General features: G+C 41.0%; 3 protein-coding genes and 1 long non-coding RNA gene across 6 annotated transcripts; 2 read left to right on the top strand and 2 right to left on the bottom strand.

Moving 5' to 3' along the window:
* Nucleotides 1-5,121: 5,121 nt before the first annotated feature.
* Nucleotides 5,122-28,443, bottom strand: mfsd8l2 (major facilitator superfamily domain containing 8-like 2). Its single transcript, XM_090181885.1, has 11 exons — nucleotides 28,311-28,443; nucleotides 27,883-28,068; nucleotides 27,281-27,343; nucleotides 26,927-27,046; nucleotides 13,652-13,731; nucleotides 12,804-13,119; nucleotides 9,011-9,084; nucleotides 8,495-8,708; nucleotides 7,061-7,183; nucleotides 6,440-6,570; nucleotides 5,122-6,240 (listed from the first exon to the last, which is right to left on the bottom strand). Exons 1-11 carry the CDS (start codon nucleotides 28,384-28,386, stop codon nucleotides 6,160-6,162), a joined length of 1,464 nt encoding a protein of 487 aa, XP_090038011.1. The 5' UTR covers nucleotides 28,387-28,443; the 3' UTR covers nucleotides 5,122-6,159.
* Nucleotides 16,804-19,926, top strand: LOC149981687 (uncharacterized). The gene is made up of 2 exons (XR_016482431.1): nucleotides 16,804-17,064; nucleotides 17,794-19,926. It is a non-coding gene; the product is annotated as an uncharacterized LOC149981687 (long non-coding RNA).
* Nucleotides 21,538-26,732, top strand: LOC110530050 (apoptosis-associated speck-like protein containing a CARD). Of its 2 annotated transcripts, none has more exons than XM_021612830.2 (3): nucleotides 21,538-21,948; nucleotides 22,229-22,297; nucleotides 22,712-26,732. In XM_021612830.2, exons 1-3 carry the CDS (start codon nucleotides 21,684-21,686, stop codon nucleotides 22,972-22,974), a joined length of 597 nt encoding a protein of 198 aa, XP_021468505.2. In that variant the 5' UTR covers nucleotides 21,538-21,683; the 3' UTR covers nucleotides 22,975-26,732. The 2 variants fall into 2 exon arrangements, with proteins under 2 accessions (XP_021468505.2, XP_021468504.2); XM_021612829.2 differs by having other exon boundaries at nucleotides 21,549-21,948; nucleotides 22,217-22,297.
* A 9,042-nt stretch (nucleotides 28,444-37,485) lies between the features above and the next one.
* On the bottom strand, nucleotides 37,486-59,152 carry LOC110530051 (NLR family CARD domain-containing protein 3). Of its 2 annotated transcripts, none has more exons than XM_021612831.3 (9): nucleotides 58,353-59,152; nucleotides 53,974-54,257; nucleotides 53,505-53,693; nucleotides 46,671-48,537; nucleotides 44,441-44,611; nucleotides 43,968-44,141; nucleotides 42,054-42,218; nucleotides 41,813-41,856; nucleotides 37,486-39,277 (listed from the first exon to the last, which is right to left on the bottom strand). In XM_021612831.3, exons 2-9 carry the CDS (start codon nucleotides 54,239-54,241, stop codon nucleotides 38,745-38,747), a joined length of 3,411 nt encoding a protein of 1,136 aa, XP_021468506.2. In that variant the 5' UTR covers nucleotides 54,242-54,257; nucleotides 58,353-59,152; the 3' UTR covers nucleotides 37,486-38,744. The 2 variants fall into 2 exon arrangements, with proteins under 2 accessions (XP_021468506.2, XP_090038012.1); XM_090181886.1 differs by having other exon boundaries at nucleotides 53,974-55,814; nucleotides 58,353-58,657.
* Between the last annotated feature and the right edge of the window lie 1,141 nt (nucleotides 59,153-60,293).

Genomic DNA, 60,293 nt, shown 5'->3' on the forward strand with positions numbered 1-60,293 from the left:
GAGGTGCTAACATTTTCCTATTTCCTATAGTTGTTCCCTATTTCATACGGCCCACGAGTTGTTCCAGAACATATGACCTGGGCTGGGAATATGTTATGGAGAGAATCTCTAACTAGCGCCCAGAATATTTCCTGGTCAAGACACACGATCAGAAAAATAGGGTTTGATTCCTCTTCTGACATGTTGCGTTACTAGATACAGTACATGCATTAGGCAGAGAGACATGAGTAAAGTTAATATTTACTGGGTAGAACTTGAACACGACTAAAGGTTTAACCCTTCATAGGACATTGTCATAACAGATGCCTTATTCTACATAATATTCTGCATCAAAATACTAGACTACATTTACTTCAGAAAATGACATCCAATCACTGTATTTCACCTCAAAAAGCAACACGACACAGATGTCCAATTCAATCCAATTCTCAATAGGTATACCTACTAATTGGCTGAGCAAAAGGCCTGAATGGATTTCAATTGGCAATGTACTACAAGTAGCAGTATCAATGAACCAGGCGTCCAACCAAACACAGGCTATCCCCCTGGGGTATTAATTTTCACAAAGGCACAGATATGAGTGTATGTGTGTGGAGAGCTGAGCCGGGGAGTGGGTGGAGGCGATTGATTCAATATCTGAGGTTGTGCCGCAGAATACAGATTCAGATTCAGATTCACGCACGCACACACACACACACACACTCAAGCGGCTTATGAGTTAAGGCAAATATACATTTGGTTTGTATTCGTTGATAGTGAGCCATGAACCCTCGCTGCCTCTCTTATTTTCACATTGTAATATAATCATCAGTAGCCTATACTGCAGGGCACTGGTCAATAGAAAATAGATTCATGTGTACAGGATTCCTTCCTAAGCTAAGCCCTTTAAAAGGCACTTTTGTTGCGCTGAATATAGGCTTGTGTGTATATCAAGGCGTATACACTGACTGTACAAATCATTGCTCTTTCCGTGACAGACTGACCAGGTGAATCCAAGTGGAAGCTATGATCACTTATTGGATGTCACTTGTTAAATCCACTTCAATAAGTGTAAATTAATGGGAGGCGACAGGTTAAAGAAGGACTTCTAAGCCTTGAGATAATTAAAACATGGATTGTGTATGTGTTTCATTCAGAGGGTGAATGGGCAAGACAAAATATTTAAATGCCTTTGAATGGGGTATGGTAGTAGGTGCCAGGCGCACTGGTTTGTGTAAAAAACTGCAACGCCACTGGGTTTTCCACGTTCAACAGTTTCCCGTGTGTCAACCAAAGGACATCCAGCCAACTTGACACAACTGTGGGAAGCATTGGAGTCAACATGGGCCAGCATCCCTGTGGAACGTCTTCAACACTTTGTAGAGTCCATGCCCCGACGAATTTAGGCTTTTTATGTGGGCAATATTAGGAAGGTGTTCTTAATGTTTTGTACACTCAATGTAGACATCAATGAATGAAGTAACCATCCAGGCAGACATTTCAAAGATGTCAAATGGATAATCCTGGCTGATCATAATCTCATGTTGTGACCCAACAGTTGATACAGTCACAATATGGCGACTGGCTGACCTGATCATTACATGCTACAAGGATCCTTCTAAGATCTTTGTAAGAACCTAATAAGCTATTGTGATCTTCAATCCTAGACTTCCAACCCGGGGATCCACAGGGTGTGTATGCATTCGTTCCAGCCTTTTACTGACACAGATGAATCAACTAATGGACAGCTTGATGATTAGCTGATTTGGTTGAATCGAGTGTGTTAGTGCTGGGCTGGAACAAAAGCCTGCAAACCATATAAAAAAAATAGGACCAGGGTTCAAGAACACTGGTTTAAGCCAACAACACCACACCATGTATTCGACCAAGAGTGACGGTATGTGACTGCGAGTACTGATGTCTATTTCAAAGCATTTAATAGACAAACCGAATCCAACCAAATCGCATGAATTCACGACAATGTATTCCTAAAGACGCAATCTATCCATCAGTGTATCTTTAAAACACACAGTTCTGTTTCTCTATAGCCAAGACTAAAATGTGAGATGGAATGAATGAAATAGCCCTGGTCTGTTTTTGTCTCTTTCATATTTCTCTTCTGACTCGTTCAATCAATCATCCACGGCCCATTAACAATCATTCTCCAAGACAAATAATATAATCAGGGAAAGGGTCCTATATAGCCTACCACTGTATTTCCAAAGAGATAATTGTAATACATCAGCTGATGTCAAATTATATGCTGTTATTCTTGCAGCTCACTTACCTTTATCTTTGTCAGGTGACTAAAAGCTCATTTACCCTCAGAGCGGATTCGCTCAAGGTAGAATATTCCCGACATGCTCGTTCTAGACACGCCAACATGACTGTAAATCAGTGCTTAGAGACTGGGATAACACTATGTATTAGAAGAGATGTATTCCTAAATGTCTATGAGGAATCAATTGTGTAATTATGGTGTACTAGGTAGTAAACTAGGTAGTAAACTGCATTTGCATTTTGGTCATTTAGCAGAAGCTTTATCCGAAAGGACAACCACGTTCAACCATCATTGCTAAAAATGGCTCCATAAATGTACTTAGGCCTACTCCTTTGTTTACACAGTAGTCACATGGTAGTTACTGGGTCATTCTAATTACGCTGATATTAGAGTAGGCGATGTCCTGACACCTGTATGACTGCAATATATGCAGCGATTATGTCATACTGTTCTGTCTTCCCTTTGTCTAGTGTCTCAAATTTTCACTTCAGCTTGTAGCAGCTTCATCTGCTGTAAAAACAAATCACTTTCGGTCTGAGCCTCAAATGGCTCTTCCGTGTAGGCCCTTTAATAATTCATAACTCAAGTAAATTTGAGTCCATCAGGGTATATGTAAGATACAGGCACAAGGGCATGGACTTTCCCTTTTTAGTCGTTGTGATTTTCGTCACCTGTAGACTGGAAACAACAACAAATATTTCACCAATCAGATCACAGGATTATAGCCTACACCTATGCATCACTAATTCTTCCAGGTATTATTCAAACTTGAGCAGATTTCCCTCACATTTTTGGGAGAGGAAAGTACAATCTATCTTTAAACTTTTAATGCAGTGGGCTAAATCAGGGTCACACAGAGTGTTTCTTGGTAGTCTTAAACAAATCTACTTTTGTTTCAAAGTATACACATCACACACATGGTTATGGGCTTAGAAAATAAGAAGACGCCTCTACCGTGTCAGGTATAGAGTTGAAGTGTACTACATTTTGAGTTTACGTCCCAATATTAGACTTTTATGTACATCACAGAAGACTGAAATATGAGAAAAGCGTTTGATATAGAAACACTGGGCGTTCAGCTGTTTTGTTTAATAAGGTTTATTAACTATGAAATTATGAAAAATATGAATAACATTCCACCCATCAGGCCACTAGAGGGTGATTTGGTCATTTGACCGCAGGAAAGGGCTACAAAAGTTAAATATGGTACCATATCATCTGGGTTCCTGAATTATTTCTGGATTAACTGGATCTATCTGTGTGGATGTATCTGTTTAAAACTAAGGCCCCAAATCTATAAAAAAAGAAACTACGCTGCAGGTTCACTCGTAATGTTTATAATACATTTTAAAGGGATAGTTCATGTTTTGGTTTTAGCTTCGAAACAGTGAACTATCCCTTTAAGGACAGGTATGGTTTTGCATCCATGTTCAATGATAATGTCTGAGAGTGGAACAGCTTGTTGGGTGTGTTTTGTTTTTAATGCGGGTAATTACACCTCCAATCGATGATTACAGTGATTACATCCTGATGGAACCTGCAGTTTTCCCTCTACGTGCAATTGATCGAATACAGGCCTAAGTTCCATGGTAAATGCATTGATGTGACAATTACAAAACATGATGTTGTTAACAAGGCTAGCTTTTTCTAAAACCAAGAGTTTATCTTTATTCAAAGGTCAAAAACATTGCATGTCCTGAGCAGGGCATAGAAGTACTAGGCCTACAGTAAACACATGGTTGTATAATGCTTGCCTATGTTTCCCCATTTCATGAATACCTCTCCTGACATATGCTAAACACGCCATGCTAGCAGTATTAGAACATTGTAAAGGTTACCGAGCCTTATCTGATTGCATGGTCTAACACAGTGGAAATGGGAGAACATGGGCATTTGTGTACAGCAGGATCTACAGATCCTTGATGGTGCTCCAAGCGTTCTGCAGAACACACAGTGCTCCCTAGTGGCACATTTTGAACAGCTTATGATTAAAGGGATATTTCGGGATAATACTCTATTTCTCCAGAGTCAGATGAACTCATGGATACCATTTTTATGTACCGTATCTGCATCCAGTATGAAGGAAGTTAGAAGTAGTTCAGTGAGCCAATGCTAACTAGCATTAGCGCAACGACTGGAAGTCTATAGTACCTACTAGCTTGCTAGCAGTTACCATAGATGTCAAGTCATTGCGCTAACGCTAGTTAGCGATTGCGCTAACGCTAGTGAGCAACTTCCTTCACACTGCACTCGGAGACATAAAAATGGTATCCACAAGTTCATCTGACTCTGGGGAAGTAGATAAAGGGCTTCCTTGCCAAAATCCTGACGTATCCCTTTAAACAAACTAGGTATTAGACAGTATTTCACTGCAATAGCACCCCTAATTGATGATGCTTGTTTTTGTATTTTTTTATTACTAAACATTTTAGAGTAAATACCAATGTATATGTAAAATTATTTCGTTTGTTGACCATTGTAAAGGTTTACAAATGTACATTACGAAGCACATGTTAAAGTATCCAAAATGCAGATAGAAATATGCACTTCCTCTCTACATAGGCAACACAAATGAGTGTCTTCTGTTATGTATTCTGATCTACGGTACCTCTGGGTTGCCTTATTACTAATGCTACTTGCTATTCCATTCTCTTCCTTCCTCCCTATACCCTTGGCTATCTTGAATAGCTATCTACATAAGCACTGATATGAGAGAGGTAAAAATGAGAGGTGAAAGGCACTCCTCCTGGCACAACGGGATCTATTATAAGAAAGGAAAGGAAAGATTAAAGGAAGCTAGCATGGGTACATAGTTCAGATATGGAAACACAAATGTTCTCCACCAACAAGTGCACTATAAATAGCGGTTTTGAAAACTTGATTTATTCAACATCAATTACATCATTCCAAAATATTCAAACAGAGAGCAACGGTGCCCCCTTGTGTACATCCGTAATACCATGTTATATATTTATGTATACGTCTTTTGGTAGATATGAAATATTCTATCTACTACAGAAACACTACAAGCAACAATATTTCAAAGAAGTTTGCTAAAATGTGCAAAGATTCATGTTGGGATAGGAAAATGGGCAACACTTTATTTGAATAGTCCATCTGTAGATGCTCTACAGACTCAGTAACGTTTCAACTAACTATGTACTAACCCTGAACCTATTTCTAACCCTAATCTTAACCCTAGCCCTAACCCTAACCTTAGCCCTTATTCTAAACCTAACCCTAACAACAACCTTAGCAAGCAGTATTTATTGCCTTACCTCCCTTAATCCTACCTCATATGCACATGCTGTATACAGTTTTTTCTACTCTATTATTGATTGTATGTTTGCTTATCCCATGTGTGACTCTGTGTTGTTGTATGTGTCGAACTGCTTTGCTTAATCTTGGCCAGGTCACAGTTGCAAATGAGAACTTGTTCTCAACTAGCCTACCTGGTTAAATAAAGGTGAAATAAAAACATTTAGAAAGTTGCTTATCAACAGATACTTTGTTGATAGTATGACTGGACTATCCAAATAAAGTGTGAACGTAAAATAGACTCCACAGAGCTTTAAAGTGGGTTGGATTAGCCTCTAGGTCATTGGTTGGATCTCTGCTGCATTGCAGAGTTTAGACACACGCCACCTTTATTGTAATGTGCATTCATTGACCTTCTCATAGTAGTTGGGAGACACACTGTATGTGTCACATCACCTCACCTTTGACCTTTATTAGGGCTTCAGTTGTCATTCAAGTTGACAGCAGGGACGTGTTCAGTAGTGCATACCCGTAGCAATATGCGTTGCAACGGAAACCCAGAAGCTGTGCTCTTATTGGACAAGTTCAGGTCATGCCTCCCCATTTCAAAACATTTTCTCCCTACTGAACATGACTCTTGTCTATTCTCCATTGTCTGAGCTCTGGGCGTGCTGCACTACTTTGGGTTCGACTAGGCGATCATAGGATAGTATCAGCATCACCTGGAAATAACAATCCAACGTTAAATTGTAAAAGTGTACATGCTAGCCACAAAAAGCCTCATCAAATGTGGCTAACATGCGCCACTTGAAAAAGTAGTGAGGTGCTAAATCCTCGTGAATGAAGTTCATAGATTGATAGATCGTAACTTCTTTAACTCTATCATGGGATTGAATAGGCACAGACACTGTGACTACTCACTGTGATCATGAGGAGAAGAGCCAGCATCACTCCAAGCATCAGGTACAAGTTACCGGTCAGTCCTCCAGCCCAGAGAGGCCCCAGGATAGTAGCCAGCCCCCCAACAGAGCGCCTCACGCCTTGACTGAACCCTAGACACCACCAGGAACACACACACAAACACAAAGACAATCCCATTCATTTGAGTGATTAATGACCTCCCCTTCCTGTAAAACAAATGGCCATTTAGTGATAGTTAATGATCATTCCCCTCATCATTCTCAGCATTGCCATGAGTCAAAGCCTCATTGCCTAGGGGGGTGAGTCAAAGAGCCTGATTGACTAAGATTAACTCAACCTTCACACAAGTGCATTGTTGGAACATTTCATTTTCAGAAGATAATAAAACAAAACCAAAGCAACAATATTTCCTTATTTTATTTCAAATCAGTCTTTAATATTAATATTTGTATTCCTTCTCAAAATAACGTTTCTAAACATCATCATAAATCAGCACTATGGTGAGTCCAGCTCAATGAACCAATACATGCAATTATCACATTCGCTGACCCAACTGGAATAATACGCTATCAAACTGCTATGTCATGAGTCAAATGGCGGTGATGTAAGTCAGACACCCACCTTGCGTTTTCTCTGCAGTGACTTTGGAGAAGAGAGACACCTGGGACACGGCCACGAAGGGAAGCCCGAGCAGCTGCAGGAACACTCCGATGATGAACGTTGCCAACTCCCAGGAGTACCCGCCTGGACACAGGAAGAGACACAACCACAGTCAGATGGATGATTGTTGGTGAAATGGTTGAAATTCCCTCTAGGAAAAGAGGTGTACAGTGCCTTGCGAAAGTGTTCGGCCCCCTTGAACTTTGCAACCATTTGCCACATTTCAGGCTTCAAACATAAATATATAAAACTGTATTTTTTTGTGAAGAATCAACAACAAGTGGGACACAATCATGAAGTGGAACGACATTTATTGGATATTTCAAACTTTTTTAACAAATCAAAAACTGAAAAATTGGGCGTGCAAAATTATTCAGCCCCTTTACTTTCAGTGCAGCAAACTCTCTCCAGAAGTTCAGTGAGGATCTCTGAATGATCCAATGTTGACCTAAATGACTAATGATAATAAATACAATCCACCTGTGTGTAATCAAGTCTCCGTATAAATGCACCTGCACTGTGATAGTCTCAGAGGTCCGTTAAAAGCGCAGAGAGCATCATGAAGAACAAGGAACACACCAGGCAGGTCCGAGATACTGTTGTGAAGAGGTTGAAAGCCAGATTTGGATACAAAAAGATTTCCCAAGCTTTAAACATCCAAAGGAGCACTGTGCAAGCGATAATATTGAAATGGAAGGAGTATCAGACCACTGCAAATCTACCAAGACCTGGCCGTCCCTCTAAACTTTCAGCTCATACAAGGAGAAGACTGATCAGAGATGCAGCCAAGAGGCCCATGATCACTCTGGATGAACTGCAGAGATCTACAGCTGAGGTGGGAGACTCTGTCCATAGGACAACAATCAGTCGTATATTGCACAAATCTGGCCTTTATGGAAGAGTGGCAAGAAGAAAGCCATTTCTTAAAGATATCCATAAAAAGTGCCGTTTAAAGTTTGCCACAAGCCACCTGGGAGACACAACAAACATGTGGAAGAAGGTGCTGATTCTTGTTGTTGATTCTTCACAAAAAAATACAGTTTTATATCTTTATGTTTGAAGCCTGAAATGTGGCAAACGGTCGCAAAGTTCAAGGGGGCCGAATACTTTCGCAAGGCACTGTATGTGTGTGTGCGTGTTTGTGTGTGTCTGCTTACTTATATGTGTGGTCTTCATGTACCTCCGAGTGGTGGGTTTTATATCACTTACAGATCTATCAATAACACCTTCATAGTCACCTCACCACCCTATCCACCCCAGGAGTCTCACACCAAGCCCAGGTACAGATCTAGGATCAGCATCCCTTCCCCCAATCCTAACCTTAACTTTTAGTGGGGGAAATGTTAAACCAACCCAGGATCAGCCATTAGGTTCACCCTACTCCCACCCACTCACCCTGGGGGTTGGCCAGGAAGATGAGGCACCAGACGCAGGCAACACTGCAGATGACCAGCCCCACGGCCAGCACCACACGGTCTTCCACCTGGCGACTCAGCCCACGCACCAAGAAGAAGCCCAGGATCACCTCAACGCCACACAGGCTGTACATCAGGCTGTTGGCAAGCTCTCCGAAGCCAAAGGAGCGCTGGGTCAGAGGTGTCACCATGGTCTAGAGAGGAAGGGGAAGGGGGACATAAGAAATTACATCACTATGTCAGGGTATTCGCCATAGGGAGAGAGAAGAAAACAGGATATTACATCAGTATTTGTTTACCTCTTTATGGGAAAGAGTTCTCAGTTCCCACTCAATGAACAAGGTGTAACGTCAAAATTATATTGTGAAAAGGTATGAACATGAAAAAGAGCTTTCAGGTCTTGAAATACGGTTAGGGTTAGGCATATGATGTGGTTACGATGCAACAACAAAAAAGATGGCGTCCTTGTTTAGGCTGTTGCCGCAGAAGCTCTTACCTCCAGTGCTGTCTGGTTGAAGAGGGTGATGAACTGTGCAGTGAGGAGCACCACCACCTCCTCCCTCAGAAACTCTACAGAAACAGAGAAAGAGAGAGGTAAGAGAATCCATAAAAAATGTTCACCACATATGCAGGCATACTTCAAACTTCCTTGAAAACTTGACGAAGCTGGAAAACCCCTGAATTTTTGTACATTTTTTTCACCTTTATTTAACCAGGTAGGCCAGTTGAGAACAAGTTCTCATTTACAACTGCAACCTGGCCAAGATAAAGCAAAGCAGTACGACAAAAACAGCAATACAGAGTTACACATGAGATAAACAAACATAGTCAATGACACAATAGAAAAATCTATGTAAAGTGTGTGCAAATGTAGTAAGATTAGGGAGGTAAGGCAATAAATAGGCCATAGTGGCAAAATGATTACAATTTAGCATTAACACTGGAGTGATAGATGTGCAGATGATGATGTGCAAGTAGAGATGCTGGGTTGCAAAAGAGCAAAATATTTATAAATAACAATATGGGGATGAGGTATGTTGGGTGTGCTATTTACAGATGGGTTGTGTACAGGTACAGTGATCGGTAAGCTGCTCTGACAGCTGATGCTGTTAAAGTTAGAGAGGGAGATAATAGTCTCCAGCTTTAGTGATTTTGCAATTTGTTCCAGTCATTAGCAGCAGAGAACTGGAAGGAAAGGCGGCCAAAGGAGGTGTTGGCTTTGGGGATGACCAGTGAAATATACCTGCTGGAGTGTGTGCTACGGGTGGGTGTTGCTATGGTGACCAGTGAGTTGAGATAAGGCGGGGCTTTACCTAGCAAAGACTTATAGATGACCTGGAGCCAGTGGGTTTGGCGACGAATATGTAGAGTGCCAGCCAACGAGAACATACAAGTCGCAGTGGGGAGTAGTATATGGATGGGGCTTTGGTGACAAAACGGATGGCACTGTGATAGACTACATCCAATTTGCTGAGTAGAGTGTTGGAGGCTATTTTGTAAATGACATCTCCGAAGTCAAGGACCGGTAGGATAGTCAGTTTTACGAGGGTATGTTTGGTAGCATGAGTGAAGGAGGCTTTGTTGCGAAATAGGAAGCCAATTCTAGATTTAATTTTGGATTGGAGATGCTTAATGTGAGTCTGGAAGGAGAGTTTACAGTCTAACCAGACAGCTAGGTATTTGTAGTTGTCCACATATTCTAAGTCAGAACCATCCAGAGCAGTGATGCTAGTCGGGCGGGCAGGTGCGGGAAGCAATCGATTGAAGTGCATGCATTTAGTTTTACTAGTATTTAAAAGCAGTTGGAGGCCATGGAAGGAGTGTTGTACGGCATTGAAGCTTGTTTGGAGGCTTGTTAACACAGTGTCCAAAGAAGGGCCAGATGTATACAGAATGGTGTCAGAGATGGATCAGAGAATCACCAGCACCAAGAGCGATATCATTGAAATATATAGAGAGGAGAGTCAGCCCGAGAATTGAACCTTGTGGCACCCCCATAGAGCCTGCCAGAGGTCTGGACAACAGGCCCTCCGATTTGACACACTGAACTCTATCAGAGAAGTAGCTGGTGAACCAGGCGAGGCAGTCATTTGAGAAGCCAAGGCTATTGAGTCTGCCGATAAGAATGCGGTTATTGACAGAGTCAAAAGCCTTGGCCAGGTTGATGAAGACAGCTGCACAGTACTGTCTTTTATCGATGGTGGTTATGAAATAATTTAGGACCTTGAGCGTGGCTGAGGTGTACCCACGACCAGCTCGGAAACCAGATTGCATAGCGGGATTTGAAATTGCGTGGGATTTGAAATGGTCAACAATCTTTTTGAGGTAGGATAAGAGAGGTAAGGCAATAAGTTTGTTAACTTGGCTTTCGAAGACTTTAGAAAGGCAGGGCAGTGAATAAAACAGACTTAGGGAGGAGGCTTCTGATGCTAACATGCATGAAACCAAGACTTTTACGGTTACAGAAGTCAACAAATGAAAGCGCCTGGGGGCTACAGGGCCTGGGTTAACCCCTACATCACCAGAGGAACAGAGGAGGAGTAGGATAAGGCTACGGCTAAATGCTATAAGATCTGGTCGTCTAGTGCGTTGGGAACAGAGAATAAAAAAGCTGATTTCTGGATGTGGTAGAATAGATTCAGGGCATAATGTGCATGCAAGGGTATGGTAGGATGTGAGTACAGTGGAGGTAAACCTAGGCATCGAGTGACGATGAGAGAGGTTGTGTCTCTGGAGGCACCAGTTAAGCCAGGTGAGTTCTCCACATGTGTGGGGGGTGAGACAAAAGAGCTGTCTAAGGCATGTTGAGCGGGACTGGGGTCTCGCTCAACATAAAACAATAATAACTAACCCGAAACAGCAGTAGACAAAACATATTGACATTAGGGAGAGGCATGTGTAGCCGAGTGATCATAGGGTCCAATGAGCAGCAATAGGTGAGTCAGGGAGCTGTTCGGTAGTCGCTGCTACGCTAAGCGAGCAGGAGACATGGCGTTCAGAAAGCTAGCGGGCCGGGGCAAGCAGATGGGTCTTCAGTGACATTGCAACAGAAAATCCTGTTGAAATCACATTGGACAATTACGTCGACAGACCAGTCGTGATGGATCGGCGGGGCTCCGTGTCGGCAATAAAGGGTCCAGGCCAATTGGCAAAGAGGTATTGTAGCCCAAGAATTAGCTGGTATACCTCTTTGGCTAGCCGGGAGATGGGCCTAGCTCGAGGCTAGCTGGTGCTTGCTTCGGGACAGAGGCGTTAGCCAGCAATAGCCACTCGGTTGCAGCTAGCTAGCTGCGATGATCCGGTGTAATGGTCCAGAGCTTGCGGCAGGAATCCAGTGATGTGGTAGAGAAAAGCTGTCCGATATGCTCTGGGTTGATATCGCGCTGTGCAGACTGGCAGGTATTGACTGAGCTAAAGCTGGCTGGTGTCCAAGCTAACGGTGAAGTCCACTAGCAGTGGCTAACTGCCTACTAGCTAGTAGCTAGTTAGCTGGCTAGCTTCTGATGGGGGTTCCAGTTATAAAGTGTAAAAATAGCAGATTCGTACCACATTGGGTTAGGCGGGTTGCAGGAAAGTATATTCAGTTCGTAGACGGAAAGTGAGATTAAAATATATACGAAAAATGAAGAAACCGACTATTTACGCGGGACAAGACAAACACACGTCCGACTGCTACGCCATCTTGGAAACTAACAACTAATGAATGAGAATATTTACCAAGTACAAAGTCGATACGCTTTACATTCACAACTCTTCTTCCATCTCCCTCAAACCCACTACAGAATGGGCTAAAGACAGGCAAGCATCAATGATAAAGAATGTTTGCAGCTTTTAGAATTTAGTCTCCCTTTCGCCCACAAAACTCAACACAGGCATAGAGTCAATTAAAGAGGAAGTCCAACACGCATACCACCTTCTCCTTTCAACAATCTACACACACAGAGAGCGACTCAATACGAGTGATCTGACACATACACACACACACACACACACACAAACACAAGCTGGCACATGAAAGATACTTGAGAGACTGAATCAATACAACTCAACAGACAAGATGGTGAGAAACTACCAATATACACATCTAAAGAGTAGAGAGAGAGTAGAGTATTACTTTATTAATCCCAACTTGGGAAATTGTTTCATCACAGCATGTTTAATCAATTACTTACAATAACACCCCACACAACATTGACCAACACATGATGAAAACTTTTTCAACACATTAGGACATAGTATCCCTGAAATAAGTCTGATTCTGTAGAGCTGTTTTCTATCTCTCCACTCACCTTGACTAGCACTGAAAATTGTGAGGGGGTTTGAGATAGTCGAAGGAGGGGACGAGGAAGAGGTAGAGTAAGGCGGCGAGGGAGGGCACTGTGAAGGGTCCTGGAAATGGTGTATCTCTGAGGAAAGGGTTGTCTCTATCTGGTCGTCCCAGACAGTGCCGTAGGTCTCCAGTGTCTCCTCTGCCCTTACCAGCGGCTCCTCCTCTTCGATCTCTCCCACAGCGATACCCCCCTCTTCGGAGCTGATAGGTGGTATGTCCCAGTACAGGGCCAGCACCACAAACTGGAGCAGGATCCACATCAGACACATGAAGATCTGGAAGAGGGGGAGGAGGGGAGGAGAGGGTGTAGGGGTGCAAGATGGTTGAGATGGTAGAGTAAAATATTTTTATGCCAGCATTTTAATGTGTGTGTGTTGAGGGTGCAGTGTTTAAATGTTTTACAATGTTTTCAAATGTCTCTATTGGTTTGATGAAGTATTTATAAACACAGTGCATTCGGAAAGTATTCAGACCCTTTGACTTTTTCCACATTTTGTTACGTTACAGCCGTATTCTAAAATTGATTAAATTAATCTTGTTCTCATCAATCTACACCCAATACCTAATAACGACAACGTCAAAAGAGGTTTTTAAATAATAACACCTTATTTATTTATACTTTCCGAATGCCCTATAAGTATGCAAGGTCAATAAAATCCTAGTGTACATGTACCCGCTAACTCTGAACAGGAGATTGAAGGTACATGCATGGGAGCTAAACGGATGTTTGTGGTTTAATATTCATGAAGCATAGAGCTGTAGTGGGAGAACCGGAGAGGATAGATTGTCTGGATGCTGGGTGTTTACCCCGGGAGAGGTGTAGTTGTTCACCACAAATGGCCCCAGCTGGAAGTCGCACAGCCTCAGGAACAAATTGAATGCTGGCCCTGCAAAATGGAGGGTCGTATTCATTAGGCATCAAACGGACGAAAACAGACAAAAACAAACAGGGAGGCACTACCTAAACTTAAGATAAGATACACATGTTTTTTGTTGTCGGAGCAGTTTGGGGGTGGGGGTGCTATACATTTGTATCGACAACGGGAGAGGGGGGGCGTTCTGGACCATAGCCGTGGGAAGTAGGGGTGCTGAAACCCCCCCCTGAAAAATCGGAATATATTTTTGAAATAATAATAATAAAATATATTTTTTCACAACAGTAGTGCACTGGGCCTAGTATTAGCAGTATTTTCAGCATCTCGCAGGATTCAATAGTTGGAACTGTCCTCTCTCTTTCTCTTCATTGTCATTCTAATGGAATGCAGAAAGAACAAAACCCTGTCCTCAAGTTATGGGCAAGACAGAAAACACCCACATCAAATGAAATATTTTTCTTGATCAAATAACATGGAAAACAACCACATTTTGTGCGGTATTACAAACCACTTCATGTAAATGTACATGACTGTACTGTACATAGGCTGGTCATTTAGGTTTTTACCTAGACGTTCACAATGCAGTAATTGAGTACATTGAGAAATCAAGTGGTTTGTGATGATGCAGCTCAGTTAGTAGCGCATGGTGCTTGCAATGCTAGAGTTGTGGGTTCGATTCCCAAGGGGGACCAGTATGAAAATGTATGCACTCACAACCGTAAGTTGCTCTGGATAAGAGTGTCTACTAAAATGGAAAAGGAATGAATAGACCATTAAAGTTTTCAACATAGAAATACATTGCATTTGCAACGTATTTCAAAAAACTGGAAAGCATATATATATAAGTGTTTTTATTTTCCACAAGTATTATCAGATGAACTGTTTTGTACAGATAATTAACAGACTCAAATTACAAATGCTGGTAAACACTCAAATACATTTAATTATTTTTTTTCCCCACAAAACTTGTGCACTGGGCCTTTACTAGTCCTGTATTAGCAGACCAATATAGACATCTTCAGTGTTGGCAAAAAAAAAAAACTGCATTCACCCAAATCGCAGCACCCCCACCCCTAAACTACTTCTTGCAGCTATGTGTTTGGAACAATGATAACAACACTAAATAAATTATAATTATTGTAACGCTTTAAAAAAAAGCCTTTATTACAGCAAAGACTAAAACCAGTTGCATTCATTCGTGAATGCAATTTCCGAAATGGAACGATTTAGGTCTATTTATAGTTTACGGGAGTTATACAATGGTAGCTTTGATATTTTATTTTAAAACTAAAATGCTATGCTGTGTGATGACATCAACAACAAAATGATTGATTGATACAGTAACCAATATAAGTATTGAAATATAGGCCTAAGTAATGTTCCCTCATTTTTTTGGTGCACTGAGCAAATTTCAGATCTGCTGAGTTCAAAGTTGAAGTTGTGAAAATTCTGTGAAACTTCCAGCGTGCTTTTACTGTGAAAACTGAGGCTGTACCCGCTTGAAGTTACAGTTTTAACAGTGGCCAAGTAGGCTACTGTGGCTATTTGATTCTAATGTAGACCTACCAGAGTGACCTACCCTAAAAAAAAAAAATCCCATAACATTTTAACATGGAAATAGCTGTTCTTTCATTCAGCCTACAGCAGCAGCCAATGTGTGGTGTTCGATTTAGGCCTAAATTCCATGAGACTTTTGAAAAAACATGCAGGCTTGACATTAACCTGTTTATCCACTTGCCCTTCAGACAAGGAGGTGACTGAAATTGTTGTATTGTTTCATGCAAGAAACAACTTAACAAAATAAAATTCATTATTATTCCCATACCATTATTACAGAGAATCAGACAAATTAAGTTACCCTCTGCTTATTGGCTACTTAGTTTATTAAGGCATGTCTCAAAATACAACACTGCCCCTTTAAGACAAAAAAGCTCTTTACCTTTTCAAAGATGACTAGAGATCTACTCACCTATTGCTGACAACAAATTATCTATAACTGGGCTAATAACTCAATTACTAGCAAAGGATATGAACAAAATGTGCACAGGCGGCAACATGCAGCTCTTGCTTTGATCTCCAAATAAGTTCATCTACTCAATACCACAGCTATAAACACAGTCCAGTTCAAAGTAAATGTTAGAAATCCATATATGGCAATGGTCTGTGTAGTGTATGGGCTGAGTCGTGCACAATAGAATCAATGGTGTAAAGTACTACATTCCTGAAGAAAAGAATGCACTTTTTACTCCATACATTTTCTCTGACACCCAAAAGTACTCGTTACATTTTGAATGCTTAGCAGGACAGGAAAATTGTCTACTTCACGCACTTCAAGAGAAAATCCCTGGTCAACCCTACTGCATCTGATCTGGCGGACTCATTAAACACAAATGCTTTCTTTGTCAATTATGTCTGAGTGTTGTAGAGTGCCCCTGGCTATTCGTAAATTCAAAAAACAAGAAAATTGTGCTGTCTGGTTTGCTTAATATAAGGAATTTGAAGTGATTTATATTTATTTGTACTTTTACTTTTGATACTTAAGTATATTTTAGCAATTACATTTCCTTTTGATACTTAAGTATATTTAAAACTAAATACTTCTTTTTACTTTTACTCAAGTAAGATTTTACTAGGTGATTTTCACTTTTTCTTGAGTCATTTTCTATTAAGGTATCTTTACTTTTACTCAAGCATGACAATTGGGTACTTTTTCCACCACTGAATAGAATCCTACTCCGATGCGTTCTGACTACAAAAAACATCTCTTGCATAGTTATTTTTGTTTCGGTATGTAGCATTGAAAGTGGGTAATATTGCGTTGATTTGATCACGATTGCCACAGTAGAGGCAAACTTTGATAGTGTTAACTAACAGGGAAAACTAGAAAGTTGACTGAAGCTCAATCTCGTGCTTCTCTCTGTTGGTTGATAATTCTTCTGGGCTCTGCGCGGCAATCCAGTGGGAACCGTGCGGCAGTCTCTGGGCTCAGGGGCGGAGCCAGAGGGGTGTACGAGGTGGCACTGGACACCCCTGACATCTGATTGGCCACCCCAAAATTGAATTCGCTACTGGCAGTTTGATGCTGATTGATATCTCATTTCACCTCTTGTTGAAAGAAGAATTTATTTTGACATTCGGAGGCGCATTTTTCAAATCGAGGACAAAGAAGAGAGAATGTTAACGTTGGTTGCGAGATACAGAAGAATAAGAATAAGAAGAACATACAGAAGAAGAAGAGAGCATATTTCCACAGCTCCACGAGCTCCTTTCGCGATTGGCGAAAGCATCATATTTGAAATCAGGTTTAGGTTTCCTGAACAACTTTTACGAAAGTTGAGTCGCTGTGTAAGTTAACGGTAGACCTTTGGCTCCATTAACAGACAGTTAATCAGATAAGAGAGATCGGTCCCAATTTAGCCTAACATTATGTTTACATCTGTGCTAGTAATACACGCATATACAGTGCAGTGTCGTAAGTTACAGTATATGAATGTTTAGCTAATGTGGGGTAACTAGTAGGCTACAGCTGTCAAAGGTTCGGCAAGTTAAAATTCAGCGATTTGAAAACCATTAACTCAGTTAGATTTTCGTACTTGAACTCAAAACGAACAATTGTTATTATCAACCTGTTAACGTTCCTCAAAAGATTACCACACTTTGCATATAGCCGGTTTGCTATCGTAAAGGTTTGAGAAATTATAGCTAGCTAAGTTACTTACTGCACAGTAGGGCTAGACATGATCTAACTAGTAACTTAGGCTGGTAGTTGATTTTAAGGTACAGTTATGATAATGGGGATTTGTAATTAAGTTATTAGGATTGAGATTGGACTAAAACATGGGTAATTTGGATGCTTAGATGTAACCATGGACTGTCTTATTTTTGCATAGGGTCAATTACACATGAAAAGAAAGGGAGCAATATTATCTTCTGTTCCAACAGGACCCAATGGTAGGCCAGGCCTATACTTTAAACTACACATTTTTAGTTGTCAGCTGTTAGTATCTAATCTTGTGAATCCCTTAATTATGCATTTACACAGAGATATGACACATTATTTAACGTGTATTTCAGACATTACAAGATCCAGAGAAGAGGGTCCTGTACCAGCCGTGTTTGAAAACATTTCCCAGAACTCAACATGGTACTACTAGGAAAAGGGCTTTCAACATCTCCTGGTATAAGGACAATTCATAGTTTGAATATTCTGTAAGTCTAGATTCAAACTTACTGTTTCACCAGTAGGCTTTATTCTCTGCCCAATACACCTGAAACTGCCTTCACACACAGTCAGGGTTTTGTAACTGGGGAAAAGGCACTGTTTAAAGATTCTGGGTTTAAGCTCTATTCGAAGGCAGAGCATCATATCAATGCTATGTATGCTTGGAATCAGCAGAAAAGGGCTATTGACAGCAACTCATCAATGTTAGATGTCATAAATGAGGACCGGAAAAAGAAAGTGGAGGAAAACTGCACTTACATTAAAACAATTGCAGGTGTGCTCTTATTAACTGCCACTCAAAATATAGCGCAGAGAGGTCATCGAGAGTCTGGTCACTCTCACGACAAGGGTCATTTTTTGACAATCTTAGAAGAAATAGCAAAGCATGACCCTCTCATAGAGAAAAGGATGAATGCATGTGGCAATGCTAAGTACACAAGCCACCAAATCCAGAAGGAAGTTGTTGAGGGCTTGGTACAAAGTGAAATAATAAGATAAGTAAAAGAAAGTTATGTTTTTAGTGTAATTGCAGATGAAACCAACTATTTGAAAGTAAAAAAACAAACGTCTTTAGTTGTGAGGTACTATTACAACGGGGCCATCCACAAAAGATTTTTACACTTTCAGTCAGCTGAAAGCTTAGATGCAGCAGGTCTCACAAATATAATAATTGATTGCCTTGAAAAACATGTTCTGGACTCTTAGGGACAGGCTTCCATCAGTTGTTAGAGTGCTACAGGATATCATACTTGAAAATAGTGGTGATAGATCAGTGGAGGCAAGGGGCCTTCTTTCTCAGATAGATTTACATTTCATAGGGCTTTTGGTTACCTTTTAAAAAGTGCTTGGTAATGCCGAATGTCTTTCTGATATGCTCCAATCAAGCTCTCTTGACCTAGCAAGGGCTGTGGCTCTAGTAGGTGCCCTTGGACACATTACAGGACTACAGAAGTGAGGGTTATTTTGGAGAACTATGGAAAGAGGTTGAAGAGATTGCAGAGCATGCAAATTAAGTGTACAAACAGTGTGTAAAAGACAGTCTAAAACAAGCTTAAGATTTAACGACTCATTGATGATGAGCACTGTAGGACAGAAAAATAGTGACCAAAGTGATGGTGAAAGTTATCTTTTAGCAGGTGCTTGACAGTCTGAGCTGCAGAGACGTTTTCAAAGAAGAATTGCAAGATAATGCAAGGGGTCCAGTCTCTCAACCCAAAGAGTACAACATTCTTGAATGATGAGCCTCTGTTTGTCTTTGCTCAGACCTTTGAGTCAGATTTAGAGGACCTCAAACATGAGGTTCATCAAACCAAGCGGCTTCTTGATAGGAGAGAGAAAAGTGGAAGGGACAGACCGTCTACTCTCCTTGACTTTGTTGTGTTTCTAAAAATTATAAAGAGGTCTTCCATGATCTATTTCGACTATGTAAGATTTCTGTTACACCAGTCAGCAGTGCTTCTTGCGAGAGAAGCTTCTCAGCTTTAAAACTGATTGAAACCCACCTTAGGACAACAATGGTTAATGATAGGTTAAGTCACCTCGGAATTCTCAGTGTTGAGTCAAGGAGGGCACGCTCCCTCAACATGGATGAGTTTGTGAAACATTTTGCCAGTTCCCACCAGAACCGCAGAATTATCCTGTTTTAAATCTACCTAGGATAATTTGGCACTTAGATGGTCCCTCTGGTCATGATTAAAACCTGCACTCTGTACTAACTAGAACACTGAGATTCTAAAATGATAAATCCAAAGGGTCACACAGATTTAATTTGGACTTGATTTGGCCAATTCCAAAGCTTTTCTTTGCAATTCGTTAAAATAATATATATGAGCATAAATATGATACTGTAAGTTTGTGATATTGATGGGCACCAAAATAATTATTTTTCAAGTCCATTTTTGCTTGATACCTGTTATGTCAAATTGCAGTGTGTTTTTTTGTAAATTTACTTTTTTTGTAAATAAACTATGCAATTTATGTAACACACAAATGCTATCTTATCTCTTTAGTGCTTGAGCTTTATATTCTGAAAATATTTTGGGTCTTCAACACTTATAGACCCAGATTATATATTCATGAAAACAGAGTAACCCAAGTCTCTCCTGTGTGTGAGAGAGAGAGGCACTGACTATTCATAGTATGTTAAATAATTCTAGTGAACAGACCCTTCTGGACCACAATGAAGAACTCCGGGTTAAGTGAATTATCACTTCTACCTCTAATCAGCAATTATCAGATTCATTCATCCTCCTTAGATGCCAGGTTAGGGTTACATACTAATTTTCTGTCATGGTCTATGGACCCCCTGAAGTAGCCTTGGCCAACCCATGTATACAACTCTAGTTCCGCCACTGTCTGGGCTACTGCATGGCACTCTCCAGGCTACTTACTACGCGCCCGCGCGCAGTTTAGAGGGAATGTTGGGCCTAAGTAAATTACGGTATTAAGACTAAACAGGATGCGTTCTTAAGGCCTACAGTATAACAGGTGGTTGGTTATACTGGGTTGAATTCAGTTGAAGTGAAACGTTCAGATATGGAATGCTGAAAATAGAAATGTAGCATAGAGTTGAACAGATTCCATATTCTACATGATAGACAATAATATATTCCCATCTGAGCGGTCTGTAATGTTTCACACTCCTGAACAGCCCGCTGATTCGTTGCTGGGAATTATATTGCGGCCGTACAGTAGGACGCAACGTTTTGGAACGTTCAGATATAAATAAGCTATGTAGAACACGAATCACGTCGGATGTATTCATGGCATTTCTATCTTCAACGTTTGACAACATTTGGCTAATTTACATGGCGCTGGTGTTACACTTTTATTACCAAGTGATACAGTAGCCTAGTATCGTTCCATTTGGTTTTAGTGTATGATTTACCACCCATGCTGTTGAACAACGTTTGGATCTGTCCATTTTTATACAAATACTTATCTACCTATTTTATTGCTGACAAAATAAAGCAAAGAGTGACAATGCTTGTTCTGTTCAATATAATGTGTGTGATTCACAGGATTGCAGGGGACAATGTGTCACGCCCTGACCTTAGTTAACTCTGTTTTCGTTATTATTTTGGTTAGGTCAGGGTGTGACGAGGGAGGGTGGGAATGTTAGTCTTGTCTAGGGTTTTTGTATATCCAGGGGGTTTGTAAGTCTAGGTATATGTATATCTATGGTGGCCTGAATTGGTTCCCAATCAGAGGCAGCTGTTTATCGTTGTCTCTCTTGGGTATCCTATTTAGGTTGCCATTTTCCCTTTTGGTTTCCAGGGTTCTTGTCTATGTGTAGTTGCCTGTCAGCACTCGTTTTTGTATAGCGTCACGTTCGTGGTGTTATTTTGTTCAGTGTTCTTTCTTCATTAAAATAAGAATGTATGCATATCACGCTGCGCCTTGGTCTCCTCATTACAACGAACGTGACACAATGTTGTCTGTCAAATGACGTTTGTAAATAAAAACAGTACATTTAAAAATATATATTTTAAAAGGTATAATTGCCTATATACAAAAATAACAGTAAAATATATACTAATAATTAATTGTTTAAATAAATTCAAAATTATATTAAAGGGGTGTGTTGATGGACCTCCCCTTGGCCTATGACGTGATACGGTGCGATGAAGTGGCATATCTTGAAGAGAAGACAGTCAGAGAAGAGAAGATAGGCAACATATAATAGAATACACGTATCTTAATCTCACTAAAACAAGTGTAAATTGCCGTTTGGCATAAAAAAATGCCGAAAACCGTTGGCGATACATTAATTGGTGTCCTTAATGATTTGGGAATGACTAAACTGAAGTGGTTCAGACATAAACTCTGTGAACGCAAGCAGGAGCCAAAAATTCGCAAGGGCAATGTTGAAAATTTGGACCCAATAGACTTGGCAGACCTTCTGACCCGTACTTTCACTGAAGACGGGGCTTTGGATGTGGCTATAGAGGTATTGAGGGCAATTGACTGCCATGACGGCGCAAAGGAACTGACGGATTTCAAGAAAGGTAAATCGAACATAGTAGGAGGCACGTCCATTGGACATTGTAATATATATTTTAAAAATGTCATTTCGTATCTTTGAAGGGTTTAAAAAACACTTCAGTTAACCCAAAAGTATTCTAGAAGAAAACTTTATTAAATAAATAATACACGTGTTTTTAAATTGCATTAAAATGTCTGTATGTAAAACTAAGGAACTTGGCCGTACTACTTTAACTTATGAGCACATTCTATTTGTTCATATTTGTATTCAATTGGTGGTGTCTCATGGAGATTATTTTACAGCTCAAGAATCTTCGGTAATGTCGGGTGCTGCTAAGGGAAGTGCGCTTGGACCAAATGACATTATCAAAGGTAACACTAAAGCGGGTGTTATATAGCCTAATGTTTCAAATACGTTATCAAAATGTATGTTTTACTGTAATTGGTAATGGTGTATGTAGGGACAAATTCAACATGTAAAGTTTTCTACCTTGATGAACAATCACAAAAGTCCTTCCTTTTCATTTCCTCATTAAATTGGTCAGTGAAACTGCTGCCCTCTTCTAAATCTTTAACAGCATTTTCACTCCTCATATTTAATGCTGTCTGAATTACAAAAAGTGCATCATCACGCCTATCCTCCAAATTGCGCACCCTACACGCACACACAAACACGCACTATTAAAGGAGAAGTGTGGAGATATAGGCCCCTATCAAATACATTATGTATGCTTTGCAAGTTCATCACCTTTAATATTCCTAAACCATGTCCTATCTCTACCTTAGACAAACACTTTGTGGATCATCACCGGACGGCCCTGATCGACAGAGTGAGCCAGGTGGCACCCATTTTGGATAGGCTCCTGCAGAGGGGAGTCATCACCTCAAATGCCTACAGTGACGTGAGGGCTGAAAAAACCAAACAGAACAGGATGAGGGAGCTCATAGATGTCCCTCTGAAAGCATCTGGGTCCAAAGGCAAAGATGTGTTCTTAGATATCCTTATGGAACAGGAACCATACCTAATCAGTGAACTGAAGGGGGAATAATGGGGATAGGGGCCACTTGATTTTTTTTTTTAGTGCAAGGGACAAACATTTGATGATAATAATGCACTCTGTTTTACAGTATATTCTTAAACTGGGAAAATGAATTCTCTCCAAAGTCTGCAAAAAAATTAAAACAAATTATATTGACCGCTGTTTTTAAAATTTTCATGAGCAAATACTGTGTCGTGAATTCTAATCATTTAGCTGTTTGGAACTCAACAATAGAAAACATGCATGTAGTAACATTGTGTTATGTAGCCTATACAAAGGAGTGCATCTGTGCTTTGGCTACGTAGTTTCTTAAACATAAACAAGCATACGGCCATTTGAATGTAAATGTCTGCTTAACATAAGAGATCCATTGATAGCCTGGTCTCAGATCTGTTTGTCTTGTCAATTAATTGTCATTGTCGGCATGACAAGGAGCGGCAAGGACTGGCATGATGGCACAAACAGACTGATAACCAAGAGTGTATTTTTTAGTTGCATTCGAGTTTCCATTACATTCAGGTATGTCCCTCCGTTTTGTTCCGTCTGCTTTTGTTTGCAACAGTTTCTTCTGTTTGGTTTGGTTTGGTTCCTAGTTAGTGAATACATGCTACCATCCATATATGGCTGTCTATAGAAGTAGGTGGGACAATCATCTATCTTGCAAATGCCGCGTTCACGTGCTGATCGGAACTAGGAAACTGACATTTCCGACTAGCTAACTAACTGGTTGTAGTTATTCACATTCCGCATTCAACCAGTTCGCAAGTTGGAAATGTCAGTTTCCTAGTTTTGACTAGCATGTGAACGTGGCATTAGCCTGTTTTTAAATGTTCCAAAGCTTTCTTCCTTTCACATCATGTTATTTTAGTTTGCGTGTGTGCCAATGCTTTGTTTGAACAAAACAAATTAACATAGAGTACCACAGTATGAGTCATAATACCCATAAAACTAATGGTCAAACAGGGAAATGGTTCCAATCGTTTTTCCACTATTCACTTTTCCCATAGGGGATTTTAGAAGCACTTAAAATAAGGGTTGTATTTCATGGAGGCTTACTCTGGCGTGACGTTTTGATAACCGTGTAAATCTCTCTAGGACAAGATGACTTTAATCAATATATTCGCCTGTATTTACCCGCACAAAATGAAATGCTAATTAGCTGCTAATTTGGCTATGATAAAGAACTGCAAATGCCATGACGATCTGAACAAGACTTCTGAATCGAGGCAATGGGAAGAATGTTAGCTGAATGTAGTAATGAATAAATTGGCAAAAATTCTTTAAATGAACAATTCTGTGAACTGTCTTGTGCAAGTTTTAAATGGACACAGTACCTGTTAGCAATGGTGTCAGCTAGATATGACGTGCAGGAGCTGGCAGGGATTTGTAGTCTTGCATGATGTCTACTTTGATGCGAATTAGCATTTCCAAAACTGAGAGTATATAGAGCCAAACATAGCCGAGGGCAGTAGTGGTCCTGAGGGTGCTCAAGCACCCCCTAGAAAATAAATAATGATAATAATAAGAAATATATACAGTACCAGTCAAAAGTTTGGACACACCTTCTCATTCAAGGGTTTTTCTATATTTTTACTTTATTTCTACATTGTAGAATAATAGGAAAGACATCAAAACTATGAAATAACACATATGGAATCATGTACAGCTTTGCACAATTTTGGTAGTCACCTGGAATGCATTTCAATTAAAAGGTGTGCCTTGTTAAAAGTTCATTTGTGGAATTTCTTTCCTTAATGCGTTTGAGCCAATCAGTTGTAGTGTGACAAGGGAGGAGTGGTATACAGAAGATATCCCTATTTAGTAAAAGACCAAGCCCATATTATGGAAAGAACAGCTCAAATAAGCAAAGAGAAACGACAGTCTATCATTACTTTTAAGACATCAAGTGCTGTCGCAAAAACCATCAAGCGCTATGATGAAACTGGCTCTCATGAGGACCTCCACAGGAAAGAAGTTACCTCTGCTGCAGAGGATAAGTTCATTAGTTACCAGCCTCTAGAAATTGCAGCCCAAATAAATGCTTCACAGAATTCAAGTAACAGACACATCTCAACATCAACTGTTCAGAGGAGACTGTGTGAATCAGGCCTTCATGGTAGAATTTCTGCAAAGAAACCACTACTAAAGGACATCAATAAGAAGAAGAGACTTGCTTGGGCCAAGAAACACGAGCGATGGACATTAGACCGGTGGAAATTTGTCCTTTGGTTTGATGAGTTCAAATTTGAGATTTTTGGTTACAACCACTGTGTCTTTGTGAGACGCAGAGTAGGTAGACGGATGATCTCTGCTTGTGTGGTTCCCACCATGAAGCATAGAGGAGGAGGTGTTATGGTGTGGGGGTGCTTTTCTGGTGACACTGTCGTGATTTATTTAGAATTCAAGCCACACTTAACCAGTATGGCTTCCACAGGATTCTGCAGCGATACGCCATACCATCTGGTTTGTGCTTAGTGGGACAGTCATTTGTTTTTCAACAGGACAATGACCCAACACACCTCCAGGCTGTGTAAGGGCTATTTGACCAAGACAGAGAGTGATGGAGTGCTGCATCCAATGACCTGGCCTCCACAATCACCCCACCCCAATTGTAATGGTTTGGGATGAGTTGGACCGCAGAGTGAAGGAAAAGCAGCCAACAAGTGCTCAGCATATGTGGGAACTCCTTCAAGACTGTTGGAAAATCATTCCAGGTGAAGCTGGTTGAAAGAATGCCACGAGTATGCAAAGTTGTCATCAAGGCAAAGGGTGGCTACTTTGAAGAATTTATAACATATTTGATTTGTTTAACACTTTTTTGGTTACGACATGATTCCAAGTGTTATTTCATAGTTTGATGTCTTCACTATTATTCTACCATGTAGAAAATAGTAAAAAAGAATGAGTAGGAGTGTCCAAACTTTTGACTGGTACTGTATATATTTTTGGAAAACATTTATTTTTTACAAAAGCAGTTCACTGGGCCTTTACTAATATTAGCGGACCGATAGAGACTTCTGTAGTATAGGGAAAGACCAAATGAATTCAGCGTCTCAGCTTTGGCAGAACAGGTAGTTGTATAGTTTAGACCGCACCTGAGTGGCGCAGCACTGCATCTCAGCGCTAGAGGCCATTACAGACCCTGGTTCAATTCCAGGCTGTATCCCAACTGGCTGTGATCGGGAGTCCCATAGGGTGGTGCACAATTGACCCAGTGTCGTCCGGGTTAGGGTTTGGCCTGGGTAGGCCGTCATTGTAAATAAGAATTTGTTCTTAACTGACTTTCCTAGTTATATAAAATACATAAATAGTAAGAGTTGTTGCCCTGTCCCTTTCTCTGCAATTGTCATTCTAATGGAACGTTTACATCAAAAGGTGCAAAGTTATGGGCAAAGACACAAAACATCCACATCAAATTAAATATTTTCCTTGATCAAATAACATGGAACCACAACCACCTTTTTGTGCAGTTTGCATTTTCCATCCTTACAAATGACTTAATGTTAATGTACATTACTGTAGACTGGCCATCCAGGTTTGTACCTACAGACTTTCCAGCACCGTGAAGAAAAGCAATGCACAATACATTAATTGAGCACATTGAGACATCAAGTGGTTGTGATGATGTGATTTGATGGTGTGGCTCAGTTGGTAGTACAGCACCCCCAACCTCAAACTACTTCCTGTGGCTATGGGCTGGACAAATCTTTCTGCCTGCACTGGCGCTGCAGACAGATATATCTGCTAATAAAGGACTATTAAAGGCACAGTGCATACTTGTCATTTTCTTTGTATTATTATTTTTTTTTTTATTATTCCCAATTTTTCTGAATCAGCACCCTTCCTGCGGCTTAGTGTAGTACAGGAAGGTACTTTGACTGAGATTCACATCTGGTCAAAACAGCGGTGCGCCATAGTACTAATAAGATCATGATGGCATATTAGGAAAAAACTGACTGACCAATCAGGAGGCCAGCTTGGCGACATGCCATGATGGCAGCGAAAACACCAGCGCGTTCCTCTGGCCGGGTGCTCCGTGTGAGGAAGCCAAAGATGGAGGAGCCTGCTCCTGCACCAATACCTGGAAGGCATCAACACGTGTATTAAATAGGTCTAGATTGTGTGACCAAATCAAAGGCTGTATGATATCAGGACCGTAACATTGGGATGCCATTCATCTCTCTCTCTATCACTTTCTCACACACACACACACAGACAATTGTAAATAATTCACTTAGCGTTTAAATGAGTGGCTATAGGCCTACAGCACAACAACAGAAAACCACAAACACTCCAGAATTTGTATTTGTCTCACCTGCTACAAGTCGACTGCACAACAACAGCCATTTTGAGTATCCCATAAAATACATGAAGCTACCTAGGGGATAAAATATGTCATTTCACCATTAGTTGTATCATCTGTGGCTTGCACTTAGGACTCTTTTAGTTGGTCTTAGGAATTAATTGCCTACTGATGTTGCCATGAGTTTAAGGTTTTGCACATTCATATTTACTTTATCACAACTTTGCTGCAGTAGGAGGTTGGATAGATTTTTTCATAAACACCACGAAATCTGGAAGCAAGTCTGCCCATATTACTGTAACATTTCCATTTCTAAGGACTGCCATTTCCTCACTCTCCCTGCAACATCACATCAGCAGGCTAGCTGGGAGGGTTGAATGGAATCTGTTTTTCTTTATGACTCAAGTCAATCATCCCTGTTTCAGTTAAATAAATCATGTGGTTCTTTGTTTGCATCCCAAATGGCCAGTATTCCCTATATGGTGCGCTACGTGCACTACTGGTCAAAGTAGTGCACTATGTAGGGAATAGGGTGCCACTTGGGATGCCGACTTCATGTGCCTTGCAACAGCTGGTTCCTGAGCCTGAAAACAATTTGAAGCTGTGAAGCTTACCAACAATCTCAAAAACGTTGGAGTATAGGATGATGGTCTTTGTAGTTCGGGTCCGGTCGGACCAGAGGCCGAACAGTGGGCCTGTCAGCAGCCCACTCAGACTGAACGCAGACAAGCCCAGACCCAGGAAGTATGGAGGTGCCTCCAAAATCTGGAGATACCTCCATATTGTAGGGAGGATGACAGCTAAGAGAGAGAGAGAGAGAGAGAGAGAGAGAGAGACAGAGAGAGAGAGAGAGAGAGAGATGCATTAGACATGTCTCATTTACCATACAAGCCCATTTGAAAAAGCAATATTTTTGTGTTTTTATTATGCATGTTTTAGATTTGAACGTGACAAAAACATACAAATCATATGACAGTCAGTCAGACATTTTTAGTTTCATTGTGGAAATATGTGTACATTTAGGCAGCCGAAACCAACTCACCGTACTCAATGCCACTTAACAGAAATATCAATCCAATAGTGAAAAAAGTACAATTCTTCTTCTGACGATAATCCATCACCTAAAATGACTTCTCTGGCTATGGCACATCAACGTTTGCCTCCTCATATCGTTCAGGGACAAATTTATCAAATTAGATTAAGCAAACAAGAGGATGATGACTCCAATCAAGCCTATTTCCCCTTGGTAAACATTGGAATGTGCTCCACTGTATTTTCGGAATAAAGTTGCATTTGGTCGCTTCGAAACTCTCATTTGCCCCACAGGTAGTTGCCCCCACAGGTAGGTACTACAGCATCCTCGACAGCTGGTAAAAACCCGATAGGCCTTATCAGCATATCCCCCAGAGTCTTTTGTCCTCCATGAACCACTATAATCCCATTAGTAAATATCCCAGACGAGCGGCATCACTTCAAATGCCTGAAGGAAAATTCAGTTTGTTTTCAGTCATTGGCAGCAGGTTGACCAAGAATATTGGAGACTGTAGATCACTGCCTAAAGCCTGAGCTCTGCATATGCCACTGCAGGTATAGCCAATGTTCTTCTTCTGCTGTTTTGTGTTACAAGGTGAGGTAAAGCACACAGGACATGATATCTATTATTCATTATAGACAGCTCTCATTTCATTGTAAACACGCCACTCCAGACCAAAATGCATATACTCAAGCAATGCTTTAAAATAGCCATCCAGGTTAAGTAAGTGCTACTGTAACCCTAGGCTACTAGCTACAGTATACGTAGAAAATTGCCCTCTTAGTAATGGTTTATGGGTGTAGCGTACAGTATTAGCAGCGATGGCCCCTGAACTGCATGCAACCTCTCCACAAATATACCAGCACAGAAATATGGAATTTACATTTTAGAATGTATACTGAAGTATCTGGGCCCTCATTTGTCAATGTTGCGTAGAAAAGCTTCTAAATGAACTCGTACGAAGAAAATGTAGAATGTTTGCAAGTACAAAAAGTTGGTATTCATCAAATGCTCGTATGCTTGATTTACACACACCTGTAAGTATTTTGCCTTGATAAATCAGACACGTTCTTAAACACTGTGCTAGTGCACGTGGAGTCTCATTTACATAGAGAACCGCCCTAAATGACCATTTATCTCACACTTTTCAAGCTGTCTAACATTTACTGGGGACAATACATCACAATGATATAAATGTCATACCAAATGAAAGACGGAAGTCTTGGGCACATATTTTGTATTCATTACATCTTCATATCTTATTTCAGTATGGAGTTGTAGACCGTTAAAGAGAGTGTGCCCTTGTGACAAATTGCCCCATCAGCCGGTAAATTGTCACACACGACTTACACTCGGGTAAGTTGTCACATTGGATTATCAACAAATAGGAACACAACTTATTAATTGTGAATATTGAACCAAATTCAACTTCATTTAAAGAACTCAAAATAAAAACAATCATGCCTAGAGAATCTGGCAAGTCATGCCTTTCAATCATAGCAATAATGCTGGCAAAGCACACTAAGTGGCACGCCCACTTTACTTTGAAATCGAACGTTCTCTGGCATGCACATACAGTACATTGCAAAAGCATTCACCCCCTTGGCGTTTTTTCCTATTTTGTTTCATTATAACCTGTAATTTAAATGGATTTTCATTTGGATTTCATGTAATGGACATACACAAAATAGTCCAAATTGGTGAAGTTAAATTTTAAAAAATCACTTGTTCCAAAAAAAAAGAAGGAAAGTGTGGCATACATTTTCCCCCCCGCCCCCCTTTGCTATGAAGCCCCAAAATAAGATCTGGTGCAACCAATTACCTTCAGAAGTCACACAATTAGTTCAAGTCCACCTGTATGCAAAATAAGTGTCACATGATCTCAGTATACCTGTTCTGAAAGGCCCCAGAGTCTGCAACACCACTAAGCAAGGGGCACCATCAAGCAAGCGACACAATGAAGACCAAGGAGCTCTCCAAACAGGTCAGGGACAAAGATGTGGAGAGGTACAGATCAGAGTTGGGTTACAAAAAAATATCAGAAACTTTGAACATCCCACAGAACACAATTTAAATCCATTATTAAAAAATGGAAAGAATATGGTACCACAACAAACCTGCCAAGAGAGGACTGCCCACCAAAACTCACAGACCAGGCAAGGAGGGCATTAATCAGAGAGGCAACAAAGAGACCAAAGATAACTCTGAAGGAGCTGCAAAGCTCACAGCGGAGATTGGAGTATCTGTCCATAGGACCACTTTAAGTCGTACACTTCACAGAGCTGGGCTTTATGGAAGAGTGGCCAGAAAAGCCATTGCTTAAAGAAAGAATAAGAAAACATGTTTGGTGTTCGCCAAAAGGCATGTGGAAGACTCTCCAAATATATGGAAGAAGGTACTCTGGTCAGATGAGACTAAAACTGAGCTTTTTGGCCATCAAGGAAACACCTCTCATCCCCCTGAGAATCTCATCCCCTGAGAACACCATCCCCACAGTGAAGCATGGTGGTGGCAGCATCATGCTGTGGGGATGTTTTTCATTGGCAGGGAATGGGAAACTGGTCAGAATTGAAGGAATGATGGATGGCGCTAAATACAGGGAAATTCTTGAGGGAAACCTGTTTCAGTCTTCCAGAGATTTGAGACTGGGAAGTTTCACCTTTCAGCAGTACAATGACCCTAAGCATACTGCTAAAGCAACACTCGAGTGGTTTAAGGGGGAACATTTTAAATGACTTGGATTGGCCTACAGTAGTCAAAGCCCAGACCTCAATTTAATTGACAATCTGTGGTATAACTTAAAGGTTGCTGTACACCAGCGAAACCCATCCAACTTGAAGGAGCTGGAGCAGTTTTGTCTTGAAGAATGGGCAAAAATCCCAATGGCTAGATGTGCCAAGCTTATAGAGACATACCCCAAGTGACTTGCAGCTGTAATTGCTGCAAAAGGTGGCTCTACAAAGTTTTGACTTTGGGGGGTGAATAGGTATGTACACAAGTTTTCTGTTTTTTTTGTTGTTTTATTTCTTGTTTGTTTCACAATAAATATTTTTCATCCTCAAAGTGTTAGGCATGTTGTGTAAATCAAATAATACAAACCCCCCAAAACTCACATTTTAATTCCAGGTTGTAAGGCAACAAAATAGGAAAAATGCCAAGGGAGGGAATACCTTCGCAAGCCACTGTAGATCCACGGTAACTGTTTTGTAACAGCCTATACGACGTATCCATATCTGACTAATCAGATTCATCTTTGGAGTCACAGTTCCGGCACACATATATTGCCTGGCCTGGGGCACACTTCACCTCGCACACTTCCCCCAAGTCTCCTTTGGACGGCTGTTTGAAAAATGGCTCCACACAGACGAGGCTGAAGCACTCCTCTTCGTCTGATGACTCTTATACGATTTTTAGCTGCCGCCTTGTTCTTTGCGGATCCAGATTTAGCTTCAGTTCCCGTTTCTTCGGAAACACCCTTTTGCTACATTGTGCCTTATTCCTTTCCATTTCTAGTGCCTGCTTCACTGGTGTGTTGGTTAGAATTCCTGTTTTAGCGCCATTTTCTTCCTTTTGCAAGCTGGTTTTTCAGGGGCTAGCTTTTGCATATGGCCATAGGTCCTCTGGAGTTGGTAGTCCAATGGCATGGTGCTAGCATAAGAACTGGGCAGGTCTGTGTCTGAGCTCATGCTAGGCAGGGCTGGAATACTGTTGGGGCCTGGCAGGGCTGGAATAGTGTTGGGGCCTGGCAGGTTGTTACTGGGGCCTGGCAGGTTGCTGCTGGGGCCTAGTAGGGTTGGGTTCTGAATAGGGCGATCTGTAACATAGGATGGGGCAAACTCGGTTTCCAGAAATACATCCCTGTTGTAATGCTGTACCCCAGCCACCCTGAATGTTCAAGGGGGTTGCAGCCAGACGATTGGCGATTGCCACAATAAATTGCCCTAACCCTAAATTGACATTGTCTTCCTGGGATTGTTCCTCATCCAGGCATCACACGAGGTGTTGATGTGCCTCTTTAGTGGCCCGTAGACAGACCTGTCTAAGGGTTGAAGCCAATGAGAATAATGGGGTGGGAATGACAGCATAATTATGCCATTTTCTTTGGCATAATTGAGTCCATCAACGGACAGATGAGACTTGTGGTTTTGTCCAAAAGGAGTAAACAGGGCTTCTCCTTTGAGCACTTCGTATGCTCAACGCAATGTTTCAGGAAGTCAACAAAGTGCACATCTTTCATCCACCCAGACCCTCCATTGCTTCCAGGTGGCCCGTGGATCAGGAAATGATCGCGGAAGTTGATACGGGAATATAAAATATGGAGGTATACTATTCCCTGTGACTGAGACAGCACAGGCCAGTGTGACGAAGGTTCCCCTTTCAGCGGAGGTCAGTGACCCTACTTGTTTGAATCCACGTCTGCCCACCACTTTGTCAGTTTTATGTACAGTGGTCACCCCAGTTTCATCAACATTCCATATGTCTCCTGGTCCAAATTAATATCTCTGTAGCATTTTTGCTACATTTTCGAAGAAAGCATTAACATTTTCTCTGAAGCTACTTGCCCTGGCAAGGCTAGTTGCCTCTGGCTTTCTCAGCATCGGCGTAGGGTGCCGCTTTTTTAAGAAGCCTGTCAACCACTCCGAGCTGGCCTTTTCTTCTTCTGCCCACATTGGCGCGAACTTCAGCTGGTGTGCCACAGCTAACTGGTAGGCAAGTATTTTGACCTCACTTGGCGATAGACCAAAATTAATGTCAGCTGACCTAGTAATATACTGAACAAGCTGCATCTCCAAATCCAGTGAAAAAACCTGCCATGGCTTTGAATAGACAACCACTGTTGTTGGCATGGCTGTCTGACTTTCAACTTCTTCTCTGGTAACCTTTTGACAATACCGAGGCAGAGTACGGTAATTTATGTCAAAATCCTTCGCTGAACTCCTGATTGATTTGTTCTGCAACTTCACCTGCCTCACTGCCTTTAACATTATGCCAGGTGGTGTGCTGCCATTCTTTCTTTTTATAATTTCTAACCTTTCTTTCCTTCCTTCCTTCAAAAACACATTTCCTCATTGCAATTACATTCATTACAGGCTTATTACGCCCACCTCAATGTCTACTATCCTTGTTGCCACAATGCAATTCATAACAGCACACTAAATTCATGTGTGTGTGTGTGTATATACTGTCTCATACAGTAGGCATGTAGAGTTAGTAGATACACACACACACACCAGAGCCTGTCTTGTGTAGTCCAGGGATATGTCTGCTGCTCTAAACTATACGTGTATATATAATAATCCATTTACAGTTACATTTAATACTATTATCAGAGCTGATTACACTTTCGCAATGTTTTTTGAGCATGTTCTCTGTGTCTATGTATAACATGGCAAGTTGTCACATGTGAAGACTTGCCCCAAGGACATGGAGACAACTTGCCCCAAACTCACATGTGTGCTAATGTTGGCTAAATCTCTCAAGGTTAGCTCAGCATAGGACTGCAGCTAAAGTATCAAAATACACATTATTGTCTCAGTGCAAAATTATCATTTTGAACATTCATACAACGTTTTATTTCATAAAATGTAAAGGGACAATTGTTTTACTTTTGAAGGGGAAAATTTTGAAACTTGTGCTCACCTCAGATTAGAGTGACCTTGACCACAAGTGAACAGGAAGTTGAGCATAGAACTTGTAGTCATGCAAAGTAGCTATTTGATTTGAGATAGAGCCTCTAGTGTTGGAGGTATGAACAGTTTGTATGACCAACTTACCTCGCTCTCCCCTATGCAACGGCCTGAGAGACATAAATCAATAATTGAAAGAACTTGTTGATTGTGTCAAAAATGTGAGACAAATTCTGGTGCAATGTAAATGTGTTTTCCTTTTCAATTTGATTACAATATTTGGAAGAACAGATACAGTGGGGAGAACAAGTATTTGATACACTGCCGATTTTGCAGGTTTTCCTACTTACAAAGCATGTAGAGGTCTGTAATTTTTTTAATCATAGGTACACTTCAACTGTGAGAGATGGAATCTAAAACAAAAATCCAGAAAATCACATTGTATGATCTTTAAGTAATTAATTTGCATTTTATTGCATGACATAAGTATTTGATCACCTACCAACCAGTAAGAATTCCGGCTGTCACAGACCTGTTAGTTTTTCTTTAAGAAGCCCTCCTGTTCTCCACTCATTACCTGTATTAACTGCACCTGTTTGAACTCGTTACCTGTATAAAAGACACCTGTCCACACACTCAATCAAACAGACTTCAACCTCTCAACAATGGCCAAGACCAGAGAGGGTGTAAGGACATCAGGGATAAGATTGTAGACCTGCACAAGGCTGGGATGGGCTACAGGACAATAGGCAAGCAGCTTGGTGAGAAGGCAACAACTGTTGGCGCAATTATTAGAAAATGGAAGAAGTTCAAGATGACGGTCAATCACCCTCGGTCTGGGGCTCCATGCAAGATCTCACCTCATGGGGCATCAATGATCATGAGGAAGGTGAGGGATCAGCCCAGAACTACACGGCAGGACCTGGTCAATGACCTGAAGAGAGCTGGGACCACAGTCTCAAAGAAAACCATTAGTAACACACTACTCCGTCATGGATTAAAATGCTGCAGCGCACGCAAGGTCCCCCTGCTCAAGCCAGCGCATGTCCAGGCCCGTCTGAAGTTTGCCATTGACCATCTGAATGATCCAGAGGAGGAATGGGAGAAGGTCATGTGGTCTGATGAGACAAAAATAGAGCTTTTTTGTCTAAACTCCACTCGCTGTGTTTGGAGGAAGAAGAAGGATGAGTACAACCCCAAGCACACCATCCCAACCGTGAAGCATGGAGGTGGAAACATCATTCTTTGGGGATGCTTTTCTGCAAAGGGGGCAGGACGACTGCACCGTATTGAGGGGAGGATGGATGGGGCCATATATCACGAGATCTTGGCCAACAACCTCCTTCCCTCAGTAAGAGCATTGAAGATGGGTCGTGGCTGGGTCTTCTAGCATGACAACGACCCGAAACACACAGCCAGGGCAACTAAGGAGTGACTCCGTAAGAAGCATCTCAAGGTCCTGGAGTGGCCTAGCCAGTCTCCAGACCTGAACCCAATAGAAAATCTTTGGAGGGAGCTGAAAGTCCGTATTGCCCAGCGACAGCCCCAAAACCTGAATGATCTGGAGAAGATCTGTATATAGGAGTGGGCCAAAATCTCTGCTGCAGTGTGTGCAAACCTGGTCAAGAACTACAGGAAATGTATGATCTCTGTAATTGCAAACAAAGGTTTCTGTACCAAATATTAAGTTCTGCTTTTCTGATGTATCAAATACTTCTGTCATGCAATAAAATGCAAATGAATTACTTAAAAATCATACAATGTGATTTTCTGGATTTTTTATTTTAGATTCTGTCTCTCACAGTTGAAGTGTACCTATGATAAAAATTACAGACCTCTACATGCTTTGTAAGTAGGAAAACCTGCAAAATTGGTAGTGTATCAAATAGTTGTTCTCCCCACTGTACCTATAACCGTTGTATGATATTGACTCTTGTCCTCAGTGCCAGAGCTATGGGTAGTGGGAAACACTCCCTGTGAGGCATGGGCTCATCAGGACTGGGTGGATCATTCAATGGAATGCGATTTTTGATTGCAATGTCGTGGAGCACACTGCAAGCCTGGACAATGTAGCAAACCTAAAAAGGAATTTGCAGGCTTTATTTCATTCAAGTAATGGCATGTGAAGGAATGTCACTTCAGAGGCAAACCTTGCTAGGCTGGTATTGCAGTGTGCCTCCTGTCCCAGACAAGCTCAGACTTTCCTTTCGGCAGGCCTATGGTGCTCTCCACTGTTCTTGTGCGTGGGCTTGCTTGTAACTTGCCTCTTGTTGGTTTGTGTGGAGTCATCCGCCATGTTTTCAATGGGTAGCCCCGGTCTCATGCAGTTATGAACACAACATTCCGATATTGTTTCCCAGTAGATGTCTAACATGGCAAATAAAACATGTCACTTACCAATAAGCCGTCTATCCTCAACAGCTCCTTCCTGGAGGTTAAGGCCGACTGAACTGTTCTGCACAATGAATGAATAATGTGTCCCACCTGGCCACTACCTTCAACAAAGCCCAATGTGAATCACAGATGACCCTGCATGTTGACGAAGTTGAATTTGTTCAATGATGGTGCTTTTATTGCGATGTGGGTGCAGTCAATTGCTCCAATGACATTGGGAAATTCAGCTACGGTATGGAAATCCCTTTTCACTCTGGCCTGTTGCACAGCAGTGTACGGAAACTGTATGTATTGTGGGGGTCAATGAAATAATGCCATGAAGGACTACAGGCAATACTCTGCTCATGGTTGGTTGTGAAATGCCAGACCAATCCGCAATCTCCCGTTGGAATGTTCCAGTGGCCAGAAATCCCGGGGTGGAGAGGACTTGGCTATGCCCCGGGATGGCATTGGTGCATTTCGTCTCCCTTTCTAATACTGGAGAGAGTTGGTTGCAGAGATACAATAAAATATGCTTTGGAAAAAAAAATCTACTAATACGCCAAGCATCTCTCTCAGCACAAAAAAATCTGCATGTTCATTGAAAACCGGCTCCTTGCGTAATGCAGCTTGTGCCAGATCCTCCAGCAATGCAAGATTTGCCATTTTGGACCAAGTCACAATGCATCAGTGTTGCCTTTTTTTATATTTATATATTATATAACTAAATTGCCTCCAACCTTACATTCCACTCCAGGTTTAAATGGATTCATGTTTATGAATTCAATAGCACTCCTGAGAACTATTAGTAGCTTAAGTGTCTATAAAATAAATGCATGAATAAACTATTAATGTATTATATTTTTCCTTTCATAGTTGATGATTTGGTCCAGCATGCCAAGCCTTTCTCCATTTGGTGGATGCTATTTCATTAGCAGTTTGACTTTTCTACCACAAGGTGCTGTGCGTACGCACGGTCAAGAGTGTGCGTCAACATTAAGCACACTTCTCAAGTGTAAGTACAATTTGATCAATCCCACACTTTGATTCGAAACGAACGCACGCGTGGTTTACCAACGTTTCTGTTCGGATGCAACATTGATAAATGAAGGCCCAGGTACCTTCTCCAGGATATATAAATATAGTTCATATAAGAGTCAAACACTTCACATGGTGGTCAAACATGTCATAAAATACCTTTTTAATTCACATGATGGTCAAACATTTTTTTGTTGTAATACAAACACTCCCAATATCAAACTATAGGTTTTACTCTTCCATCAGGCTCAGTTCACTATTGGACATAGGCCTACTGTACTGTAGGCTAATATGTTATTGGGTTGACGATGTGTTAAATATCACATTTTAGTCATTTAGCAGAGGTTCTTATCCAGAGCTACTTACAGTAGTGCGTTCACACATTTTTCATACTGGTCCCCTGTGGGAGTCAAACCCACAACCCTGGCATTGCAAGTGCCAGGCTGTACCAACTGAACCAACACAGGATACATTCACAAGCTGGCGTGGACCAATGCCCTGGGTTTGTTGGATTAAACAAACATAATTTAAACAGATGTCCATTTTTTCCCTTTTCACATAATATACCTTTTTAGTATAGGAAAATCACAAAAAATGAATTGCTAAAAGGTATGCTTACGAAACTCCTGATGTTGCGGTCATATAAACTGTGGTGAGACAGTTACCATCTTCATTTGAGACCGTTTGCTACAGCAGGAAAAGATTCCTGCAGCAACAGGAAATGTGAATTGGGAAAGGTGAATTGAACATTTTTCTAGGGGTTGATGATATGTCAAATTCCAGACTTTAGAAGCCTCTTTAAAACTCACTACAAGTTCGCATTTTCTGCTGTGCAGTAAAATTCTCAGCAGCAAGTGATCAAATTAAGATCCTACACCTGTACATCTTTTCAGTTTATTTCAAGTGTGACATCTTCAAATAACATAATAGTATAATCACAGTGATCCCAGTATATACAGCGGCAACTGTTAGAATGACAGAATAAACAATACTTACACTCTTACAACAGTTAATATCAATAAATACTGAAATAATATCTCCAAGGGTCTCAAGTCTTTCAGATATAGTTTTTTGTTCGTCACTAGTGTTCTGAGTGTAACCAGTAGCACTACTTAAGAGTTGTAGCAGTCTGTCTGTGTATTTCTCTTACCAGTAACCGGTTGACTTTACTCTGTAGTTGGGTTGCAATCCTGGTGTCTGTAATATACTGTATCTCCAGTGTCATGTTGAATTTGTGATAATCCTTGACACAGATACCAAGTCCATGCCAAAAAAAGGTACCATGAAAATTCCATTCAGTGTAATTGAGTTCAAACAGAAGCAGAGTTTCACAAAACACTCTACGAATAACATTATTTACAAACGCCAATAATAACAAGAAAGCCACTGTCCTAAAGCAAAGTTTTTACCTCAGAGTTACTGAGGAGCCACTCCCAACATAAAACCCTGGGTAGAGGGGCTCAGTGAATTTGGTGTGGAATGTGTGCAGGTGTGTCCGTATGTTAGAGGAGACTCTGCAGAAGGACAGAATGCCGGCCTGCCAGTCCAGATACACTCCTACTCTGTAGTAAGGGGAGGATTGGACAGGAAACTCAGTGCAGTTATTATTGTGCCAGGTGGTGTTGCTGTGATTAGAGGACTCCAAACTCCAAGACTTACGATTGTATCCAAGCACACAGTCTTTACGCCCTCCTGTCCTGCTGATTCCTTTATATGCCATTCCTATAACAGCCCATTCCCCATTCCAATCTGCCTCCCAGTAACAGGGGCCTGGCCCAGATAGACCCTCTCTACACAGCACCTGTTCGCAGTTCCCAAATCTCTCTGGGTGATCAGGATACCGCTGCTTCTCATCCACCCATGTCACCTTTCTGTTCCCCTCAGACAGAGAGAGGCGTCTGTGTGCTGTGTTTGGGTCCAGTGTGAGATTACGTGCATCTGAATGGGGAGATGAAGACATAACTGATCACATTTCATCAAATTATCCAACAATTGGGGGGGAGCAACTAAGAAAAAAACTCCAAAGCTTAAATGTCCAAGTTGGCTGGACTTAAAATGTAGAAAAATATCGAGATGACATGGAATACTCCATTAACTCAATGATTTTTTTTTTTGTTGCTAAATGTTGGTTGAATTAAACAATTGTTGTCTGAACTTAAATATCGAACATTTTCGTTCTAACAGTAATGGCGAGTTAAGTTTGCTGAGACCAACTTAAAATATTGTTGGCCTAAAATACATATTTCCTAGTGTGAATTTCAGGAAGTTACATTTTACTTAATTGTATTACTTGTCAGGGACCGGTTTACAATTAAAGCATACATTTCAGAGGCTGAAATTATGCATTAAAACCAGATATAGCTAAAAAATTAGTGAGTGAGATTAGTGAGATTGTTTATACCTGTTTCATCTGGTCTGTGATTCATATAAGCATATCCAAATTAACTCACTGTCTGGTCCATCAACTGGATCATGACTGAAACTAGAAAGGAGTCAAAGTGGAACATTCCAACAGTCCCATGAGCAAATCAATTTAACTTTTCCCCAACTATCCACAATGTTTTGGTCAACCTAAAATATGAATTTCATAAAATACAAAAAGTTGGGTAAATCAAAGAGGCTGTGGAACTAGTTACAAAATCTTTTTGAGTTGGGCCACCTCAGTTATTTTTGTTTTTTTTACAGTGTATGATTATCTATCATGCCCAGTGGTGTAGCGGAGGTTAAAACGCACATAAACACCGTTAACCCACCTTTTTACTCACCCGAACGGCGATCATCGTTTACCTACTTATTGTTTTGGCACTACATCCCTGATCCTACCTCCATTATCAAAGTTTGAATTTGTGGGACATTTTCACGCTGGGAGAAATTTTACAGCGTGACGTCACAGTCAGAACGATTGGGAACTATTCCACGCTGGGAAGATTTTTACATGGGACAGGGTGTCGTGTAAAAATCTTCCGCGCATGAAGTAGTTCCCAATCGGTCTGATTGTGACGTCATGCGGTAAGATTTTCTCCCAGCGTGAAAATGTTCCCAGTTCAATAACTGCTGAGCTCGTGAGGATATTTCTCTCACACCCTCCCTCGATCTCGAAAAAGTGTTTTGCGGGCACGAAGCATTCGCTTCACACATCTGATTATTGACTCTACAGTTATTATGCAATTACTGATTGCCATTAGGCTACAATGGTTTGTTGAGCAATTACGAAAACCATTGCCATCAGAACCTATCCTATTTTTAAGACACGCTGATATTGTCTATAGTGAAACATTGCATACAAAATAGCATAAGAAAACACTTGGAATATATAATACAAACACTTAAATCCATAATGGGCTACATAACATTTCTACTCTTGATGGGAAAACTGTATTGTGCAAAAAAAAGTAATATGACTTTGAATAGCCATTAAATAATTTAAGCGCACCCTCTCCCTCCCCTACCAGAGGACCTGAGCCCTGGGACCATGCCTCAGGACTACCTGGCCTGATGACTCCTTGCTGTCCCCGGGCCACCTGGTCGTGCTGCTGCTCCAGTTTCAACGGTTCTGCCTGCGGCTATGGAATCCTGACCTGTTCACTGGATGTGCTATCTTGTCCCAGACTTGCTGTTTTCGACTCTCTCTCTCTACCGCACCTGCTGTCTCTAACTCTGAACACTCGGCTATGAAAAGCCAACTGACATTTACTCCTGAGGTGCTGACCTGTTGCACCCTCTACAACCACTGTGGTTTATTATTATTTGACCATGCTGGTCATCTATGAACATCTTGGCCATGTACTGTTATAATCTCAACCCGGCACAGCCAGAAGAGGACTGGCCACCCCTCAGAGCCTGGTTCTTCTCTAGGTTTCTTCCTAGGTTCCTGCCTTTCAAAGGAGTTTTTCCTAGCCACTGTGCTTCTACATCTGCATTGCTTGCTGTTTGGGGTTTAAAGCTGGGTTTCTGTATAGCACTTTGACATTGGCTGATGTAAAAAGGGCTTTATAAATACATTTGATTGATACAGTGGGCTATTTAGCCTATATTCTGGAATAACTTTCAGCACTGGGCAGCTCCTGTGATGACAGTTACGTTTCACTTTGTAGCGAGTGCACTGCATGTTGTTTTGGGAAACGGGTATGACATCTTCGGACGTTATTGTTTTTACAATGCATCGTTTGAAATTAGTCTCACGAGTGTTTTAATCTTTATCGGGAAACCAGCCCTGATCATTTGAACATGTCTTTTCATGGCTTTGAGGGGAAAAAAATATTCCATCATTTATATATCTCTTAGTGTCCAGGAAAAAAAATGTAGTAGGTCTACAACATAGATGGCTGTCTTTCACTTCACTTTGACCAGTTAAAATGTTTTATTCAGATGTTTTCTGAGCTGATGGACACAAGTGTACAAAATAAAATTATACACTTCTGTTATGGACATGAATGGGATAAAAGTTTATTCATCCCAGCAATCAACACTCACATTTAATTTGACCTGGTTGGGTTGCGAAATCTCCAGATCCCATGCTGTAGGAAAAACAAAACAAATGAATAACATGCACACACACAAATACACACAAATTAATGCAAGCATGTGCATTATGGACACTGCAGCAGAGACAAAGAAAGAGCTTTAAACACAACTTCACTAACTTATCTGGTCTGTTCCCACACTGGTTACTGGATGTTTGGCTACCAATAAATGAGAAAATGGTACAACATACTTGAGTTTCTCCAGTTTACAGCAGGGATCCTCTAATATAGCAGAGAGCAGATTCACTCCTGAGTGATTGTAGCTCAAGTCCAGCTCTCTCAGGTGTGAGGGGTTTGACCTCAGAGCTGAGGCCAGAGAAGCACAGCCTTTCTTTGCGACTCCACAGAATGACAACCTGCAAGAGTTTATCATGAGTTCACATCCTCTAGTGGAGAAAATGGTAGCTGTGTATGTCTTCCTCAATCACTTAAAATGTGACATTTGTATTTTTTTTTTTAAATACATGGTAAAAAAAATTATTATTAAATACATTAGAATTTAATAAATATTGCATCTTAATTTATGACAATCTTCTTTATGCAATTCGGTACATGGCATTTGGAAAGTATTCAAATCCCTTCCCTTTTTCCACATTTTGTTACGTTACAGCCTTATTCTAAAATTGATTAAATAAAACCGTTTTCCTCAATCTACACACAATACCCCATAAGTTTTTTTTGTGTGCAGGTTTACTACAAATAAAAAACAGATACCTTATTTACATAAGTATTCAGACCCTTTGCTATGAGACTTGAAATTGAGCTCCGGTGCATTCTGTTTCCATTGAGCATCCTTTATGTTTCTACAACTTGATTGGAGTCCACATGTGGTAAATTCAATTGATTGGACATGATTTGGAAAGGCACACACCTGTCTATATAAGCCCCCACAGTTGATAGTGCATGTCAGAGCAAAAACCAAGCCAGGATTGTGTCGAGAGACAGATATGGGGACGGGTAACAACATTTCTGCAGCATTAAATGTCCCCAAGAACACCGTGGCCTCCATCACTCTTTAAATGGAAGAAGTTTGGAACCACCAAAACTCTTCCTAGAGCTGGCCGCCCGGCCAAACTGAGCAATTGGGGGGAGAAGGGCCTTGGTCAGGGAGGTGACCAAGAACCCGATGGTCCCTCTGACAAAGCTCCAGAGTTCCTCTGTGTAGATGGAAGAACCTTCCAGAAGGATAACCATCTCTGCAGCACTCCACCTATCAGGCCTTTATGGTAGAGTGGCCAGACGGAAACTGCTCCTCAGTAAAAAGGCACATGACAGCCCGCTTGGAATTCGCCAAAAGGCACCTAAAGAACTCTCAGACCATGAAAAACAAGATTATCTGGACTGATGATACCAAGATTGAACTATTTGGCCTGAATGCTAAGCATCACGTCTGGAAGAAACCTGGCACCATCCCTACTGTGAAACATGGGTGGTGGCAGCATCATGCTGTGGGGATGTTTTTCAGCGGCAGGGACTAGAAGACTAGTCAGGATCGAGGGAAAGATGAACGGAGCAAAGTACAGAGAGATCCTTGAGGAAAACCTGCTCCAGAGCGCTCAGGACCTCAGACTCGGGCGAAGGTTCACCTTCCAACAGGGCAACAACCCTAAGCACACGTCCAAGACAAAGCAGGAGTGACTTTGGGACAAGTTTCTGAAAGTCCTTGAGCGGCCCAGCCTGATCCCAGACTTGAACACGACCAAACATCTCTGGAGAGACCTGAAAATAGCTGTGCAGCGATGCGCGCCCCCCCCCCCCCCCCCCCATCCTCTCAAACCAGCTTGAGAGGATCTACAGAGAAAAATGTGAGAAACTCCCCAAATACAGGTGTGTCAAGGGTCTGAATACTTATGTAAATGTGATATTTCCGTTTTTTATTTTCTACTTTTGCTAACATTTCAAAACCTGTTTTTGCTTTGTTATTATGGGGTATTGTGTGTAGATTTGATTAGGGAAAAATACTATTTAATCCATTTTAGAATAAGGCTGATACGTAACAAAAATGTAGAAAAAGTTTCAATTCAGCTGACATATTAGTCCGATATTGTCCTCTATACATACGGTTGATAACATAAGAACTAGTTAACTAATGCAGGAATACTGACCTCAGTGTCTCAAGTTTACAGTGTGGACTCTCCAGTCCCGCTGAGAGCAGTTCTGCTCCTGAATTCCGCAGGTCATTGTCACTCAGGTCCAGCTCTCTCAGGTTTGAAGAGTTTGACATTAGAACTGAGGCCAGATAAGCACAGCCTTTCGCTGTGACTCCACAAAATGACAACCTGCAGAGTGTATCATGAGTTTAAAATAGTTTAGTAGTGAAAGTGGGAAATGGAAGCTTTGTATGTCTTCCTCAATCTCTTAAAATATGATAATTATTGATCACATTATTACATATAAGTAATACAATTGTATACTGTACAATATATTTGAAATCAATCTTTCTCTTATGTAGTTAAGTAGCCTAACTATGACATTTCAATTTGGCTGAGGTCAAACACATTAGTCTGATATTGTTGAAAGGGGAATAAATGTGGATTTGAAGAACTATCCAAATGTGAACTAATACAGGAAAACTAACCTGAGTGTCTCAAGTTTACAGTGCGAATTATCCAGTCCAACAGCGAGCAGCTTCACTCCTGAATCTGTCAGCAGGTTGTTGTCACTCAGGTCCAGCTCTCTCAGGTGGGAGAAGTTGAGAGCTGAGGCTAAAGCTTCACAGCATCTCTCTGTGAGGTTACATCCATTCAGCCTATGAAAGGTAAAAAATACTAATTTATCACAGTTACACAAATCTAGTGAACAAGTAGCTTATATTTTGATAAAATTGGGAAAATAATGACCATTGGAAAGTTTAATTCCAAAACGCTATATATCCATTTGATTTTTAGATTTGATTTGATTGTTTAAAGAAATTATGAGAGTGGTGTTTTTTCCCCACTATCTAATCATTGTTGTTCAATGACAGAAATGTATTTGTTTAAACTCTATCAGATAGACAAATCATGTTTTTTTGGCAAAATGCTACAGTGGCTTCAGAAAGTATTCACACCCCTGGATTTTTTCCACATTTTGTTGTGTTACAGCCTGAATTTAAAATGGATTAAATGTAGATTTTTTTGGGGTCACTGGCCTACACACACACACACACACACACACACAATACCCCATGATGTCGAAGTGGAATTATGTTTTTAGAAAGTTTTACAAATTAATAAATGAAAAGCTGAAATGTCTTGAGTCAATAAGTATTCAGCCCCTTTGTTATGGCAAACCTAAATAAGTTCAGGAGTAAAAAAATGCTTAACAAGTCACATAAGTTGCATGGACTCACTCTGTGTGCAATAATATTGTTTAGCATTATTTTTGAATGACTACCTCATCTCTGTACCCCACACATACAATTATCTGTAAGGTCCCTCAGTCGAGCACTGAATTTCAAACGGATTCAACCACAACAACCAGGGAGGTTTTCCAACGCCTTGCAAAAAACGGCACCAATTGGTTGATGGGTAAAAAGAAAACATTGGAGAGAAAAAAGCAGCCATTTACTATCCCTTTGAGCATGGTGAAGTTATACATTACACTTTGGATGGTGTATCAATACACCCAGTCACCACAAAGATACATGCGTTCTTCCTAACTCAGTTGCCGGAGAGGGAGGAAACTGAGGCCAAAGGTGACTTTAAAACAGTTAGAGTTTAATGGTTGTGATAGGAGGAAACTGAGGATGGATCAACAACATTGTAGTTACTCCACAATACTAACCTAATTGACAGTGAGAAGAAGGAAGCCTGTACAGAATAAAAAATATTCCACTCTCCATATTTTCAAGCTTAGTGGTGGCAGCATTATGGTATGGGTTTTGCGGACAGGGAAGTTTTGCAGGATAAAACATAAACGGAATGAAGCTAAGCACAGGCTAAATCCGAGAGGAAAAGCTGGTTGTCTGCTTTCCACTAGACACTGAGATCAATTCACCTTTCAACAGGACAATAACCTAAAACACAAGGCCAAATTTACACGGGGGTTGCTTATCAAGAAGACCGTGAGTGTTCCTTGAGTGGCTGAGTATTTTTTTACTTAAATCTACTTGAAAATCTATGGAAAGAGCTTGAAGAATTTTGAAAATAATAAATGGGCAAATGTTGCACAATCCAGGTGTGGAAAATTCTTACCCAGAAAGACTCACAAGCTGTAATTGCTGCCAAAGGTGCTTTTACAAACTATTGACTTAGGGGTGTGAATACTTATATAAATACTTGTATTTTATTTTTAATAAATGTGCACAGGCTAAATCTGCTAGGATTTAGCCTGTGCTTAGCTCTATTCCGTTTCTTTCCGTTGTGGACCCCAGGAAGAGTAGCTGAGTAGAAAATGGGGATCTTAATAAATACCAAAAAAATATAAAATATTTCAAAAAGCATATTTTCATGCTTTCTGTAAAACATTTACATTTTTACATTTTAGTCATTTAGCAGATGCTCTTATTCAGAGTGACTTGCAACAAGTGCATTCATCTTAAGACCACATGGAATGGAATGTTTGTATCCTGTATGATTGACTATACAGTCAAACATACAGGTCACGAACATTCCATTCCATCTAAACAATGGATATCTAAAATCTATGAATGAAAAATTTGAGAACAGTAATATTTTCCACACACATTAAGGTACCCATAAGCAATCATTGATGACAAAAACACATGTGAAATTGGTGGATATAGCATTTTGGAAATAAACTCTTCACATGTATAATATAATTGCATTTTGACTGACCATTTTTAATATAGTATGTTTTCAACTCACAGAGATGTTCTGGAGGTTTTGACGACTGGCAACAGTCTCAGAAGCCCCTTTTCTGATCTGGAGTATTTCTTCAGATCAAACACAACCAGCTCCTCTTCTGAAGTCAACAAAACAAAGACCAGAGCTGACCACTGTGCAGGTGAGAGTTCTTCTCTGGAGACATTTCCTGAGCTCAGGTAGTTTTGGATCTCCTTCACCAGTGAATGGTCATTTAGTTCATTTAGACAGTGGAACAGATTGATGCACTTCTCTGGAGAGTGATTTTTTCTGATCTTCCTCTTTATGTACTTGACTGTTTTCTCATGGCACTGAGAGCTGCTTCTCGTGCTCCTTGTCGGTGTCAGTAGGCCGTGTAAGTGAGACTGATTGGACTCTAGTGAGAGGCCCAGAAGGAAGCGGAGGAACAGGTCCAGGTGTCCATTCTTACCCCGTAAGGCTTTATCCACAGCACTCTTGTGAAAGGTGAAGGCAGATTTGAATGTAAACTTCCTAAGAATGTTTCTGATGGTGGAAAGTTCTTTGTTCATTAGGTTTACATTGTTGTTGTTGAATGATAAAAAGACATACAACGCAGCCAGAAACTCCTGGATGCTCAGATGCACAAAGCAGTACACCTTCTCCTGGAACGGCCCATAATCCTCTCTGAAGAGCTGTGTTAACACTCCCAAGCGAACCGAAGCTTCTCTGGCACTAATGCCAAACTCTTGCAGATCTGACTCATAGAAAATTAGGTTGCCATTTTTTAGCTGTTGAAAAGCCAGTTTTCCAAGTGCCATAATGCTCTCTTTATCCCAGTGTGGCTCTCCCTCGCCTTTCTCATTATATTTCTCATTCATCTGTTTAGCATGAAACACCAGTAAACCAAGGAATAATTGAGTCAGAGTCTTTGGTATTTCTCCATTCGTATCTGTGCTCAATATGCGCTCCAGAACTGTAGCTGCGATCCAACAGAAGACTGGTATGTGGCACATGATGTGGAGACTCCTTGATGTCTTAATGTGTGAGATGATTCTGTTTGCCAGATTCTCATCACTGAACCTCTTCCTGAAGTACTCCTCCTTCTGTGGGTCATTGAACCCTCGTACTTCTGTCACCTGGTCAACACACCCAGAAGGAATCTGATTGGATGCTGCAGGTCTGGAGGTTATCCAGAGGCGAGCAGAGGGAAGCAGATTCCCATTGATGAGGGATTTCAGAAGCACATCCACTAAGGTTGGCTCTGTAGCTTTATCCCAGCTATCATTCTTCTTGTAGTCTAGAGGCAATCGACACTCATCTAGACCATCAAGGACAAATAGAACTTTGTACCTGCTCTCATTGTAGTTTGGGTTTCCTGAGTCTTGTAATTTTGTGAAAACCTGATAGAGAAATTCCTTCTCAATCACTTTTGCCTCTCTGATGCATTCATGAACAAGATCCACTAAACTCAGCATTTTCTTCCGCACCAAATTTAGCTCTCGAAAAGGCAGTGAAAATATGAACTGGATATCTTGATTTGCTTTTCCTTCAGCCCAGTCCAAAATGAACTTAAGTACAGAGAATGTTTTTCCAATGCCAGCGACTCCCTTTGTCAGCACAGTTCTGGTAGGTTTGTCTTGTCCAGTTACAAATGTAAAGATGTTATTGCATTCGATCAACCTTTCTTCTGTCGCTGCTGGTGTGATGGATGCGATCTCAATCTGTCTTACCTCGTGTTCATTATTGACCTCTTCACTTCCACCCTCTGTGATGTAGAGTTCTGTGTAGATCTTATTGAGAAGTGTTTTCTTTCCCTGTTTTGGCACCCCCTCAAATACATGCTGAATCTTCTCCTTCAGTTTGTATTGGAATTTACGCCGGTACTTCTCAACATCTTCATACGAAGGACCTGACAATGGATATACAATTACAGTTTAAGATTAGGTATAATCAAGGTTTGATTGTATTTAGCGACTAAATTATTAGTCCCTCTGATTTTGCGAAGCCAAAGAGGTGTTTATTTTAATAAAGTTATTGTTTAAGTGGCTTAATAATTGAACAGTGCACAAAAATTGCGACTGTGATTCCTGAAATGCAGCGCTTGTTGGAGTATTTTTTTAAATGTATTCTGAAATTATACTTCAGTTGCATTGTTTGCTAGCTGGTTAGCTAGCTCATTGGCCACAATTGGAAAATCTTGCTAACGCTAGCTAGCAAGTTAATATAACTTATTCTCTCGATGTATGTTAGCCAGATAAGTTCGTTGTATCTGAATATAACTCAACTGCTGTCAACATCAGAATAAGATTTGCAAGCACTAGTTAGGTCCAGAAGTGGTTAACAGCTTTGACTGAATGCTGACAGTGCATTCAGAGCCATCCAGTGGCTAGCCAAACTACAGAATTGTGTGTTGTAACGTAACTAAATTTCGGGAGGAAAGACCACACATGAAACAATTTACATTTCCTCCCCTTTTGACAATCAAACAATTTAGAAATCCTTGTCAGGGCTGGACTACCCCATTTGGGGCCCCCGGACACAGACCTCCAGGGCCCCCCCCTTTTAGGAAAACATATACAGTGGGGCAAAAAAGTATTTAGTCAGCCACCAATTGTTAAAGTTCTCCCACTTAAAAAGATGAGAGGCCTGTAATTTATCATAGGTACACTTCAACTATGATAGACAAAATGAGAAAAAAAATCCAGAAAATCACATTGTAGGATTTTTTATTAATTTATTTGCAAATTATGGTGGACAACTTTTGTTATTGACCAAATACTTATTTATCTCAATACTTTGTTATATACCCTTTGTTGGCAATGACAGAGGTCAAACGTTTTCTGTAAGTCTTCACAAGGTTTTCACACACTGTTGCTGGTATTTTGGCCCATTCCTCCATGCAGATCTCCTCTAGAGCAGTGATGTTTTGGGGCTGTTGCTGGGCAACACAGACTTTCAACTACCTCCAAAGATTTTCTATGGCCTTGAGATCTGGAGACTGGCTAGGCCACTCCAGGACCTTGAAATTCTTCTTAGGGAGCCGCTCCTTCGTTGCCTGGGCGGTGTGTTTGAGATCATTGTCATGCTGAAAGACCCAGCCACGTTTCATCTTCAATGCCCTTGCTGATGGAAGGAGGTTTTCACTCAAAATCTCACAATACATGGCCCCATTCATTCTTTTCTTTACACGGATCAGTCGTCCTGGTCCCTTTGCAAAAAAAACAGCCCCAAAGCATGATGTTTCCACCCCCATGCTTCACAGTAGGTAAGGTGTTCTTTGGATGCAACTCAGCATTCTTTGTCCTCCACACACGACGATTTAAGTTTTTACCAAAAAGTTATATTTTGAGATCCCCAGATCGAGGGAGATTATCAGTGGTCTTGTATGTCTTCCATTTCCAAATAATTACTCCCACAGTTGATTTCTTCAAACCAAGCTGCTTACCTATTGCAGATTCAGTCTTCCCAGCCTGGTGCAGGTCTACAATTTTGTTTCTGTTGTCCTTTGACAGCTCTTTGGTCTTGGCCATAGTGGAGTTTGGAGTGTGACTGTTTGAGGTTGTGGACAGGTGTCTTTTATACTGATAACAAGTTCAAACAGGTGCCATTAATACAGGTAACGAGTGGAGGACAGAGGAGACTCTTAAAGAAGAAGTTACTGGTCTGTGAGAGCCAGAAATCTTGCTAGTTTGTCGGTGACCAAATACTTACTTTCCACCATAATTTGCAAATAAATTCATAAAAAATCCTACAATGTGATTTTCTGGATTTTTTCCTCTAATTTTGTCTGTCATAGTTGAAGTGTACCTATGATGAAAATTACAGGCCTCATCTTTTTAAGCGGGAGAACTTGCACAATTGGTGGCTGACTAAATACTTTTTTGCCCCACTGTATTTATTTGGAAAACAGCTAACTTCCTTCATTTCAACATATTTTGCAAAAATGTGCAGTTTATAAAGTTACAGTGCCTTGCGAAAGTATTCGGCCCCCTTGAACTTTGCGACCTTTTGCCACATTTCAGGCTTCAAACATAAAGATATAAAACTGTATTTTTTTGTGAAGAATCAACAACAAGTGGGACACAATCATGAAGTGGAACGACATTTATTGGATATTTCAAACTTTTTTAACAAATCACAAACTGAAAAATTGGGCGTGCAAAATTATTCAGCCCCCTTAAGTTAATACTTTGTAGCGCCACCTTTTGCTGCGATTACAGCTGTAAGTCGCTTGGGGTATGTCTCTATCAGTTTTGCACATCGAGAGACTGACATTTTTTCCCATTCCTCCTTGCAAAACAGCTCGAGCTCAGTGAGGTTGGATGGAGAGCATTTGTGAACAGCAGTTTTCAGTTCTTTCCACAGATTCTCGATTGGATTCAGGTCTGGACTTTGACTTGGCCATTCTAACACCTGGATATGTTTATTTTTGAACCATTCCATTGTAGATTTTGCTTTATGTTTTGGATCATTGTCTTGTTGGAAGACAAATCTCCGTCCCAGTCTCAGGTCTTTTGCAGACTCCATCAGGTTTTCTTCCAGAATGGTCCTGTATTTGTCTCCATCCATCTTCCCATCAATTTTAACCATCTTCCCTGTCCCTGCTGAAGAAAAGCAGGCCCAAACTATGATGCTGCCACCACCATGTTTGACAGTGGGGATGGTGTGAGCTGTGTTGCTTTTACGCCAAACATAACGTTTTGCATTGTTGCCAAAAAGTTCAATTTTGGTTTCATCTGACCAGAGCACCTTCTTCCACATGTTTGGTGTGTCTCCCAGGTGGCTTGTGGCAAACTTTAAACAACACACCCAATTTTTCAGTTTTTGATTTGTTAAAGAAGTTTGAAATATCCAATAAATGTCGTTCCACTTCATGATTGTGTCCCACTTGTTGTTGATTCTTCACAAAAAAATACAGTTTTATATCTTTATGTTTGAAGCCTGAAATGTGGCAAAAGGTCGCAAAGTTCAAGGGGGCCGAATACTTTAGCAAGGCACTGTATTCTACACATTTTGTAATGAGGCTAAGATTTTATTTGCAGTTTTAAAGCTAATGTGTTTTATAGCTCATCTCATTCTATTCATGTTTTGCCATAGGCCTGAGAGACATTTTTGCATCTGGCACGTCCGCGGCTCCTTTTCAAGAGTGCACCAGCATGCTCTCCCGAGCGCATTTCTCTACTATTCACGGCCCTTCCCCGAACGCACCAGCACATCTCCCGGGCACACGCAAGCCGCATGCCCTGCTCCTCGGTGGACCCGAGAGGCCAGGCCGCCTACCATTGCAGCGGAGTCTCGGCTATTCATCCATCGTTGGTCAAGTAAATCATCTTGATGCAGAATCTAATCTGTTCTAAGAATTTCTCACCACAATCCCATATTCTCTTTCATATTAATGTTTGATAAAAGCTCTGCTGTTTTGCACATTTCATTATGCCATTCATTTAAGTATTGTCCAGGGTCACATTTACAACAGCCCACATGAGGGCAGCCACATATTGTTGGATTATGCTAATTTCAGCCAATCATATATTGTCCACCATACTATTTAGACTCAGACTGGCATTCTGCCATCATTATGTCCTGCCATTGTTTTTCTGTCTCTTGTTATCTTGCTCTATCCCTCCATTTTCTTCCACTAAACTACTTCTCCCTCTTTCCCATTGGTTTACTATAGCTGCCCTTCCTACCCGGTGATACAACTACATCCACCTCCCCGCATGTTGCCCACCAACCTGGGAGACACCATGCTCCCGAGGTCCACCATGATGTCATTCCCTGCCACCTCCACTGCTGTATAGTCATTCCACAACCACCAACTCAGCCCAAACCAGCTCCGGACATGGTTTCTCACTCCACAGATTACAACCTGTCATCCAACACAGAGTTCACGTCCCTGCAGCTTCCCGATGCCCCAGTAGTACGACTCTCCCTGAACCGAACCTCCCAGCTTCAGCTGCTTACATCCACAACACCGCCAAGCCACCATACAACACAGCAACTTCCTCTGCCCCACTGTCCCAACCATCTCCTTTTTTGGCTGCAGTCCACCAGCAAATCATGCAGCAAAACCTCCACGTACCAAAGCTTCCCTGATCTTCGGCCATTGTCGGGATTCCTACCAGGATTCCCTTGCATGACACAGTCACCATTCATACCCAAGCCCACGGTTCCGCCACAACCAGATGCTATCGCAGTCCGACAATCTCATACGATCATACTGACGTCCTCACATCACATCGGATTAGCCATGACGCGTTTCTCCAATCAAATCGTTTGCTCAATCTACACGTCTCCGAACTCATTCCTCTGACAGTGCAAATTGGATACCAAAAATTGCAAATTGCCTTCCAAAATGTCAGAATTGTCGCAGCAGAGCAAATCATTTTGCCCGCAAATGTATTTTTAAAAAACGCTGCGAAATCCTGGAGGGACTGATTTATTATTAAGGACAGAATACAAGCTTCAGATGCGTGGGGCCAAAAGAAACTGTAATCCATGGTTTGGTTTTCTATAACAGCCACTACAAACTTCAGCTAACTTTAGCCACCGCTAGTTATACATCAATGGAAGTGATTTGGCCATGAAATTATTAACAGGCACTGCATACCCCTATCACTCCCATAGATATTGTCGTAGCAGTGGTGAAAGTTAGCTGAAGTTTGTAGTGGCTGTTTAAAGAGAATTGAAGCATACATTTAAAAAAATCCTAGCCCATAGTTCCTCACCCTGGAAGCAGTCTATCTAATATTAAATTGTAAAATACAACCCTTTAATGCGACATTCTGGGAATACAAACATTTTTTTTTTTTTAAATGAGAAGACATATAGTTGTATTGAATGCCTCTCTCCATAGTGAGATTTTATGTTATTTACCATCATCTGTAGAGTTAACAGTAGTGAGTTTATGTTCCTTAACATGGTCTCCAGGCTCAGTGTGGTTGGAGAGATCTGCAGAAGCATCCTGAACATCCTGAACTGGTACGGTGCTTGTGTTCAGGTTGGGCCTGGTTGGTGTGGCTGATACTCCTGCTGTGGCTTGGTGTTCTGTCCCTGACATTGGAACTAGATAAAACAAAAATGTATATGCATTGATGTATTGACCAGTCAAGGGAGGTCTGCATTTGTTTTATTTTGGAGGGACTAAATAATGTATGATAAAGTGTTCCTCCAAAGAAAGGGGTAGTGGGGGTGCAATTAAAGAAAATATATTCCCCTCCTTAAATAACTCTTAGTCGGCAAACACGTCTGGTTTCAATCAAATGTGCATTTTAGAATGATTCATGAATGATTCTCAAGCATACAGTATGAATCCTGAGCTATTTTTAGTCTGTCTTTAACTTACCAGCTAGATCATTCCGTTTAATCTTTTGCAGAATATGGTGTGTCATCTCCAGAGCACCAGCTTCCCTATAGGTATGCACCATCTGATCCACTGTGTCCTCTCTTTTAGCATTTTCCAGCCTGCTAACTGGGATGGGAGATGAGCCACCCGAAACAGGCTGCTTCAGGTACCACTGAAATGACTTCAACTCCTCACTGGTCAGTTGTTGTAGAATAGCTAGCAACCGCTCTGGGACAGGTGTGGGTGGAGCAGGTGATGAGGTGTCCATTTTAGATCACTTGACACTATTAAGCAACAGAACAAGTAAAATGTGTATATAACGTTCACACAAAACACAACACTAGGCCCCTGTCAATTGTGTTAATCTGCTGTTGATACGGCATTATTGGAGGACAGAATAGTTTGGGGGAGCATGTCTTTGGCAATTGAATGAGGGGCGCTATTTAAAAATGGGGATGGATAGCCAACTTGAACAATCTAAATTAAGTATGCAGCAGTGGCGGTTGGTGCCATTTTTTGGGGGGATCATGGCCTTATTTCTATTACAGCATATTGGATGACTATCATTTACATTTACTTATCATTTATTGAACTCATTAGCCTGAATGCCAAGCGTCATGTCTGGAGGAAACCTGGCACCATTCCTACTGTGAAGCATGGTGGTGGCAGCATCATGCTGTGGGAATGTTTTTCAGCGGCAGGGACTGGGAGACTAGTCGGGATTGAGGGAAAGATGAACGGAGCAAAGTACAGAGAGATCCTTGATGAAAACCTGCTCCAGAGCAGTGTCACCTTCCACCTGGACAACGGCCCTAAGCACACAGCCAAGACAACACAGGAGTGGCTTTGGGACAAGCCTATGAATGTCCTTGAGTTGCCCAGCCAGAGCCCGGATTTGAACCCGATCTAACATCTCTGGAGAGACCTGAAGATAGCTGTGCAGCGACGCTCACCATCGAACCTGACAGAGCTTGAGAGGATCTGCAGAGATGCATCAGAGAAACTGCCCACATACAGGTGTGCCAAACTTGTAGCGTCATACCTAAGAAGACTCAAGGCTATAATCTCTGCTAAAGATGCTTCAACAAAGTACTGAGTAAAGTGTCTGAATACTTTTTGTTTTACATTTGCAAGTGTTTAAAAAATAATAATTAAATTGGGTATTGTGTATAGATTGATGAAGATTTATTCATCAGTCCCCTGGGAATGCACAGTACCCAGAGGATGACAGAAACTAGCTGTCCTCCGGTTACACCATGGTGCTACCCCAGAGAGTACTGTTGAGGCTACTGAAAACCTTCATTGCAAAACAGTATGTTTTAATCAATTATTTGAGGAGGTGAATATATACTTAAAGTGTTATAATAACCATGTATATCTCTCTCGAACAAGGGGACTTTTATCAAAATATTTGGCTATATACACTAACGGTCAAAAGTTGACACTATTCTACATTGTAGAATAATAGTGAAGACATCACAACTATGAAATAACACATATGGAATCATGTAGTAACCAAAAAAGTGTTAGAACATTTGTTTATTTTAGATTCTTCAAAGAGCCACCCTTTGCCTTGATGACAGCTTTGCACACTCTTGGTATTCTCTCAACCAGCTTCACCTGGAATGCTTTTCCAACAGTCTTGAAGGAGTTCCCACGTATGCTGAGCACTTGTTGGCTGCTTTTCCTTCATTCTGCGGTCCGACTCATCCCAAAACCATCTCAATTTGGTTTATTTGGGCTGCAATTGTGGAGGCCAGGTCATCTGATACAGCACTCCATCACTCGCCTTCTTGGTAAAATAGCCCTTACACAGCCTGGAGGTGTGTTGGGTCATTGTCCTGTTGAAAAAATAAAGATAGTCCCACTAAGCGCAAACCAGATGGGATGGTGTTTGAATTCTAAATAAATCACAAACAATGTCACCAGCAAGCACCCCCACACCATAACACCTCCTTCTCCATGCTTTATGGTAGAAAATACACATGCGGAGATCATCCGTTCACCCACACTGCGTCTCACAAAGACACGCCGGTTGGAACCAAAAATCCCCAATTTGGACTCCAGATCAAAGGACACATTTCCACTGGTCTAATGTCCATTGCTTGTGTTTCTTAGCCCAAGCAAGTCTCTTCTTCTTGTTGGTGTCCTTTAGTGGTGGTTTCTTTGCAGGAATTCAACCATGAAGGCCTGATTCACAGTCTCTTCTGAACAGTTGACGTTGAGATGTGTTACTTGAACTCTGAAGCATTTATTTGGGCTGCAATTTGAGGCTGGTAACTCTAATGAACTTATCCTTTGCAGCAGAGGTAACTCTGGGTCTTCCATTCATGTTGCGGTCCTCATGAGAGCCAGTTTCATCATAGCGCTTGATGGGTTTTGCGACTGCACTTGCAGAAACGTTCAAAGTTCTTGAAATGTTCCGTATTGACTGACCTTCATGTCTTAAAAGTAATAATGGACTGTCGTTTCTCTTTGCTTATTTGAGCTGTTCTTGCCATAATATGGACTTAGCCCTATTTTGGTAAAATACCATCTTCTGTATACCCCCCTACCTTGTCACAACACAAGTGATTGGCTCAAACGCATTAAGAAGGAAAGAGTTTCCACAAATTAACTTAAGAAGGCACACCCGTTAATTTAAATGCATTCCAGGTTACTACCTCATGAAAGCTGGTTGAGAAAATGCCAAGAGTGTGCAAAGCTGTAATCAAGGCAAAGGGTGGCTATTGATTTGTTTAACACTTTTTTGGTTACTACATGATTCCATATGTGTTATTTCATAGTTTGTCTTCACTATTATTCTCCAATGTAGAAAATAGTAAAAATAAAGAAAAACCCTTGAAAGAGTAGGTGTTCTAAAACTTTTGACCGGTAGTTTATATAGCCAAAATATATTGATAAAAGTCCCCTTGTCCGAGAGAGACTTACATGGTTATTAAAAAATACTAAGTATATATTCAAGCCGCCAAATAATTGATTAAAACACACTGTTTTGAAATGAAGGTTTACAGTAGCCTTAACCGCACTCTCTGGGGTAGCACCATGGTATAGCCGGAGGACAGCTAGTTTCCGTCATCCTCTGGGTACCGTGCATTTGGAAAGTATTCAGACCCCTTGACTTTTTACACATTTTGTTACGTTACAACCTTATCCTAAAATGGACCAAAAAAATATATTTCATCAATCTACACACAATACCCGATAAATTAAAAACATTTTTGCAAATGTAAAAATAATATATCAACTTTACATAGGTATTCAGACACTTTACTCAGTACTTTGTTGAAGCATCTTTGGCAGAGATTACAGCCACAAGTCTTCTTGGGTATGACGCTACAAGCTTGGCACACCTGTATGTGGGGAGTTTCTCTGATGCAGATCCTCACAAGTTCTGTCAGGTTCGATGGAGAGCGTCGCTGCACAGCAATTTTCAGGTCTCTCCAGAGATGTTCTAGCGAGTTCAAATCCGGGCTCTGTCTGGGCAACTCAAGGACATTCAGAGACTTGTCATAGTTTTTATGTTTTCACTATTATTCTACAATGTAGAAAATAGTTTACAAAATAAAGAAAAACCCTTGAATGAGTGGTGTTCTAAAACTTTTGAAAGGTAGTGTAGGTCAGACACTTCAGAACAAACTTCCTTTAGATTTTTTTTTTGTGGGGGGGACTATCTGTTGTTCCATGTAGTGAATCTGTTACTCAATGCGTTTGTATGGACTAAAAGCATTAATGCCCCCCCCCCCCCCAAAAAAAAATATTTTTTTTTTTTTACATTGTTACATTGTATACCACCCCCACCCGGCTTAGACAAAGCTTGGACTGTAATGGTTAACAGTTTAAGGAACAAAGAGTAACAAAGAGTAAGATGGTAAAATCCAGCTCTCACTTTAAGAAGCAGTACTACTCACCCTGAAATGGAACTCAACTACTGACAAACACTTGAATCGTATCATATTTAGCGGAAACATACCAGTTTTAGCTTTCAGGAATGGGGTCATATAGCTAATAGCCCAAACCGTTCAAATGCTAGGTCGCAGCCAGTGAAACTGAGAGGAATTCAAGGGGGTTTGGGGGATTTGTCCGCGATTTCGGGGCCATGGGGTGACGAACAAATAACACATATGTAAATGGGGTGACGAACAAATAACACATATGTAAAGCTCTGACTTTGACTTTCGATTGACTTACATCTAAAGTTAAAAATGTTCCATTCAGTAGTGGTTCACTTTCTTGTCAGGTAATATTGAGTAACCTTTTATTAAATCGGGGAAATGTGAGCAGGGTTCCACAATATGAATCAATAATATGTACAAATAAATATTTAAGTATTACCTCTGTCTTGCTCTGTTAAAATAGTAAAATTCAAGTTTACTTACTTCATTCTCTCTTCTCTTTAAAGCAGCATATTCTGCCTCGGTTCTCTAAAATAACCACACGGACAGGAAACTACTATAATCAGGAAGCTTTAAAGTTGCCTTGTCATGAGTTTTAGGGGGTTCTCACACTTGGTTCTATTCATCCAATTTTTGAGAACGTTATTAAGAGTATTTCTAATTTTCTTGATTTCTTGTCAGCCCATATGTAGGAGAGTTAAAAGGGTTATTCCATCAATCTTCAAATGATTAGAATAGTACACAACACAGAACAGAACAACCAGGTTGAGGATCAATGGCCCAAACCTGCGAACAGGAATATTCCAAGTTCAGACAGAAGGGTGGAGTCAGATCGTTATGATCACCAGGAACTTTAATTTTGGTTTCTCATTTCAATTGTTGCTCAACTAGTGCTGCTGGTTGATGTTAAATAGGCAGCTACAGTAACTGGATGATATTAACAACTTCGGTTTTTATTTCATTAAATGTATTTTATTTCATCTGGGTGCCTACGTTACCTACTAACACCCTGGTACTACCCGTAGCTCCCATTCTCATCAGTCCGAGAAAACACAGAAAGGTGTGTTGCAGATTACTCCTGTGTAGAAGTCCATAACGTGAAATAAATAAAGCATCCCAGGGTTAATGCTATAGGTACTGTTATAAGGGGGTGTGAGACTATTGAAACATGTAACGTTCATCGTTGTTATTGATATAGTTTTACAGTGCTAAAAAGTATTGCTATTGCTAGCTAGCACGCCTTTCTGTGGTGCAGATGGTTAGCAGAGCTGCCGAGTTATGCTAGCGTTGCATTGTGGGAGGTGCAGTTTTGCCCTCTAGGACTAGGAACAGTGGGTTAACTGCCTTGTTCAGGGGCAGAACAACATATTTTTACCTTGTCAGCTCTGGGATTCGATTTAGCAACCTTTCAGTTACTAACTCATCACTCTAACCACTAGGCTACCTGCCGCAACTTGCCAGATGGTACATTGGAGACTGATGTGTTCCTGTCCTGTCTTTTCATAATACTATTGCAGGTATGGTTCTATTGTCTAAGAATTAATATTATACTTTCTTTGTATTAAGGATTGTTTATTTTATTCTATACGTTATGGCTTTATGTATGAATGTGATTGTTTTCTCGGACTCGCACACTGACAGAGAAAGAACAACTTGTCAGATGGTACATTGGAGACTGATGTGTTCCTGTCCTGTCTTTTCATAATACGATTGTAGAGAAAGATCTACATAAAAGCCCCAAAAAAGACAGCCGTGGTGTAGCTCTTCATTTCTTGGTTTTTATGTGGTACATCTGAAGACCGCTACACATAAATACATATGAAATAAGTCACTGGTGAGTTGTTTTGTTTTCCATGGGTGATACAGTAGATCATATGAATATAAACGGAGCATACAAAACATTAAAAACACCTGGTCTTTCCATGACATGGGACTGACCAGGTGAATCCAGGTTGGGTTGCGATTTGGGTTGCGATTTGTGAAAGAAGGATTTTTAAGCCTTGAGACAATTAAGACATGGATTGAATATGTGTGCCATTCAGAGGGTGAACGGGCAAAACTAAAAATGTAAGTGCCATTTGAACGGGGTATAGTAGTAGGTGCCAGGGGCACTGATTTGTGTCAAGAACTGCAACAATGCTGGGTATTTACGCTCAACAGCGTGAACAGAGTCCATGCCCCGACGAATCAACAAATCAAGGCTGTTCTGAGGGCAAGGGGGGTAGCAACTCAATATTAGGAAGGTGTCCTAAAAATTGTCAAAGACCCCAGCCACCCCAGTCATAGACTGTTCTCTCTACTACCGCATGGCAAGCGGTTCTGGAGTGCCAAGTCTAGGACAAAAAGGCTTCTCAACAGTTTTTACCCCCAAGCCATAAGACTCCTGCACAGGTAATCAAATGGCTACCCGGACTATTTGCATTG

Source organism: Oncorhynchus mykiss, chromosome 8 (assembly GCF_057628025.1).
Source record: "Oncorhynchus mykiss isolate SJ-2025 chromosome 8, ASM5762802v1, whole genome shotgun sequence".
Lineage (NCBI taxonomy): Eukaryota > Metazoa > Chordata > Actinopteri > Salmoniformes > Salmonidae > Oncorhynchus > Oncorhynchus mykiss.

Bases quoted from the DNA above. Each gene is read 5' to 3' on its own strand.
- LOC110530051 (XM_021612831.3), bottom strand. From the start codon at position 54,241: ATGGACACCTCATCACCTGCTCCACCCACACCTGTCCCAGAGCGGTTG. The intron at 44,612-46,670 runs GTGAGTTGAAAA...TACCTTTCATAG, and splicing joins AAAACCTCCAGAACATCTCT to GCTGAATGGATGTAACCTCA. The intron at 44,142-44,440 runs GTTAGTTTTCCT...TACACTCTGCAG, and splicing joins TGTAAACTTGAGACACTCAG to GTTGTCATTTTGTGGAGTCA.
- mfsd8l2 (XM_090181885.1), bottom strand. From the start codon at position 28,386: ATGGATTATCGTCAGAAGAAGAATTGTACTTTTTTCACTATTGGATTG. The intron at 8,709-9,010 runs GTAAGAGCTTCT...CTTCCTCTCTAG, and splicing joins TCAACCAGACAGCACTGGAG to ACCATGGTGACACCTCTGAC. The intron at 7,184-8,494 runs GTGAGTGGGTGG...TCCTGTGTCCAG, and splicing joins CTTCCTGGCCAACCCCCAGG to GCGGGTACTCCTGGGAGTTG.
- LOC110530050 (XM_021612829.2), top strand. From the start codon at position 21,684: ATGCCGAAAACCGTTGGCGATACATTAATTGGTGTCCTTAATGATTTG. The intron at 21,949-22,216 runs GTAAATCGAACA...TGTCTCATGGAG, and splicing joins ACTGACGGATTTCAAGAAAG to ATTATTTTACAGCTCAAGAA. The intron at 22,298-22,711 runs GTAACACTAAAG...TCTCTACCTTAG, and splicing joins ACCAAATGACATTATCAAAG to ACAAACACTTTGTGGATCAT.